Source organism: Borostomias antarcticus, assembly GCF_949987555.1.
Source record: "Borostomias antarcticus genome assembly, chromosome: 16".
Lineage (NCBI taxonomy): Eukaryota > Metazoa > Chordata > Actinopteri > Stomiiformes > Stomiidae > Borostomias > Borostomias antarcticus.
Window position 1 is genome coordinate 25,167,895 of NC_140249.1, and position 69,770 is coordinate 25,237,664.

General features: G+C 48.1%; 5 protein-coding genes across 7 annotated transcripts in view; 1 reads left to right on the forward strand and 4 right to left on the reverse strand.

Annotated features, from left to right (window-relative positions):
• The window catches only part of LOC311319214 (ammonium transporter Rh type C 1), a 15,778-nt gene extending 2,880 nt beyond the window's left edge, over positions 1–12,898 (reverse strand). Inside the window, exons 1-9 of one of the 2 annotated variants that reach the window (XM_084450700.1) lie at positions 12,610–12,898; positions 11,691–11,934; positions 3,424–3,616; positions 2,997–3,147; positions 2,701–2,845; positions 2,247–2,413; positions 1,794–1,931; positions 1,335–1,471; positions 950–1,074 (exon numbers count right to left, since the gene is read on the reverse strand). In XM_084450700.1, coding sequence (XP_084306826.1) covers positions 950–1,074; positions 1,335–1,471; positions 1,794–1,931; positions 2,247–2,413; positions 2,701–2,845; positions 2,997–3,147; positions 3,424–3,596 — 1,036 coding nt within the window. In that variant the 5' untranslated portion in view covers positions 3,597–3,616; positions 11,691–11,934; positions 12,610–12,898. Of the gene's footprint in view, positions 1–949; positions 1,075–1,334; positions 1,472–1,793; positions 1,932–2,246; positions 2,414–2,700; positions 2,846–2,996; positions 3,148–3,423; positions 3,617–11,690; positions 11,935–12,609 lie in introns of those variants that run through there. The other variant, XM_084450701.1, reaches the window with a different exon arrangement.
• Positions 12,899–18,056: 5,158 nt separating this feature from the next.
• gdpgp1 (GDP-D-glucose phosphorylase 1) lies at positions 18,057–20,828 on the reverse strand. The gene has a single exon (XM_084451238.1). It carries the CDS (start codon positions 20,321–20,323, stop codon positions 19,226–19,228), a length of 1,098 nt encoding a protein of 365 aa, XP_084307364.1. The 5' UTR covers positions 20,324–20,828; the 3' UTR covers positions 18,057–19,225.
• Positions 20,829–21,673: 845 nt separating this feature from the next.
• On the forward strand, positions 21,674–23,651 carry cib1 (calcium and integrin binding 1 (calmyrin)). The gene is made up of 7 exons (XM_084450713.1): positions 21,674–21,856; positions 22,257–22,291; positions 22,476–22,575; positions 22,681–22,834; positions 22,956–23,074; positions 23,222–23,310; positions 23,404–23,651. The coding sequence occupies exons 1-7, from the start codon at positions 21,806–21,808 to the stop codon at positions 23,423–23,425; spliced, it is 570 nt and encodes a 189-aa protein (XP_084306839.1). The 5' UTR covers positions 21,674–21,805; the 3' UTR covers positions 23,426–23,651.
• Positions 23,652–23,773: 122 nt separating this feature from the next.
• rccd1 (RCC1 domain containing 1) lies at positions 23,774–26,706 on the reverse strand (the record flags this gene model as incomplete). 2 transcript variants are annotated; one of them, XM_084450712.1, is made up of 8 exons in its annotated part: positions 23,774–23,945; positions 24,143–24,172; positions 24,250–24,405; positions 24,568–24,666; positions 25,087–25,208; positions 25,629–25,794; positions 25,896–26,114; positions 26,478–26,706. In XM_084450712.1, 8 exons carry the CDS (start codon positions 26,704–26,706, stop codon positions 23,788–23,790), a joined length of 1,179 nt encoding a protein of 392 aa, XP_084306838.1. In that variant the 3' UTR covers positions 23,774–23,787. The 2 variants fall into 2 exon arrangements, with proteins under 2 accessions (XP_084306838.1, XP_084306837.1); XM_084450711.1 differs by having other exon boundaries at positions 24,568–24,669.
• Positions 26,707–26,854: 148 nt separating this feature from the next.
• On the reverse strand, positions 26,855–38,653 carry LOC311319149 (protein unc-45 homolog A-like). Its single transcript, XM_084450614.1, has 19 exons — positions 38,509–38,653; positions 37,620–37,812; positions 37,267–37,442; positions 37,031–37,120; positions 36,304–36,471; positions 35,234–35,402; positions 34,834–35,004; positions 33,964–34,135; positions 33,523–33,823; positions 33,331–33,425; positions 33,101–33,242; positions 32,214–32,354; positions 31,982–32,109; positions 31,447–31,513; positions 30,936–31,049; positions 29,840–29,955; positions 29,131–29,248; positions 28,034–28,189; positions 26,855–27,753 (listed from the first exon to the last, which is right to left on the reverse strand). The coding sequence occupies exons 1-19, from the start codon at positions 38,530–38,532 to the stop codon at positions 27,472–27,474; spliced, it is 2,823 nt and encodes a 940-aa protein (XP_084306740.1). The 5' UTR covers positions 38,533–38,653; the 3' UTR covers positions 26,855–27,471.
• Positions 38,654–69,770: the final 31,117 nt, after the last annotated feature.

A 69,770-nucleotide genomic window follows, 5' to 3' on the forward strand; every position in this document is an offset into this window, starting at 1 on the left:
AGATCCTGCTGCAGGTAACTACAGAGTTATCACTAGGTATGATTAGAGTATGTGGTAAATAGGTGTTTATGTTTAGTTACTGTTGTTGACGTATTTTGTGTCTATGTTTAGTTATTATTATTGTTGTATTTTGTGCTTTTAACATGCTTTTATCTTCTAGTCCACCTCTCTTTCCCCTTGACTGGCTCTTGCCACTTCACAGCCCGCCACTGTAAATAATAATTTGTTCTTAAAAGAGTAGTAAAGGGAAAATGCATGTTTAGCCCTGTTTTGTTTAGCCACCGAGGGGGTAATTGGTGTCCGTTGGTGTTCTGACATCAAATTTGCCGCAAAGTATGAATCCTGTAGGGTTTTATTGATCATTTTATGAAATCCATTGACTTGTATTGACGCGACCGTTGTAGATGTGTAGATCAATCCGCAGAGGGGATTCAGGAAGCGGAACTACTTACGGTAGCTATTGTTATTGTTTATGTTGCTAGGCTACCTAGTTTGCGGAAGTTTACACAGGTATATGCTGCGACTAAATAGTTCTATGCTAAATATTTAAAAAAGCCTTTCCAGATGAACTAGAATCTTACTTTATGGCGAATTATATGTCAGAACACCAACTAACACCTCGATGAGTTTCTTGTCTTTGAAATTGTTTTTTTTAATGATTTTTCATGGTGCCCACCCACATCCATTGTATGAGCAAAACGGTGGTAGAGCAATTATCAGACTTTCTCAAAAGTGCTAGTTTTGTCAACGTTTTGATCTGAACCATTGTATTTGATCATAAGTAACCTTAAAACAGGGCAAAACATGCATTTTCCCTTTACTACTCCTTTAATGACTTGCCTGACGAAATAAAAGAAAAAAAAACAACAACAACAGAAGGGCAACTGAATGTAACAGGGTTAGCTAACCCTAACCCTAACCCTAGCAGCTGAAGGAAGGGTTCTCTCACCGACTAGGATTCCTCCTCCCAGTCCGAAGCACATGGCCACGCAGAGGCCGGCCGCCTGGTGTCCTCCCTGGCGCGTGGGCACCATGTCTCTGAACTCCCCCTCGAAGTCAAACGTGTTGACCAGCCTGCAGGGGAAGAGGCTCCACATGAAGAGCGTTAACCATGCTGCACAACCCCCCCTTGGGGACAATAAATCCCCTCTAATGGAATGCAATTAAGTGTGTTGACGGGAGACACGGACTGTGTTTGATTCCACTCTTTTCGTTTGGTTTTAATAGCAGCATCCGTGTCTCACTGTCTCCTGTTTCCTCGCCTCTGAGGGACTGAAATACGAACAAATTGTCGGCTGTTGGCCCAGGTCGCGCACTGTGAACTCTGAACTCACCCCTCCTTCCCGTAGACAGGCTCAGAGGCGGCGGCGGCGGTGATGGCGCCCACAATGCCCCCTATGACCCCTGGCATGGCGTGGAGGTTGTGGATGCCGCAGGTATCCTGGATCTTCAGGTACTTCTCCATGAAGGGCTGGAGGGAGGGACACAAACCTGGGTCAAAAATACTATTTGAGATCTTCTAGAACAGCTGTACGTTTGCCTGGGTGTCCTGGAGAGTCCGGTAGGTAACAGACACACTAAGGAGTCCAAATGATTCCAAAGTAGTGTTTCCGATGGCCCATGTCTGGAGAGACGTGTCAGTCACATGTGGGCTGACCAGTCGCTTCTCATAACTACAGCCTCTCAGTGACGAGCGGGACGTACAGCGCATGACAACAAACCGCAGTGTCCAAACCGTTGGGATGACAAAATGTGACCCCCCCCCGCCCCCTCGCCGCGGCGTGTCCGGTTACCGTCAGGTAGATGTATCCCAGAGTGGAGATGATGCCACAGCAGAACCCGACGATCAGAGACCCGTACGGCATCAGCATGAACTCTGCCGCCGTGCCCAACGCCACCCCGCCAGCCAGGGTGGAGTTCTGGATGTGGACCTACGGCAACGGCAGAGCGATGTGACGAGGTTATGATGACGTTATCATCAAAGGAAACCAACGCAGAAGATGACAGCATTGGGACATGTTGAATTGGAGCAGATAGATCAGACAGCTACAGTTGGAACATCAGTGCAGTCTACTATTGTAACCAGTAAATACTGTGCAGTATTTAAACCGGACAACCCCCTTACGATCCGAACCACCAACCTTCCACCTTGAAACAAAAACCGGTCGTCACACTGGCGTGTTCTTAATGTACGCGACCTCTGCTACACCTGAGAATGTTTCCCAGCTTGGACCAGAGTCTGTTACCATGTCCAGCTTGCCGTGCTTGTTGAAGAGGCTGGAGATGGCCACGGTGGTGAGCACGGAGGAGGCCAGTGCCAAATAGGTGTTGATGGCGGCCCGGTGCTGTCCGTCTCCGTGGTCGGTGATGGCCGAGTTGAAGCTGGGCCAGAACATCCACAGGAACAGGGTTCCTGCAGGAGAGGGGGGGGCGGGGGGGGGGTGGCCAGGAGGACATTGTTGTTAGGGTTATATGTCGGAGGTGCTGTACTCCAAACTGAACCATTAAACAAATCTGCTGGGCAAACATCATGGCCACTGTGAGATGTGTTGCATGACTTTACTTTAAAAAAGTGAGGAAACCTTAGGAAAATTAAGTAAAGGAACTTATTTTTAAAGATTTTTTTGCAGGAACACCAAAAATGAAGTGTGTTTCTAAGTTAACAGGGCGATTTGTGCAGTCATTGTATCTATGACCAACCAATCATGGCGAAGACATCAGAGTGGTAGACCGAGCCCTGCAGCTTGCTCTGGTCAAGATCCGGCCGATAGAGCATCCACGAGATGGCCAGACCATAATAACCACCGAATGTGTGGATCACCATGGAGCCTCCAGCGTCTCTGGCCTATAAGGGAGACCATTTAGCTAGGCACTGTGTGAGTATTGTTCTAATCCTTCTGATTCACCATATTAAAAAAACAACAACAACAACATCAACAAACTTTGGATTAATCTTTCAAGGCCGCGGACTAATAAGTGTCGTGCCGTAGACTCACGTGTATGAGGTCAAGAATAATGAACTCCTCAACGGCAAACAGGGTGACTCCAAACAGGGTCAGAACCAACAGCTGGACCGGGCTCACCTTCCCCAGAACTGCCCCGTAAGCAATCAGGCAGCCCGCCACACAGAAGTCTGCATTGATCAGACTAAGGGCACAACAAGAAGAGAATTACAGAGGGTGTGAAGATATATATTGTACACACATGGATGGGTGGATGGATGGATGGATGGATGGATGGATGGATGGATGGATGGATGGATGGATGGATGGATGGATGGATAGATAGATAGATAGATAGATACTGTAGACAGACAGACAGACACATACATACATACGTACATACTGTACATAAATGACTGCATGTGTCTCTATAAAAATAACAATCAATTAACAAATACATAATAAGGTGGTCTACGCCTACTTCTCGACGCCGATCTTGATCTTTCCGTCGGTGTAGTCCAGCGAGTGGAACCAGCCCTGCATCAGCAGCGCCCACTGGATGCCGAAGGCGGCGATGAGAAAGTTGAAGCCCACGGCGCCGAAGCTGTAGCGCTTCAGAAAGGTCATGAGGAAGCCAAAACCCACGAAGATCATCACATGGACATCCTGGAAACCTGGGGGGAAGAACCACAACAGGAGAGAAGGGGGAGATGCAGGGATGGTGAGGGGAGAGAGAGGAGGTGAGGAGAGGGATGAGGGGAGAGAGAGGAGGTGAGGAGAGGGAGGAGGGGAGCGAGAGAGTGGGTGAGGAGAGAGAAGAGGTGAGGAGAGGAGGGGAGGAGAGGGAGGAGGGGAGAGAGAGGGTAGGTGAGGAGAGGGAGGAGGGGAGAGAGATAGTGGGTGAGCGAGGGAGGAGGGGAGAGAGAGTAGAGGAGAGGGAGGAGGGGAGAGAGAGAGAGGAGGAGAGGGAGGAGAGAGAGAAGGAGAAGGAGGAGGGGAGAGAGGGTAGGTGAGGAGAGGGAGGAGGGGAGAGAGAGAGAGGAGGAGAGGGAGGAGGGGAGAGAGAGAGAGAAGGAGAGGGAGGAGGGGAGAGAGAGTGAGAAGGAGAGGGAGGAGGGGAGAGAGAGAGAGGAGGAGAGGGAGGAGAGGAGAGAGAGAGAAGAAGGAGGAGGGGAGAGAGGGTAGGTGAGGAGAGGGAGGAGGGGAGAGAGAGAGAGGAGGAGAGGGAGGAGGGGAGAGAGAGAGAGAAGGAGAGGGAGGAGGGGAGAGAGAGGGTAGGTGAGGAGTGGGAGGAGGAGAGGGAGAGGTGTAGATCAACATGGTCAAGGAAAATAAGGTTGGGACAACCCTAATCCTAACCCTGGGAGAGGTGGGTTCTTTAGAGGTGGGTTCTTTAGAGGTGGGTTCTTTAGAGGTGGGTTCTTGTTCATGTCATTCCAAGTTCAACTGAGGTCATGCTTCAGAAAGCATACTAGGAAAGGGACGCTATGAACTACGTATAACTTCGGGCCAGCATATCCAACAGATATCCCCATTGAATGTGCATCTCTGCCTAGATTCCCGTGCTCAGTTTGGGGTAGTGGTGCTGCTCTGTGCTCCCACTGAGGGATGAGATTCCAGTAAGTCTGCTTGAATGCAGATGTCTGGGCCACCAAAGCGTTATTTTCCAACCACAGGATCAAACACATTATCTGTTGATCACGTGTCTCTGTTCAGGTAAGTTTTCAGTGCTGGCTGTTTGAGACAACACAAGCACTTTGAAACGCTTGTAGTCACTCAAGGGGTCAAAAACTGAAAGACTTTGAATGACTATGTCTATGTCCAGCCTGTGTCTCTTTTTTTGGGGGGTGGGGGGGTGGGGGGGGGGGGGGTGATTACTGACCTTACTCAGTTTTCTCAACTGAGAAAATCACTTTAAAGCACTTCCTACAACAAACATCACCAACCACCCTCACCTTCTCAGCAGTGCACCTGGGCCCTAAATGGGCCATGTCCAGGACATGAGTACAAATGAGCTCCCCTAGCCACCTGCCGGTATCACTTACAGGGCTGCCAAAACAGTCTGGTACATTCCACAGGACAATGGGGGGCCTCCTCCTCACTGTGAGATATTTATTTCACGCGTAAAACAGACTAATGTAACCTATAGATGTTTCCGTACTATTACAGCAGGTTGAAAAAAAATGCTGCGTCCATTTGAACCAAGCTGGAGCTGATTGGGAACTGTTAACAAAAAACACTCCTCCCATCGTAGATTGTCCTCTGTAGCCTACTGGCACAGATGTAGGAGTCAAATAATGTTCAGTAAGGACACACTGTCCATCTCATCGAAATAAAGGCGCGTGACCTACGTTTGAAGATTGAGGGGTCTATAGGGAACAGACTGTGTCAGAAAAAAGCATTCATCACCTAACACTCAACACCATATCAGAGATGGCCTGGCGATAGTCTGTCATTGACACTGCAGGTGTCTGCTATGATGAGCCGACCACACCTTTAGACATTATTTAACAGGTGAAATTCATCCCAGCTTTAAAGCTCTAAGGAAAACAACTCACTGTACACACACATGCACCAATGTGCACACATACTGTAGCCTATGCACACACGCGCGCACACACCTACGCACATACCTGTACACAGAGAAATAATTACATCAAGCAGCTTTGAAATCAGATCCAGAATCAGCAGCTGCAGTACTGTATAACTATTAAAATCAGTATGCCTGTTGGAGGAGGGTTTGTCCAGAGTCTGGGAGGATGGAAAGCCCCTGGGTCCATCTAGCCTGGCGTCGCCAGCCTGATCACTCTGCAGATCAGTCTGGACATCCGACCGTTCTAACGAAATCCGCTAGAACAGAAATTGTTCGTGCCAATCACAACCGTTTATTTAATATGGGGCGGGTTTAATAAGATCACGGAATAGAGGAGCGAGTAGAAGCATGTTCGCTGATTGGTTGAAGGTCTATCCAATTGTGTCCAGAGGCTTTCTGATCCACGCTCGTTGGTAACGCCCCTTGGGAATCGGAAAACAACTGTGAGTTTCCAGACACTTCTCATTTTTGCGAATTGGGTCTGGCGAAGTCAGGCTGTGTCCACTGCCGGCAAGCTTACAGCTGCTTAGAGCGCATTACAGCTGGAGTTTACAGCTGGCTAGGCTACCAATGTTTTACACCTAGGCTACGTTAGCAACGAGTGTAGTGTTTTTGCTGAGTGTAGAATAACTAGCCAAGTTAAGTTAGCTAGCTAATGTTAGCTAGTGCTAACGTTCGCTGTTTCTGCAGTTTCGCCAAACAACGACCTCAAGAATGGCGTTTTCTCCAGGCGTCCGAGCCTTCTCACTCTCTCTGCCCAACTTCATCAGCACTTCAACCATTCTTAATTATCATTCTGCAAACAGCGAGCATTAGCCGGTGATACCCTGACCCCACTGATAACATACAGTACACTTATACTGTGGGATTTCCATTATTAAACCAAATAATAACCAAAATACACATAAGCCCTAGGCTTGCTTCTATTCATCCTGAGACCGCTCAGGAATAGAATAGAATGTCTTTATTGTCATTGTGCCAAGGTACAACGAAATTAAATTAGCCTCAACTTGAGTGCGCTGGACAGCATAGCCTACAACATCAACCATAACCAGTGTTGGGCAAGTTACTTAAAGGAATACTAAAGGGAAAATGCATGTTTAGCCCTGTTTTAGGGTTAGCCTACTTGTGATCATATACAATGATTCAGATCAAAACGTTGACAAAACTAGCATTTTCGAGAAAGTTGATAATTGCTCTAGCACCGTTTTGGTCATACAATGGATGTGGATGGGCATCTTGAAAAATCATTCAAAAACATGTTAAACTCTCGATTTCAAAGACAAGAAACTCACCTAGGTGTTAGTTGGCGTTCTGGCATATAATTCGCCATAAAGTAAGATTCTAGTTCATCTGGAAAGGCTTTAAAAAAAAAAAAAAATTTAGCATAGAACTATTTAGTCGCAGCACATACGTGTGTAAACTTCCGCTTTAAGTGATTCCGATATTGCGCAATGCCTTGATCTCACGGTAGGCGACGTCCGTGGATTCCGGCTAGCCGCAACAATAAGACAGGCTCGTGCGAAGCATTTGTTTGGGATCTCTACAATGACACGCTATTGTGCCATTGCCAATTGTGGCAAAATCCGTTCATCTGTAACTTGTCATAGACTTCCCTACAACGATCCCGCAAGATTGAAGTTGTGGCTAGAATCTCTTTACTTGGACGTAGACACACCCGTGGATATTCTTCGGGTCTTAGATCACCGTGTGTGCGCTTTGCATTTTGAGGACAAATGTTATAAGCCTAGGCTATTCTCGAAGAAATCTCCCAAAAGGGTCTTCCTCAAACGTGATGTTCCGACTTTACATAGAGGAACGACAGAAGACGAACGAGTGGAAGAACTTGAGGTAAGTTCTTATTGCCAGCTGTGTGTTTGTGTGTGTTGAAGCATAATACTACTACTACTAATAATAATAATAATCCCTTTGCTAAGACTAACTTTAGAAAAATAGAATTGTAATAAGTGGTTTTACAGCATGAAATTATCAAAACTGTAGATTTATTCGCTCGGACATAAATACTAGTGGTAAAAGCAGGACTCACTTTCAACAGGCAAGGAGTCAGACTCCTCGACCGTCTCTGGCTCTGCGGTTCGGCGAGCCTCCATCTCTTCCATTTGCTGTAGTTCCTCCTCACTATATTCAGGCTCGAAACGATAAGAGCTGCCATCAAAGTCTAATTCCTCACGATCATATTCATACTCTTCTAGGTCAACCATTTTGATAAGCGTTTTCTGAACTGTAGCCTAGGGCTTCCTTGTCTGTGAGCGAAAGAGTAGCGTGAGCAGTGAGCAAACTAGCTAGCCTAGCTAACATAAACAATAGCTACCATAAGTAGAATCACCTCGGCGGATTGATCTACACATCTACAACAGTCGCGTCAATACAAGTTAATGGATTTCATAAAATGATCAATAAAACCCTACAGGATTCATACTTTGCTGTGAATTTGATGTCAGAACACCAATGGACACCAATTACACCATCGGTGAGCTTCTTGTCTTTGAAATCGAGGGTTTAACATGTTTTTGAATGATTTTTCAAGATGCCCATCCACATCCATTGTATGACCTAAACGGTGGTAGAGCAATTATCAACTTTCTCGAAAATGCTAGTTTTGTCAACGTTTTGATCTGAACCATTGTATATGATCATAAGTAACCTTAAAACAGGGATAAACATGCATTTTCCCTTTACTACTCCTTTAATAAAAGTAATCAAGTTAAGTTACTGATTACTTTCTCTAAATTGGAATTAGATTACTTTACTGATTTCTCTCTGAAAAGTAATCAGATTGCTAATTACTTTACTTTTGAGTTACTTTTTAAAACCAGATCATTCCTTACCCGAATTATAGAAGTGCTGCTGTTTTGAATTTTAGATCATAATGGTTACAAGAACATATCATCCTTTACCAGCACATCTCAACCCTGATGACATAAACAGTCAGTTTAGCCATGACTGTGCTTATCAATCAAATGAAAGCTGTAATGTAGCCTAACTGTAATCTGATTACTGAAAATTCTAATGTAATTCCTTACATTCCAAGTTACTGGAAAAAGTAATATGTTACTTTGTAATCACTTACTCCCAACATTGCTCCTAACTGACCTGGGGTGGTCTCATATGGGAAAATAGTCTACGCGTTACACATTCATGAAGAAAATATCACGTTTCCACATACCACAAAGGAACATGTATCATGGGTGTGGGACACATGTTTAGCGTGTTTACTCCTTCAACATGATACTGTATAACGTTCAGGACAGACAAGACCAGTTCAACTTGTTCCTCCATGTAGAGTATTGTTTTGACATTGCTGAATGTTTAATTTGTGATACTAGAAGCAAGACCGGAATCACAATCAATAAAAAAGGGCCAGACTTTGTGCGGAATAGAGGAGAGTGCTGGCAGCCCAGGTCATAACCCTAACCCTAACCCTAACCCCAGCCCAGGTCATAACCCTAACCCTAACCCTAACCCTACAGTATGTACAGTACACCGACAGGTACGCCAATGATGAACACCCTAATTTATGATCATCACACATTTCAATGGTCAATGAATATAGCACTCTATAACCTGCCCCCTATTACAAATTACAAAGCTAATATTCATACAGAAATTTCAGGAAACGACAGGAAATACATTATACATTTAGAAATGTCCTGTGGGGTGTGGGTGGGCTAGATCCACACCTACTTTTTCAGTATTTCCTTGTAAATGTCAGTTACCTGACACCACTGGTTGAAAATGATAACAATTATCAAGTAATTTGAAATTATAATCTAGACAACCTAGTTCTACAAGAAAACTGACAGATAAGGAAAAACACATTTAGCCATATGACAGTACTGATTAAATCTAGGCTAATTAATTAAATATACCACTAATTGAATGTAGGCAAATGGAGTTGCCCAACTGATATTTCCTACTGCCCACACCGTCAGTGCAGTCTAGAACTGTCCGTCCTCATCATACTCAGATAGCAAGCTGATCCGGGCCATATATTGTAATTGTCAGATGCAGCACTGAGTCCCGGCCCATATCTGGCCCGGATCGTCTTCTGGGTCCCTGCAGGTCATTTGAGGTCACTTACTTGGGTATCTGAAATAGAAGTCGTTCTCTACGTCGCTCGATATGTTATGAGATTTCCTGTGCTCTATCCAATGTGTGTCCGATTCCTCATTGTAGCGGATAAACACCCCAAACAAGATGATCATTGCAGTTTGCCACACGAAGCACACTGCTGGAAGACTCAACCGAACATTGGTGTTTTTAGGCCGGTCACACAATTGCCTGAAGCTTTGTATACAGCCCATTGTGGATGATATGGAAAGACAACAGTAGAGCTGCCACCTCTGGCACTTTAAGGCTAACGTGCTGCTCTGTGATCCTGGAGGACCAGAGCTTTAAAGCTCGCTTGGCATCACAGGTGTGGATGGGGGTGTGTCCCCTTCCTATTGGGCACACCTCCTGTTCTTTCCATGCAGGCTAGAATGAACAAGAACCTCTCTCACGTGCATGGAGGGAACTTAGTGAATGATGTCCTCCACTAGTACATGTGTGTATGGGGGGTAAATAACCTCCAAATCATGTACAGCATTGGTATGATCTAGCACTGTGACTGCTGATGTCACTTGTTCTTATGCTTTACGGATGTGGGTTAGGTTCACTTACTCTGGACAAATGTATTCACTGTAAGTGCTTTGGATAGCAAAGGTGTCTGATAAATTACTAAAATGTTAATGTAAAATGTAATGTTATTTCCTTACTGTACTTTAATAATTATTCAACTCTGTACCACTGTACTATGTCACTACTTTTGTATTTTTCATACTCTGCTACTGTATTACTGTAGTTGTTGAGTGTAAGTTTGTACATTAAAACTTTGTCATTGTAGTCTGCACGCTCTCACTGTTCTTTGCATTTTTCTGTACTCTGCTTCTGCATTACTGTATATGTTGTTTGTAAGCAGGACACATCTGTAAAAGAGACCTGGCCTCAGTATGGGTTAGGGTTAGGGTTAGGGTAGGGTTAGGGTTAGGTCTAATTAAAGGCTTATGTCTGTCTACTGTGTCTACTAACTGTGTCTACTAACCCTAACCCTAACCCTCTTACAGAACATGCGCATGTAACAGCTCTTATTTCTTTCTATGTTTATAAATGAATGTGCTCTAACAGACTGTAAGGCACACAGTGTGTTTCTCCTCTAAACTGAAGAAACATTATCTGCTCACTCCTCCCATGGACTTCACATGTAGACTTAACCCTCAGAGTGGGGTTACATGCTAGTCAAAAGAAAGGTTCCCTGTGTTTGATCATGACAATGACTGAGCAGGCTTTTCACAGACATCCAGGAACCCTGTTGCCCAAGTTGTTTGACATGCAGGGAAAACATAAATGGTGAAATACCAGTGCCGAAAGAAACTCAAAGTCCAAACCTTCATCACATACCACACATTCCTGGGTATACAAGTATCATACATGTTACATGCATGTTAGAGGCCAGCGGGCCAGCGGACCTCAGCCGTGGCGTGTTCTCGGCGTGTTCTCTGAGACAAGCGCCGGAGTCACAGCGCTCTGTCCGCCCTGCGCTCTCTCTGTTGATCCCGTCAAGCATCAGCTGGAAACGCCGCGTTGCCCTGCTCCGCACGGCCCCCTGGGACATCAGAACACACGCTGGACTGGTTTGACTCAGTAAACCATGACAGAGGCAGGAGTGTGTGGAGAATACCGGTAGTGATACCGGTAGTGATACTTATGACCCCATCTGTCCTCCCCTTGACACAAGGCAGCAAAGGACATGCTGATGACAAGCTCACTCGTTCACGGGCCGATTCTCTCTGGCCAACAAACCTTTAGGAAATGAATGAACTTTGAAAAACAGAATAGACATTTCCGCGAAGGTTCCTGTGATTTATGTAGAAAAGGACAGTATCAAGTATAAATACATCTCCTAGAGTGGTGTCACACTGTTCTCTAGGTGACAGGATCAATTCCTCTCAGTCAGTCTACCCTGGGGGGGGGGGGGGGGGGGGGGGTAAAGAGCAATTGCGGATATAAATCACATACATACAAACATCTCTTTAGTCTGGTACAGTGTGGGTGGGGCTGATCCATGTAAAGGAAAGGGCAGCCAATCAGGTTACCTTCTATGGCATCCCTCCCACCCCACCAGGCTAGGGGTGAGGAAGGGGAGGGGCTGTTCGGTGCCGGGGGCGGAGCGAGCAGTCGGGGGGCCCACCCTGCCCTGAAGGCCCGCTGCACAGGACAGGCAGTGGGCCGTGAAGCAGCAGCAGGGGCCGTGTTGGTCCTCGGCGGAGTCCCCGGGCCCTGGGGCCCTCGCCCCTCCCGCCAAAACACTCCGGTTACGCCACTTCCCAGCAAAGCCAGCTGCAAGAGACAAATATTTGCAATGGAAATGTCATGAAAGGGAACCTGTGGGGGGCAGCGGGGGGGGGGGGGGGGGGGGGCGGCGTGGTCAGTGGGGGGGGGGGAGGTCAGGGGGGGGGCGGGGTGCACGGCCGAGGGGGTAACAGGGCAGACCACAACAGAACCAAGAACCCTCATTTCAGAATCAGTTCAATTTACATGTTGTTTCTTTTTCTTGAGGTACACATCCAGTAATCTCCCATATATTACAGTAACTGGAGGCAGAGTGCAATACTTCATCCATATGCAAATCTACTCAAAATTGCAGTGTATACATATAACATGGCTCATCTATCACACTACACTCTGCACACACACTGAACACACACTCACCACTCTGGATATAGAACACACACTGCACACACACTCACCACTCTCCATTCTTTTTTTTACAGTCTATCATAATTTGTATATTGCACTGTATTTTGTACTGCATTTGCACTGTCCTGTCCTGCACCCTGTCCTGTGTTGTCTGCAACAGCGTGTGCCTTAACCCTGGTCACATTCCTAGTACGTGTGAACAGTATACATGGCTAATAAAACAGATCTTGAGTGTCGTGAATCTAGAATGTGAGAGTGAGCAGCCTAACCCTAACCCTTACAGAGAAGCCCTCGGAGCCCACAGCCCAGCTCCACCTGCTCTGGTAGGCCTAGTTTGATGACCCTCACAGACAGCAGCCTGGACTTGGGGTCTTTGGTCAAGCGAGGGGGCCTGTGGTCGGGCTTGGCAAAGCCCTGGAGCGTGTGGCCCTGCCTGGCCTCGTGCGGCAGGGAGAGGCCCCTGAACAGGCTCTGGAGGCGGCCTGCTTCAGCTCCGGTGGGAGGGGAGTCCGGGACGGCCTTCCTGGACAGGGCCTCCCAGAGAGCAAAGAGCACAACACACAGTAGGACCACTCTTCCACAGCTTACCAACCAAATCAAAGCATCGCAGTCAGCCTAAATGAAGGAAACCTAGGCTTGTGTAGGGGATGACTGAGTGATACTTAATACAAAATCATCACTATATCATTCTGGCTTCTGGATACATATGACAGTACTATTGTTTAAAGTGTCCTCGTTTAAAATTCCTGGGGACAGCCCTGAATGACTTGCCTGTCCCCCTCCGTGGCCGGGCGGTGGGTCCATCTTGGGTCTGCGGTGGGCGTCCAGGGGCTGCAGGAGCCCGCGGATCAGGTCCACCACGCCCAGCTCCCAGGCCCCGCCCTGCTGCTCGCACAACCAGCACACACCTCAGCACACACCACACACCTCAGCACACACCACACACCTCAGCACACACCACACACCTCAGCACACACCACACACCTCAGCACACACCACACACATCAGCACACACCACACACCTCAGCACACACCTCAGCACACACCACACACCTCAGCACACACCACACACCTCAGCACACACCACACACCTCAGCACACACCTCAGCACACACCACACACCTCAGCACACACCACACACCTCAGCACACACCACACACATCAGCACACACCACACACCTCAGCACACACCACACACCTCAGCACACACCACACACCTCAGCACACACCACACACCTCAGCACACACCACACACCTCAGCACACACCACACACCTCAGCACACACCACACACATCAGCACACACCACACACCTCAGCAGATACCACACACCTCAGCACACACCACACACCTCAGCAGATACCACACACCTCAGCACACACCACACACATCACTCAAAACATGGTCTGGCTTAATAGGGTTCATTTTGCCAAAATGACATGAGGTAATAATCAGGGTTGGGGTAAATGGCGTTTTTGTTCCATCCATTGAGAATTTAATCTGAAAGTCAAAGTCAAGTTTATTTATATAGCTAGCACACACTTGTAAGCAAATGTAGCAGACAGTGGATTATGGAATCCGTCCCATAATTCAAGTTTCTAATGCTTTTCCATAAGTGTATTGAGAAGAAGCGATTATTGCAAGTTAACTTAAAACTCACCACCTGATTTGAAATAGAACCTAGATGGTAACACTGTCGGACCAGGGATGACCCACCCTGGGGCTTATTCCCTTTGCAGTTGTGGTTTCGGGTCTAAGAGGATCTGGATGCCCCTGTCCAAAAAATGGGCCTACCCATAAACCTACGATGCGATGCAGCAAGTTCCTTCCAGAACATCTTCTGGAATATGTTACTTCGTTCGGTATGTCCATGTTTTATTCTAACTCGTAGCGACTGGTGAGACTAGGCTGCTCGATTCGCCATTTGCATGACAGGATACCAGCTGGGCTTTAGACCGGAAACCAACTGAACAGTGAAGCGAGGTTACTGATGACCCCACCGTGACCCTAACCCTAACCCCCCTCAGACTTGGCCACAGCCGCGTGGCCGCCGCCCCTCTCGCCCGGCGACTCCCCCTGTTGCCCCGCCCCCCGGGCCTCGCCGCGGCTACACTGTCTCCTCGGCAACGGTGTCCTCCCTCCGGGCTCCTCCTTCATGTGCATCTCCTTCAGCATCCTCCTGATTGGACAGATGCGGGGGAGAACATGTGACATCTCCAGTTCTCTGTCTACCCCTACCCCTAACCCTAACCCAGTTCTCTGTCTACCCCTAACCCTAACCCAGTTCTCTGTCTAACCCTACCCCTAACCCTAACCCAGTTCTCTGTCTACCCCTACCCCTAACCCAGTTCTCTGTCTAACCCTACCCCTAACCCAGTTCTCTGTCTAACCCTACCCCTAACCCTGTCCTGTCTCTCCAGGAGCACCAACCAGCCCCCTGCCAGTGTCTCCCCCTACCTGGAGCGCTCCCCCCTGGCTGCCAGGGTGTCTCTGTGTTCCCCTACCTGGAGCGCTCCCCCCTGGCTGCCAGGGTGTCTCTGTGGCTGTGTTCCCCTACCTGGAGCGCTCCCCCCTGGCTGCCAGGGTGTCTCTGTGTTCCCCTACCTGGAGCGCTCCCCCCTGGCTGCCAGGGTGTCTCTGTGGCTGTGTTCCCCTACCTGGAGCGCTCCCCCCTGGCTGCCAGGGTGTCTCTGTGGCTGTGTTCCCCTACCTGGAGCGCTCCCCCCTGGCTTTAGAGGCCAGGGTCTGCTGGGAGAAAGGCCCAGACTGCTGGAGGAAGGTGTTGTACTTGTGCGAGTCGTCTCGGGGGTAGATCCTGACAAAGCCCCCGCAGTGCTCCTCCTCGTACCTCTCTAGCTCAGCCAACCAGGACGCCTGGCTACTCATCAGCTGCTCCCTCCTGTGGTCAGGACAGGGAAGTGCACCAACCGTGCCTCGTTATCAAACAAGTTTCCAGGTTAAGTTTAGCTGAACACATGGCAAAAGTGTGCCCTCTTTGGGTGAAGAGATACACAGAAAGTACAAAAAATAGAAAGACTCAAAAATTTCTCAATGTGACTTTCCTGCTAAAAAAAAACTCCAGCTACATAAAATAATGAAAAATAATTCTGCAATTCTGCAACAACTGTGCACTGTTCTAGCTGAGCGCGTTCTGGGGCAGGGCTGGTGTCTCTGCAGGAGGCGCTCCATGTGCTTGTCCTGCTCCAGGACCCGCCTGCGGTCAACGGCCCCCACGTTCAGCAGGGTCAGCGCATCGGTCAGCAGGGCATCTTTCACCTCCCAGTCCAGGGGGGAGTCCATGGCGAAGCTGGGCGAGTGGTTGACCTTCAAGCAGGGTGCCACAGAACGGGTGTGTGTGTGTGTGTGTGTGTGTGGAGGCGTTGTTTCATTCTCTCTCACTGTAGCTCACTTGGCTGGTTCATAATTATTCTACTCTGTACCACTGTAATTTGTCACTACTTTAGTACTATTGTTACTTTATTCGTTGATTGTAACTCTGTGCTTGTCCACAGTTAATTAGAATGTGACAACAATATAGGGATGCGTTGTGAACGTTCTCATAGATGTCCACAAATGGGAGTACGTATACAGCCTTCACAGCTGATGGGGGGGGGGGGTGGTCGGTGACCCTCGGGCGGTGCTGAAGTCTGGCGTCTCCTCCGAGGGTCCACTCACCTCCAGCAGCCAGGGCTTGAGCTTGAAGTCCAGCAGGATGTCGAAGCCCAGGATCTGAAAGCAGGAGCTGGGGCCCACGTGGCCGGGGAAGCCCGTGCGGTAGCTCTGCCTCAGGGTGGGCTGGGCCGAGATCAGGGTCTTGATGACCACGTCCTCCATGTCGCTCCACACCGTCCGAGGGTCGTACCCATGCTGGCGCAGCCACGACCTAAAGGCCGACAGCTTCCTGAGACGGGGAGGGGGGGGGGCATGATCAGACCGTAGGGCCCCACTCTGATTCTCTAAAATGTATCCTCCCTTTCTCTTTCCCTTGGAAAAATCATTGATCTGACAAGAGTAGATCGGTAAGTTTACTGTTTACAGCTCAGGGGAGCACATGTTTACATCCATCCATGTTAGATCAGAGAGTGCCTCTAGGGGGAGAGGGGAATCAGCCAGACCAGTGGTCCGGACAGTGAGCCTCCTCTTCCTGTCACATGATGCCGGTCTATAAGACTGCCTTTTACTGCCAGTTGCTTCATCACGGTCAAAGTTGTGGTTGTGCTTGTTGATGGCATAGTTGGTGAGATGCATGCAGATGTCATCCTGAAAACCAAATGCATAACAGGAAACCACGTTGACGATTTTACATTAGGAAGATGAAGGTTTAATATGTATATTAATATGTTTAACATGTATATGTTTAAGGTGTGATGACACGGTGCTTCCTTATTACTAGGTTGCTGGTGTGAGGGAGCCTGTAGGTGGCAAAGCGCATGAGTCCCTCATCGTAGAGGAAGACCCTCAGGGGGTCACATGAGGTCACGAGCACATACAGTCTGAGGTCAAACTTATAGCCGTCTATGATGAAGGGCTGTGGGGGGATAGACGAAAAACAACCATCAAAATCCGATTGCTAACAGCAAAGACGACATTCATCGACTCCTTCACATGTACCCAATACGATCACCCCCCCAGGGATCCACCTAAACTGCTTCCACGTCCTTTCGTTCGCTCCGCTGGGTGCCAGGTCGGCAGAAGGTCACGGGTGAGCAGGCAGACATGACTCAGCCTTGCCACTGCTTGCCCTTGTGTGGTTACCTTGGAGACGTAGCTCTGGCAGATGATGTGCTCCTCAGGGTTGATGTCACAGGCCTGACGGGTGATGTAGATCGGGTTGGGGTTTGCAGATGAAGGTTTTGTGCCTCCAGCCGACAGTAACCTTGGAACTCAAGGTAAGGGGACGTGATAGCAGAATGAGACATCGCTCAACTAGCTGTTTGTTTTATACAACATCATTTTTATTTTCCTCTCTGTTGACATGAATAGGGGCTGGATTAGAGGAGTGTGTGTCTCAGTGTGCTCGTACTCTGCAGGTAGACACCACTAGACACCCTAGCAGGTAGACACCCTAACCCTAACCGTCTTGGGGAAGATGCTGTACTCTCTGGGAAAAAGCATCCTGTTCATGTTCCTGGCCAGCAAATCCTTCCTGCTTATCTCATTCATCGCAGGGAAGTGGTTGATTTTCTACACTCCATGAAAGTACACATACTCAAGTTGTGATTGTAAAACCATCCTTCCTCATTTATTGCAGATTGTGCCACCTTTCATACATGTATTTTTTATTTTGTTTGACGAATATACTTGGGTTGAGTCTTCCTAATGGCAGATTCTGGTGGTAATAATGAGACTGTGGCAATAGTGCACATTTTACAAGTGTGCTGAGAGAAGGAAGCGCATTCCAGACCCCCACCTGGTAGCGCTTCATGCCCATAATACGGTCCATGGAGACAGAGAAGTCTGTCCAGTAGATGACCCAGTCCCCCGTCTCCCCGACCTCCCGGAGACCAACCCCTAGGGCTGCTTTCCCCACTGGTCACACATCACAACATGAGCCACACAGGCCTGCTTGCTACCTTATACCCAGGTAGCAAGGCCATCTGTCAGTTATCTTATTTCTATAGCACCATTCATTCAAATCAATGACTAGATTGGGCCATATATATGGACCATATTTGGGCTGGAACTGAGTCATAAGTGCTGCATCTGGACCATATATGGCCCAGAACAGCTTGCTATCTGGGAAAGGATATGCTGATATTAAGTTTCATTCCAAAACACAATATCCATCATTTGAAAATGTACTGATCAAATATTGAAAAATTGCTGGCAAAAAGCAACTTTGTTTATTGAATTATTTAAATTATACAAGTAATCATATGCCTTTTGCGAAAATAATTATATTTCTGAAGAAGAAATCTGTCTTTTTTCCTTACGAAGATATTGAGGGAACAAAAATGTATTGTTTGCGATGATGAGTGTGAAATATGTGATAAAATTGGTCAACATGGTGTCTTGGGGTGAAATTCTTACCACACCCATACTTGCAATTTATGAGGTTTATTCCCGGTGGCCTGATGAGAACACAGTCAGAATTAGGTCATGAGCAAACTACATACATTTAAACTACATAGGCTACAACCAGGGGTGTAGTGATACAGAGGTGGGTAAACTCTGTCGAATGTAGAGTTGTAATGTACATGTTTCTCCTCATTGATTAATACAATTGACCAGAAAATAGGTGAGTAAACTCTCAGCATCATTTTAAAGAGGTGGTACTTGGGTTTACCCTCTACTACAACATAATATTATACATTCGGATTCTTGTGCGCAAAATACCTTGCCCTCCTTTTCTTCTTGGACTCCGATAGGGGACGCCCTTCGCCTTCTGCGTCGTCACTGTCGCTTTGTTTACAGTCACTCGCATTCACCTCTGTCGCGATCTCCAATGTAGTCATTTGGCATTTCCTTGGACTAGGATCACTCAAACTATATTCTGGGAGCGATATATATTCTACCGTAAGTCAGTAACATGACCACTCCTGTCTAATTTTCTGCCCTAGTATGCACAAAAACGGAGCATAGTGAACTATTAGAGCGGAGTCGCCTATAGAAATTGTGCACAAATTCCATTTCTTATATCCACCGATCTATAGGTGACAACTCTGGGATTTAACCCCACACGCGAAAACAGAATAGGGTTAGGGTTAGGGTTACCCTGGCGACATGCACCTGCACATTAGGCTACTGTGACATATTAAGTCTCATTTACCGGCACATTATGCTTTTATGAATCATCAGTCAGTCATCAACAATTTGAGAGGTTTATACATCTATACATAGTCTAACAATACCCAGTGAAATGAATATAGCAAATTCAAAACGAACAAATTCGACACTTTGGCAAAGGTTTAGGTCTACAACATCCATGTGAGCTAGACGTCCTTCTGCAAATGGACCACGAGTTGCTGTTCCAACAGTAGGAACTCTTCCGCGGGGAGAAGGTACCTCCGAATGACGGACTTCACGTCATCCTCTGTGCTATTGTCATAGTCCTGTTTGTTCTTGAATGGCAAGTGTCCCGCCAGCTCGCAAAGTGCCACGTTGAAGGCAGATTCTTCCTTGGCACCAAAGCATGCTATCCTGGGCCAGATCACGATGCGCACGCCGCGCCTGGAGCGCGCCTGGTCCCCGGGCGGGCATCCTCGGGTAAAGAACAGGTTGTGCGCCTTGTTCCCCTCCACCAGGAGATCAGTGACTTGACAAATGGCCCAGGAGACTTTCTCTAGGTGATCTCTCTCTGTGTAAAACAGAAAGGCGACGGGGAAGTCTGTCAAGCGGTAGAATCCCTTTTCGGGAATTAAAGGCTGGACCGGGGCACATTCTATCTGGAGCTGGTGGTCCAGGTAATATCCGTGGAGGTGCAGATGGTTGACTGATGCAAACGCTCCCAGGCTGTTGAATCCCACCCGGAAGCCCGGGTCGGAGCTCAGAAGCACGGACTCGATCCCAGTTGAGACGGCGAAGTGGTTCAGGACCTGCGGGAGGCAGCGGGCGGGTTCAGGAACAAATAAACAATGTCCGAACTCCAAGGGGCTCACGTTCACCACAACCATCATCCTCAACAGTTCTGCATCATCCTGGTCCTGATGTCCTCGTTCATTCTGCTTTGTCATCTCAAACATGATTTCTTCCGGATTGATTTTGTTGAAGTTGAACTGCTTCGCGTCAAAGTTTTGCTTGATGCTTAATATTTCCTGAGGCTTTCTTCTTTCCAGGCCTCTCTGGATGTTAAGCTGTGCGACATACCGGTGATGTCCAGGCAGGATCCGAGTCTGTAGGTCCCCCAGCTGGTAACGGAACAGACCCCTCTGCATCCTCTCGGCCCACCCGGCTCTCAATGTCCTATCAAATGAAGTCGGCGTGATCTTCTTGTCATCGTCAGCATGGGATAGACTAGGCCGACACACACGGTCAACCAAGTCCTGTTTGTTGTAGCTGAAACATGTTAGCGAAACCCCGCGGACTTCCATTGAGAAAAGGTCTCCGCTCCCACTGCGGGAGAGAAGGGTCTGCTGGCGGAGCACTAGCACTAGCCCACTGCGGGACGGGTCTGGCCGGCTAACGGTAGCTAAGCTAGGCTAAGCTAGGCTAAGCTAGGCTAGGCTAAACTAGGCTAAGCTAGGCTAAGCTAGGCTAAACTAGGCTAAGCTTGCTTCAGTGGCGCCCGGCGAAATACTCCATGTTTAATCACACGAACCGATTACATGCTTTACTACTGTACGTAATGTTAGCTATGTAGACTACATCAGGTTTACAATGTTTATCTTATAGCTTGTTGAACTCATGAAAAACACAACCCAGCAGCTAGCTAGCCCAGCACTAGAACACTATACAGCTAGCTAGCCCAGCACTAGAACACTATACAGCTAGCTAGCCCAGCACTAGAACACTATACAGCTAGCTAGCCCAGCACTAGAACACTATACAGCTAGCTAGCCCAGCACTAGAACACTATACAGCTAGCTAGCCCAGCACTAGAACACTATACAGCTAGCTAGTCCAGCACTAGAACACTATACAGCTAGCTAGCCCAGCACTAGCCCAGCACTAGCCCAGCACTAGCGAACACTATACAGCTAGCTAGCCCAGCACTAGAACACTATACACTATACACCCCTATACCTCCATACCTCCATGCTATACACCCCTATACCTCCATGCTATACACCCCTATACCTCCATGCTATACACCCCTATACCTCCATGCTATACACCCCTATACCTCCATGCTATACACCCCTATACCTCCATGCTATACACCCCTATACCTCCATGCTATACACCCCTATACCTCCATGCTATACACCCCTATACCTCCATGCTATACAGCCCTATACCTCCATGCTATACAGCCCTATACCTCCATGCTATACACCCCTATACCTCCATGCTATACAGCCCTATACCTCCATGCTATACACCGGCGTCTTATCTGTAGGCGGAGGGACGTGGGAGGTCTAATAATAATAATGCATTTTATTTGTATTGTTTGTAAGTATGTTTGAACTTTACATTCAAAGCAAATCTCAAAGTGCTACAGAGAAAAAAACAATTATACATATATATTTATTTTTTAAATCAATAAAGCATAAAAACATAGTGCTAATGCCGCGTTCCAGGCAACCCGTAACTCGTGTTTTTCCGACCTCCTACACGTGAAAATGCTCTGGAATGGCAGGGTTAGACTAACCCAAACCCGTAACTTCCCACCCGCAACTCGTACAGATCGATGTCCCAGTAGGGTGGGAAGTGACGGGTTGCCTGGAACGCGGTATAAGTCACGTCTATGCAAATGTGTTACTATGGGAACCTCGGGACAGGAAAGGGAAGTAGTAGAAAGTTATCGAAGCAGAAAGTTTTGTTTTCCAAGTTGAGAACAACAGGTAGCTGTTGTGAAATACGGTGTAAACTTGTGTGTAAACCTTCAAAAGTAGTGCTATCTACCTATCAAGATGGGAACCACAGCAAGTCAACTACGGAAGGATCTGCTCTCGGAATACCAGGTGAGCTGGTAGGAGTTGGGTTAGTAAAGCACGCTAGCTAACTAGCTACTAGCCAGGGCAGCCAGCCCGGATAACTACACTCAGTCGTAGCTAACCAGCTAGAGCTTCTTAATCTGTCCAACAGAACCTAAAGATCAGGCAAACACAAGTCTAATTCCTAAAGATCAGGAAACACAAGTCTAACTCCTAAAGATCAGGAAACACAAGTCTAATTCCTAAAGATCAGGAAACACAAGTCTAACTCCTAAAGATCAGGAAACACAAGTCTAACTCCTAAAGATCAGGAAACACAAGTCTGATTCAAGCCCCGTCCTCACTGTTTGGGAAATGTTGCAATCCACGACGAGCCACAAAAGGTTAGCTTGTTAAGCTAATTTATGTTTTATGTTCTTTCTTGCAGGAGTTGACATTTTTAACAAAGCAAGAAATGTTACTGTAAGTATCTAGTTGTCCATTTCATTCTACCATGGAAGTCAGTTTGTTCAGTTAAAACATTGTTTTCAATGTCTTTATCAGTACCGAGAATATACTGAAGTCAAACTTCATTGTAAATTGGACTTTAACTTCTTGGTCACTCCTGTTACACAAGAAGTATTTATGGTTTATTTACTTTCCCTAGTGCTCACAAGAGATTCAGTGAACTGCTCTCGAAAGAGGAGCGGAACCTCCCCACTCCCAGAGTACCTATGGACAAAATACTAACTCTGCCAGAGCTGAAGGTGAGATGGATAGGATTGAGAAGAATACTGCCACTACAATTCTAGTAGTTTACTAATAGTAGGAAAACGGTAAGTCTAACCTAATAAATATGAACCTCCTCCTAGTCCAACCCGTTCAGGAAGAGGATCTGCTATGTGTTCTCAACATCGGAAGTGAAGGATGGGAGTCTGACCTTCGAGGACTTCCTGGATCTCCTTAGTGCCTTCAGCGATTCAGCCACCCTGGAGATCAAGTCCCACTATGCATTCCGGATTTTCGGTAATACAATTATTACTTTATTGCAGAGGTTGTTTTTACGCATACTGGTAGTATGTAATAATTGACAATGTCAGACGCTGATGGAGAGATACAAAAATATAATTGTTTTGTCTCTGTGCAGACTTTGATGATGATGGCACTTTGGACAGTGGGGACCTGGAGAAGCTGGTGAACTGCCTGACAGGTGAAACAGACGAAACAAGGCTTACTACCGAGGAGATGAGACAGCTCATCAACAATGTGAGTGCACTGTTAGGCTCAACCCGGTTGAACGGGGAGAGCAACATATTGGCTAGAATTGAGTGGTTGAAGCTGTCTGCGTGGTTACCAGCATCGGCATAGTGTAAACCGTCAGTGACATGCTCATGCTTGTTTTCCATATTACAGATTCTTGAAGAGTCTGACATTGACAAAGATGGAACAGTGAATCTCTCAGAGTTCCAACATGTCATCTCAAGATCCCCTGATTTCGTCAGGTGAGTAGAGCGTATACTAGACAATTTTTCCAATGTGTGATGGGTCGCAATGACCACCTCTCTCTAATATTGTTTTTTTTTTGTTTTCTCCAGTTCTTTTAAGATTGTGCTGTGAGCTCAACACGAGGATATGAACACTCCTCTGAGCTGGCAGATTCTGTTTCTCAGATCTCGGCTATTGTTCTACCATAAGAATCATGAGAGCCTTAATTTATACGTGTCCCTGTGGATACATAATTTCTATGTCTGTTGGAAAATGTTTTTACAGATTTTCTGTGCAATAAGACCTTTAACTATGTTTTTAACATGTCCTGTATAATCTGGTAATACATGTAATCTACTGTATTCTTAAACTGTATTTTCAGTGTCAATAATACATTTGAAAAAATAATCTTGTTAAATATTTTACAAAATGCCTGTAGATCAAACTTGATATTTACATTGCTCATAGTCCTCAGTTTCAAAGTCAGTCATATTTTAGTTTACGTTACTTTCCTCTTTGGCAACACACACAAAAGTGTTCCATGGTCCACACACTACATTGACCACACACAGTCCCTGGTCCTTGAAAAAATCCACTCTTCCTGGCTCGTCAGAACTCTTTATGGTCCCATGTCCAAGCTGGCCATATTCTCCTGAAAGTGTTACAAGTAGATCTATAGTCATTACAACACTAACATAGTATTAATACTAACATAACATACATATGTCTGTTCATTAGGCATATCACAATGTATTCATTCATAGCTTTGATTTTGATTAATCAATTATCATCAATCACACCGTCACAAGGGATACCTGAGTTATGTGAGAAGCAACTGGACACACTTACCCCAGCCCCAAGTGTAGAGATCACCCGTGTCTGAAACATGAAACATCACAGTCACCTTGTGTTTGGACTCATTCGAGGACCAAGACGTGATCAGTTGAGTTTCTTACTTGTCACTGCTGCAGTGTGGCGTGACCCACAGCTGAGCTTGGTGACCTCACACGGCTCAGTGACGTCCAGCAGGGCAGGGAACGCCTGGATGGATATAAACACCTCCTCACTCCTCTCTCCCTCCTGGCTCTGCACACGTGTGCTTGTGCTGGCATCTAAACCACATACAGCAATTAACAGTGTTGTGAATGTATGTAATGTGTGATTTAAAAAAAATCTTATGATCTAATATGTAATCTATATATCTTACTTTCAACCAACTGTTCATATGTAAAGTCAAGGCACGGTAAGTAATGGTGATTTTCATTTTCTCTGACCTGTGTGTTGAGTCTTGTGCTGCCTTCCTCTCAGAGCCTGTGATGGCAACCCCAGCTGGCCACTCTCATTCCAGCCCCACACATACATGTCTCCCCCTGCTGCTGTGAACAAGACCAGAGATCACTGCCCCTCCCACACATCTCCCCCTGCTGCTGTGAACAAGATGAGATCATTGCCCACTCCCCCCTCCCCACACACACACATCTCCCCCTGCTGCTGTGAACAGGACCAAAGATCACTGCATGCCATTCGTTTTCTGCTGGTAGGGGTGCGCGCTCCTTACTTAGTACATCCCTACAACTAGGCATAGCTCAGTAGTCTTTTCAGGCACTCCAAAAAGTAATAGAGGAAGGATATATTAAAAAGCCTTTAATATAGTGTCTGAATCATTAAAAAGCCAACATTTTGAACGGCTAATGGTCTTCTTTAAGGCTTAACATAGGCCCTGATTCCCGGTGGACAATAGAGCAACCAGCCTTTTCCTAAGGAGTCTTTCCCAGGTGTTCCTCAACCCTTACCGCTGACGCAGGCGGAGTGCCAACTCCCGGCAGCCACGCTGCCCATGGGCAGCCCCCACAACGCCTCCACCGCCCTGGGCTCCTCCTGGGCACCCAGATCCCCGTGACCCAACTGGCCGTGGCTGCCAACACAACACACCACCATGTCAACACCACTTGAACTGTGAACTCGACACTCAACGTGATAGCTTATCTGAGGCGCTAGTGGAAGAGCGGTCTTACCTCCCAGAGCCCCAGGTGTAGTCTTACCTCCCAGAGCCCAGGTGTAGTCTTACCTCCCAGAGCCCAGGTGTAGTCTTACCTCCCAGATCCCCAGGTGTAGTCTTACCTCCCAGATCCCCAGGTGTAGTCTTACCTCCCAGATCCCCAGGTGTAGTCTTACCTCCCAGAGCCCAGGTGTAGTCTTACCTCCCAGAGCCCAGGTGTAGTCTTAACTCCCAGAGCCCCAGGTGTAGTCTTACCTCCCAGATCCCCAGGTGTAGTCTTACCTCCCAGATCCCCAGGTGTAGTCTTACCTCCCAGATCCCCAGGTGTAGTCTTACCTCCCAGATCCCCAGGTGTAGACGAGCCCAGAGGCGCTCTGGAGGACAGCGTGCTCGGCCCCCAGCACCAGGCTCAGCGCACGCAGGTGTGGGGACAAGGAGCGGAAGAAGGGAGGTGTAGAGGCGATGTACCCTCCTGGAACTAAGGGGAACGCAAGAGGGTGACCTATTACACGGTAAGGAAGAGAAAGAGAGGTGACAGTTATTCGAATGAGAGCAGCACGCCTTTATACATTTTGCCACTATTACAATAAAAGTAGATAATACCTGTTTGATCTGGTGTCTTGATCTCCATGCTCCACACAGGTTTCTGTTCGTTTTGCTGCAAGTCCCAGCACTCCACTCTGTCTGTGAAGGCCAAGGTCAGGTAGGCTTCGCTGATGTGTGCGTCGGTGTATCCGCGGCTCTCCTGGAAGCTCCTGCCACAGCAGCCCTGGTGGGGGGCTCCTGCCCCAAAACCTGACACGCATACCTGGCCACCCTCACCTGCAGGTCACAATCAGTTCTATGGCCGGGTAGTTTTTACACATAGCCTACTAGGGATTTGTTTTGGTCAATTGGTGTATAACACCGGTAGACAACGTTAGGCAGGATCAAGACAGTGCAACGACAGGACAGTGCAAATGGTACAAGGTTGTAAGATTAGATTCAAGAAAAGAAAATCCAAAAACTGCGAGTCACTTTGAATGATCATCTCAACTGATGCACTGTGACAAATACGTATACAAACTGGATTCATACGGTTTCCTGAGTAGCCCAGACATGGATGTATTAATATAACGAGCCCAGACATGGATGTATTAATATAACGAGCCCAGACATGGATGTATTAATATAACGAGCCCAGACCTCCAGCATGCAGGGTGGCTCTTCGACTCCAGCTCGCCCGGACTAGTGTGTTGATGCGTCTCCTCTCCGCCATGTTCTCCGTGACAGCTTCATGTTGAAATGTACAGCATGGAACATTTATTGGAACGGTCACTTTGACGTCTTCGCGGGTACTTTCTCCACTAGCACACTTCTCATTGTTGGCAATTAGTTGCCCGAAGCCATTGAAACCGAACGCAAACCACTCCATGAAACTACTTCATTGCTACGCACAGTGCGCAGCCGCAGATGTCTGGGAGACTGTTTACGACACTGCGCATGCGTCAAACGTGTCCTTTATTAATATAACGTAAAGACTCTTACACACACATATTATACATTGGAAATGAAGTGGACTAACAAATTAGTGATTCAAAGAAAGGCATGGTCCATATAATAATGTGCTTAAGATCAGTCGAAATTAATATGAATATGAGAGGAAAAAAATCTACAACATTTAGGTATACAAAAGTATATAAAAAAACAGAACGCCAGTGAAGATAAAAGTGTAAATGTAGGATTATGAAGTATTTGGTCTGTCTGAGTGCTACACTCTCACTGGCTGCGTGTTGTGCCTCTAATGTAGAGAAAGTACATCTATGAGAGCATGGTGGGCAACAGCACTTTAAACCCGTTCTCACAGACTTGGCCCTGAAGAGCTGCAGGGCTCTGCTGCTGCTAACCCTGACCCTGGTCGCTGGTCCCAAAGCTTTTTAATGACCTCAGTTGAGTATTCAGCTGCTCTGGTTCATGGTCTCTCAGACTGAGCATCATACCTCAAATCAAAACCAGCGAACAGTGCATTTACAAAACACAACATCGTTTCAGACACACAGAACAACAGTGAAGCATCATCCCATACATTATTTTGCCAGGTAAGGCTGGTGCAGCAAACACACGCACACACACACACACACATACACACACGCACGCACGCACAAACGCGCACGCACACAACACACTTTGCCTATTGTCTTCAGGGCTCCGTCTCTCCTCCTCCCTCCTTGCTCTTGATGATCCCGTACTCCACGGCCTTGTCCAGGCACTGCTTGGCCGCGTTGGAGGCGGGGTCCAGCTGGCCGGCTCCCGCCCCCTTGGCCAGGACAGAGAGGATCTCCAGGGCCTCGCTCTCCATCAGGGTCTCGGCCAGGCTCCGCTCCGCCTGCATCAGGTTCATCACGATGGCCGCGCCCCGGTGGCGCAGGTCCTTACTGTCGCTGAGCAACAAGGCCTGAAATATCTCCAGCCAATGGGTAGTCTACGAACAGGGAAGGAAAAGGGCAAAAAAAAATTCTGAAGGAAAAAAAACCCAGAATAGACCTTTAAATATTACAACTGGCATTTGATAACTATATTAATACTGATAGCATTTCTATGATTTCTATGTTCATGCCCTTCATAAATATTCCTTCGGGGAGAATAAAGTTGATTGGTTGATTGATTGATTGATTGGTTGGTTGGTTGGTTGATTGATTGGTTGGTTGGTTAGCTGATTGATTGATTGATTGGTTGATGACGCAGGTCAGAGCATGGCTCACCGTCCCAGGTATGCGGGCGCACAGCTCGGGCTGCTCTGCGGTCAGCATGGCCAGGGTTCCGGCCGCCGCCCTCCGCAGCCTCTCGTCCTCCTCGCCGCTGTAGAGCACCAGCAGCTTGAGCCGGTCGCTCCCCGTGGCCAGATACAGCTCCTGCACCTGGGAGAGCCGCCCGCTTCAAAATCACCTCTAAACACACTGGTCATTTCCCTCTCGGACCTTAACGTGAACCCTGACCCTGATAAGTGAAAACATGACCCTCCTCTATGCAGGTGTTACTAATCATGTCATATTAGATCAGCCACTTTCCAGGACGGTGGGTCCAGACATTCCAATCTGCCCAATAAAGGTTTGCTGATTCTTGGTCTGGTGTTGCTATGTGAAACAGCTGGTTCTTCGATTAAAATATAATCAACAAATGAGGGCTACAGGTTGTAACGGTTAGCCAATGAGCGCCAAGGGCGGGACTAATGCCGTTGTCAAGTCGTTGTCCAATGTTGTGGAGCTGTGCATTCGGACAATGCGACTTCAGAGGCGGCGTAGCGAGAGCTTCAGGTAACTCAGATTATGGGATAGGAGGATGACTGGTAGTAGTTGGTAGTAGAAACAAAGTAACAAAGTAGTCTACGCCCCCATTCGCACAGTAGCCTACTACGAGAGTTACATGACTGTTTCACTTCCCTCCGTGTTGTCATATGGTCTATGGTTGTCATGGCTACGCATCAGCATTGGCCGGGTTTCCCGATAAAGAACCTTCTTAAGGAACCCTTCTTAAGGAACCCTTTGTATGGGAGTTAAGAAGTACTTTGGAGTTAAGTGCTTCTTAATTCGTTCGGGAAACCAGGCCAATGACATTATAATCGAATCTTCCTCCCCCATGGAAATCGGTTGGAGTCAAAGCACCGTCAGACTGAAGATCTCAACGGAGTGTAACGAGTTCACAATTCTGACAGGATATCAGGCAAAAGGTTACCTACAATTTTAGAGGATTCAAATGGGGTCCATTACCTCTGCAAAGTGTCTCTTTAAACCCCCCCACACTGTTGCTGTAATTGTTTATGTTCATACTATGTTTACTTGAAGGTATGTTTGTGCCTCACCTCCGTGCTGAGAACCAGGTTGCACATGCACTCTGTGGCGGCAGCGCGGACCAGGTCGTGCTCCTCGAACATGTATCCCTCCACCTTGGGCACGGCCTTCTCCTGGATGATCTTCTGCCTGTGAGGAGACGGGCAGGATGCCAGCAGTGATACACGATCTTACATAACGTTATGCCAATATAAAAGTATGCAGTAGGTCGGAGGTAGGGCGCACTTGTCAAAAACAATTGTAGAGTACGGTGCTGGACTCAAAAACGCTGTCTTTCCGTAGAAAAGAAGAGACAGAGCAGCACACGTGAAATAAAAAAGCAGAGACAAAATTATCTTTCACCATTTATTCTCAGCCAGTTGAGACAAAGAACGCCGATGTATTTAGTCAGAAAGCCTTCCTCAAACGCGTCAGCCATCTTTGTCTCTTGGCTGAGAAAGGAAAGATGCAAATTTGTCAATTGTATTTCCCGTGCCCTGCCCTGTCTGTTCTTCTCTATATGGACAGACGGCTGGAATGTAGGCAGTGTGAGGATATGAAGGAGACGGTTCTTGTCTCTGCTGGAATGTAGGCAGTGTGAGGACATGAAGGAGACGGTTCTCGTCTCTGCTGGAATGTAGGCAGTGTGAGGACATGAAGGAGACGGTTCTCGTCTCTGCTGGAATGTAGGCAGTGTGAGGACATGAAGGAGACGGTTCTCGTCTCTGTGGTGTGGCTGACCTGAGCCTCTCGCTGAGGCCCGCCAGGTTGGTGAGGGCCATCAGAGCTTCAAAGTTCTGCAGCAGGGTGCAGTCCAGGCACAGCAGGCTGACCAGGGGCCGCACCACCTCGTAGATCTGCCAACACAGGGTGAGGACAGAGGGGTGAGGCAGAGGCTTATAGGGCTGTCAAATAAATACTCAAATTCGACTGGTCGTAGACTTTGGGGGAAAAAATGCATAATCGATCTGGAAAATGTAGACTGGAAGGCCGCCGCAAAGCAGCGCGCGTCACAGAGCCCCGCTAACCCTAACCCTAATCATGCTACACATTACGTCACACAGCCCCGCCCATCTCCTAATCATGCTACACATTACGTCACACAGCCCCGCCCAGCTCCTAATCATGCTACACATTACGTCACACAGCCCCGCCCATCTCCTAATCATGCTACACATTACGTTAGCATTCAATCTTTCCAACATGACCAAAAAACAGCCAAACAACTGTATCTAAACAGTATCTATCTATCTATCTATCTATCTATCTATCTATCTATCTATCTATCTATCTCTATCTAGGTGGCGAGGAAATAGCCTACCTTAACCTCGGCCTAACTACTTCCGTAAGACCCGAGCATGTCTCCTCGGCAACACCGGCAGGCAAGGACTGAATACAAAGTGGACCAGCAATACAGGCTATTCCTCGTTTTGTTTTCAGTTGACTAGGGTTAGGGTTAGGGCCTGATAAAAGGACCCTGTTTGTTTCAGTTCACTATAGGCCTGATAAAAGGACCCTGTTTGCACTAAATGTCACCCATGTTGACTGGATATTAACGTTACTTGAATACTTGAATCCTGCGAACACAGAGACACGAAAGCTCCATTGATGCTTGTTCTTAACAATAGGCAGAAAGTGCCATCTTGTGGTTAGAACTGGTACTGGCAGTTCCATTGTAAGAGTCATCTATATAATACCAATAATCAAATATATATTTTCAGAAAATATTTAAGAGAGAAAGTCAAATATCCATTCTGAGCTCAGTTGACAGCCCTAGAGGCTTACACTGAGGCATGTCTCATCAGAGGATTGGTGATACCGGGTCATCATGTCTCACCCTCTCTCCAGGGAAGGCGATCTCCGGGTTGGATGTGATGGCGATCTTGGCCAGGGCCTGGGCGGCCTTGATCTTCCCCACGTCTGTGCTCTCCGACACCAGAGGGATCAGAGCCTGGGGAGGTGGAGGTGAGCAGCGAGCACAGGCCAAAGGTCAGATACTGGAGGTGCTCGGCACAACGACTAATCTGCATCAAATAGTATTTGAAATCATTCCCAATACTTTGATAATTTTCTTCAGTCTGTCCGGAGTGTCAGGGGTAGGTCTGGATGGGGTAGGTCTGGATGATTTTTGGGACTAGCTTCTTGGTTCCATTGTGCCAGGCAAGATCAATCAGGATCAAGCACAGATGAACATTTCAAATGATTTCAAATAGTATCTGGACCTGGGGTCAGGGTCAGGGGTTAGGGTTAGGAGAGATCTGGACCTGGGGTCAGGGTCAGGATCAGGGGTTAGGGTTAGGAGAGATCTGGACCTGGGGTCAGGGTCAGGGTTAGGACAGAGAGCTCACCTTTCCTCCGCCCTGCGCCACCACGGTGCCCCGGTCCTCCTGCCGCTCCACCAGGGCCAGGAACACCCTGCAGGGTTAGGGTTAGGGGTCAGAGTTAGGGTCACCCTGCAGCACACAGGGTTAGGGTTAGGGTAACCCTTATTCTCACATGAACACCCTGCAGCACACAGGCTTATCTCACATGCACTCCACCAGGGCCAGGAACACCCTGCAGCACACAGGCTTATTCTCACATGCGCTACAGTGTACAATGTTACAAAAAAAACAACTAATAATTATAAATTATAAATAGCAACAGCTAGAAATAATCCCAGGGGGGAATATGCGGTCATCTGTCGGAGGGACGGAGCGAGAGACAGACGAGAAGGAGGAGTGAGTGAGTGAGTGAGTGAGTGAGTGAGTGAGTGAGTGAGTGAGGGGTGAGGCTCTTCACATGCACATTAATCCAGCCGACTGACAATCAGTGACACAGTTCCAAAAGTGAGAGGAGTAAAAAGAGGAGATGGGGGCAGATGAGCGCCGGCGGAGCTCCTACCTGGCGATGCACTCTCGGCAGCTCTCTGTGAGGGCGGGGCTCTCGTGCTTCACCATGCACACCAGGGCGGACACCACTCCCGCCGCCAGCAGCTTGGACAGGCGCTCGTCCACAAACGAGGGCCCGTCCTGCGAGACGGAGAGACGGAAGAGCCAAAGTCAGGTGGGGAAATTCTACAAACAGTACTAGTTGAGACTGATTGGCTGCGAGGAAGCGAGCGACTGCGCCGTGCCTTGGGGTGCTCCTCAGGTACGTGCTGCTTGGCGTACTTGGCCAGCTCCACCATCTGAGGGTCGGGCTTCTCCACCTCATAGCTGTTGGTGCAGTTGACCAGCGTGGAGCCCACCGCAAACAGCACCGTCTTATCCTCAGACTGCAGGGACAAGGAAGTACTCAGTCAATGTGAGAGTATCAGGGGAGTTCCGAGTGCATAATGGTGTGAAAAAGCAAGAGCTTCATAAAATAAATAAATAAAACACAACTGTACTCTTTGTATGACTGAATCATGTGTGACACTGTAAAAAAGTAAGTAGCCTTGAGTTCAGAACCAATGGTTCTGAAGCCTGGTGGCCCATAGGTCAGGAGCCTATCTCCTGATTCCTCAGCGTGAGGCAGCTTGATGTACAAGTACACCCCCTGGACATGACGCTAGTATGTTGTGGGGACTTTCCCCCAATCCAACTCTAGATGCTGAGTGCCAAGCAAAGAGGCATTTAAAGTCTTTGGCAGGGGTGTAGTAATAAATACAGAGGTGGGTCAGATCTTGAGTGCAGAGTTTACCCACCTTCTTTCCCCTCATTGATTAATGAAGTTGATCAGAAAATAGGTGAATAAATTATCAGCCTAATTTTAAAGAGGTGGGTAAACAGTTTATTTGGGTTTACCCTCCACTACACCCCTGGTCTTTGGTATGACTCGACCGGGGATCGAACCCCCAACCTCCCAATCTCAGGATGGACACTCTAACCACTGAATTGGTATGTGTGACAGTACAGTATATGACTTGTAAAGAAAGGAAAAGGGGAGCGGGGTGACGTGAGAGCGGGTTAGGGTTAAGGTTAGGGTCGGGTTAGGGTTAGGGTCGGGTTAGGGTCGGGTTAGGGTGAAATGGTGCTGCACCTTAGCCAGCTGGAACATGGCCTGAAGGGCGTTCTTGTCTTCTACTAGGTCCTCCTTCACATCTGCGTCGAAGGTGAGGTAGGCGAGGCCCTCGATCGCCCAGCGCCGAGAGGTGGGGGGTAGCGACTCGTTACACAGCCACCTGCGCCGGGGAAGAGGACACATTACAGCAGATACGCCACAACCGGAATGCAGTGCCAGGGTGAGAGTGCACGCAGACATTTACGTACTTCCTGCACTGCTTGGCCAGTTTGAGCGTGGAGCCTTCCGCAAACTGCTTCATGCTGAAGTCTGTCCCTCCTGCAGACCCTAGCTTACACAAGCCCTGAACCACCAACGCAAACACAGCAGTAGGTTATCCGTGTGATCCGCTGCTTACGCTGAAAGCCGGGACATGGCAGGGACTTTGCTGCACCACTCACCACCAGAGCTCTCACGCGTATCCTGTCGTTCTCACTCTTCTTGTAGAGGTCTTTGAGCAGCGCCACCCCGTTGGCTGTGATGAAGGAGGCCCGCTTGGCCTTGCCAGCAGCGTGGATCAAAGCCTCTACCGCCACCTGCTGGTGACTCACATCCTCAGAGGCGCACAGGGAGATGACGGCGTCCATCATGCCCGACATCTCCAGGGTCCTGTTCCCCACGTCACTGGGTCCTTGCAAAAGCACCGACACTGTCTGAATGGCTCGCAGCTTGCTCTCCATACCCGGCCGGCTGAAGTGATGCCTGCACAGAAAGACAACAACAGGAAGAGAAGCAGATAGTTACCATGAATGCACTATGCACTACTGCCGCTTACTCATCATGGATAACCACGTTATTCATGCAGTGTCTGTAAGCCACTAATCCCAGGGCAAAAGACTCACTGGACATATTCCTCGCACAGTTGGTTGAAGTTCTCCCTCTCTGCGTCACTCTTGAGGTCGTCATAGAGCTTGGTAAGCAACATGGAGCAGCTCATGTGGGAGTTCTCCGTGAGGGGGGGGCCGTCGGAGATCTCAGGAACTGTCCCCGCCACCTCCAGGACCTTCTTCAAGCCTGCCGAAGGAACAAATCAGGCCCCCAGGACACCAGACATGCCTCAGCACAAACCAGGCCCCCAGGACATCAGACATGCCTCAGCACAAACCAGGCCCCCAGGACACCAGACATGCCTCAGCACAAACCAGGCCCCCAGGCCCCCAGACATGCCTCAGCACAAACCAGGCCCCCAGGACACCAGACATGCCTCAGCACAAACCAGGCCCCCAGGACATCAGACATGCCTCAGCACAAACCAGGCCCCCAGGCCCCCAGACATGCCTCAGCACAAACCAGGCCCCCAGGACACCAGACATGCCATGACGAGATCATTTAACGGATGTGCACAGTGAGCGGTGTGTGGCGAGGACCAAGTGGGCACCAGGACATGAGAAAAAACTGTAAATGCCTGAGCTTAGTGGAGATTTTATTTTTTCTGAAAGCACCTCACAGTTTGTGGTGTAAACATTAAGCCATTATAACCAGGAAACAGCCATTTCAAATCATATATATGGCTAGCTGAATGTCTGGCACACATAGAATATCTTCATCCATATTCTACAGTATATTCTATGTATGAAGACAAGAGGGTTGAATATTTCCAAAGAAGTGGCAGTGAGTTGCATCCACCAAAGACAAGGAACCATGACAACATGCAGAAAGAGTGAGGGAAGAATTACCCTGGTCTATGACCCACAGTGTGAGGGAAGTCTTACCCTGGTCTATGACCCACAGTGTGAGGGAGTTATCGGGGTTCCTTTGAGACTTGCGGGGCACTTGTTTGACCAGCAGGTTGATGGCGCTGTCTCGGCCCGGCCCCGACACGTTGGACGCTGGCATCATGTCCACCAGGTGGCGCAGCATAGACCGCAGCTCTCGAGACGGCTCTGCGTCACACAGATACGCATGAAATTAGGTAATAGGTAATAAAAAAAATGAATCAATCAAACCATTTAGCTTAGCACACTTCAGCACACTTCACCTGATGTCAGATGAATGATTATTCTTTTTTCAGTGGAATTGTTCTCCCTCACTTCACTGACTCCTACACTTCTCATTGAGCTACAGTACAACAAATCCAACATAGACAACTAAACGGATTATACATAATCTCACCTGGAAGTAAAGCCTCGTCCTTCCCTCTGACCTCCCTCTTCATGCCCTCGGTCAGAGCCTGGAACATGACCTGCAGCAGGTGGCAGGCGGCCAGGGACACGGCGGCGACCCCTGACCCCATGACATCACACAGTAGCTCCATCCCCAGCTCATTCACGATGGCCATGGTCTGGGGAGAAGACAGGGGACAGAAGACAGGGGACAGAAGACAAGGGACAGAAGCACTACTTGGTTAGAAGATGAAGGTTGAACACAGGCAGGGGGACATCAGGGGTCATCAGGGGTCGGTCACACAGGACACCAGGCCACCTGACAGTTTTAGGGGATTACTGGTCCCATGTTGGGAGACAGGGCACACTGGATATATGTAACACATTAGGTGTCGATCAGTGTGTATTGCACTGGTCAACAGCAATCCTGTTCACATCAGGTCTGGGCTACATACAGGAATAGGCTACAATCAACAATATTTGATGTGGTTATTCTATGCAATTTAACTCAATTTTCTGTGAGTTCATATACTACTATGTTAGCCTGGCTCCAGACCCTGAATCTGAATTTTCAAAATGCGATTCAAAGTCTGGAAAGGCTCTCGGTCGGAATTCCAACCAGGCCAATCAGCGTCCTTTGAATTAAACTGTGCAACGTGATTTGTTAGGGGGTGAACTAATCGCTGAGGAAACCTTCAGCAACGTCTATCTTGGACCCTTACTCTCCTGGCATGGCGAGAGGTTAGGTCTCTGCTTGTGTAGTCTCACAAGTCGGTCTCTAAACGCTGCACTCAACTAGAAACCGAAAACATTCGTCCAGATTTCGTCACTAAAAGTGGGTGGAAACAATTTGAGAAATTGAAAAAAAACTGCATTGCAGAACCAATCCAGTGTCTTTAGGACGGCCCTTCCTAATGTTTTGTTTTGATTCTGCACTCGTTTGTTTGGAGGACATAATTGCTGGTAATGTGAAAACATGTGCTTCCCCTACACAGCAGCTACCTCCACCTAGCTATCTACTCTGTGCTTCTCCAGAGGTGGGAGAACGGTAGGAATGGGGGCCAGAGACCGGGTGCTTACCCTGGACTGATGGCCAGTACACAGGCCGACCAAGGTCCTCAGGGCAGACAGGACCAGCTCTTCCTGCTTTGAGGCCAGCAGCCTCTGGATGAGCTTCACCCCGTCGTTACGGAAGATCTGCTCTGCCCCCGCCTCCTCCCGGGACAACACCACCAGGTTCTGAGCGGCCTGGAACGGGTCAACACATCACACATTACACTGACTGAAACACTGGAACACTGAAACACTGAAACACTGAAACACCGGCTGAAAGAGAACCAAACATGTAACCACTGATCAATGACCCTATGTACACACACACACACACACACACACACACGCACACGCACGCACACGCACATTTCCATACATACATGTTTACACATACACACAAAATTGTATGCTGTTTATGTTATGTGGTCATGGATCTGTGAAATGGTCATGTGATATAATTGTATGATGTAGTTTTTAGCTGCTGCATGTTTTGTGTAATGTATGTAATTGCTTTAAATTGTAATTTTTTTGAAAAGCCTAACTAGGGACTGGGGTTGTTAATTAGCCAATTGGCTAGAAACCTTTCATGCAACACATTTATAACAACAACATGTATGTAACAATGTGCGCTGTATTGTCCCTAACAAATAAACCAATAAATACAAATTATATATCCAAATGGGTTTGGTCCCATAGGAATTTGTGACAGAATAATGGACCCCTCTGGGTGGTTACGGGTTAGGGTTAGCATTACCTTCTGCCTGTCTGGGGTTTGGGCCGAGGGGTCGAGGAGGAGAGAGAACATCTGTTGCACGCGGACGTCTGTGGAGTTCATCTGGACCGACTGCAGGGAATGAAAGCAAATAAGAATCAGAATATAAAATCATGATTACTTACACAGTCTTAATTCTAGACTGTGCGGTGACAATATAGGGCTAAATTCACGCTTCACACAGGTATTTCTCCTGCCCAGACACGAGTAGCATGGACCTTGTGCTGGATCTGTGCTCCCAGCTGCCTCAGCATCTCCTCGAACGCCTTGTTCTTGGGCTCCAGCTGAGCACATCGCTGGGCGTCCAGGAATGCCTGGTCAAGACGCCCTATTTTCTGGAGGGCTTGAGCCCGACGGTAGCGAGCTTTCACGTCACTAGGGTCAGTATCAAGAGCTGACAGCAGGTACAGGGGGGCGGAAGGGTGAGAAGAAAAAACAAAGTTGAGTAAGAGAGATGAAGGCGGTAATCCTCAGTGGATAGGGTTAGGGTTACAGTCTGACTGTATTGTGGCCGGTTAGGCTCACCTCTGGAGGCGTCGGCCTCTGCCTTGGCCCTAAACCTAACCCTCACCTCTGGAGGCGTCTGCCTCTGCCTTGGCATAGTCCCCTAACTTGAGGTGGCAGGCAGAGCAGTTGCGGTACAGGTCGGCGCTGTGTGTTTGGCCATCGCTCAGCTTGAGGGCCTTGGTGTAGCAGCACAGAGCCCCCTGCGCATCTCCTGCCTTGAACAGGCTGTTCCCCTCCTCCTTCAGGGCAGCACTGTCCTGAATATGGAATAGGGTCGACAACATAGGGCTATGAAATCATCCGGCACACAAAACTATCGTAACTACTATTGTTTTCATATAATGTGATATTAGCTTTACTCATCTTATGTTCGTAGCTATCTGCAGTGCTAATGGTGCGTTCGTTTGTGGTCGGAGGTGGCAAGTCGCAAGTGGCAAAATACCTACCTCCGACCTGTGTGCATTCGAGCTATATACCATTATGGTGCGTTCGTTTATAACTGGGAGGTGGCAAATTGCGACTTGCTACTAGGAATGATTAAATAAAACGCTGCATGAACTCGCACTTCCTCGTCGCAAATTCGGATATGTTTCTCAGCCCCCAGTTGCCGGCTGATGTCAATATCATATCAAATCATCATCATATCATTCGCTATAGCTCGAATGCACACAGGTCGGAGGTAGGTATTTTGCCACTTGCGACTTGCCACCTCCGACCACAAACGAATGCACCATTATATCAGTTACCTAGTTATATCTAGTGCATTCGAGCAACTGGGGGCTGAGAAACATATCCGAATTTGCGACGAGGAAGTGCGAGTTCATGCGGTGTTTTATTTAATAATTCCTAGTAGCAAGTCGCAATTTGCCACCTCCCAGTAATAAACGAATGCACCATAAGTGACTCATTCCACGCATAGCCCGGTGGAGGGGTCGCGCAATTGTCTTGCTTACCTTTTCGTTTTCGTTTACACTCATGCTCGCTCTAACGGATACAATATGACAGTCCCCGCTTTATATACTATTTTAGTTAATCTTACTTGTAAATCAATAATCTATTTAGTTACTTTATTATACTCCAAAGTTTAGCGACATTTCATGAAAGATACTTCCATCGATACTCTTCCTGGTGATGGGAACACAATGATGACGTTTTGGGAATAGCCCCGCCCCGAGCCACGCTGCGTTACCATAAAAGGCAACACACGAGCTGCATAGTTTACCTTATCTCCTCAATACTTTATTTGGTTAAATGTACTTTGCAATAGCGATATGACACTTAAACGGTGTAGAAATATTCACCAAGAGAAAATTAGATTATACTTTATTTCACGATATAGTGGTAAGTCGAGTAAGGGAAAGTATCCTATTACAGTGCATGTGTAGCCTATAGCATTATAGTGTTGTAGGCCCATACATTGTGTACTGAATTGAATCTATAAGTGGATTATAAATAAAAGTATAACTATACACTCACCAGTGTAAGTACACTGTTCTCTTGTGGGTTGCTTTTATAAATTATAATAGTCATTGGGCTTGGAAAGCCAACTTCTCAGCCATGCTGCCCGGTTCTCCTCAGTTTGCCAGACAAGGGAAGTCACTTGGGATCTTGTGCTGCATCTAAGCCTGCAGACTGCTGCATCTAAGCCTGCAGACTGCTGCATCTAAGCCTGCAGACTGCTCATTTTTGCGCTAGCATTGGCGTGTTGTTGGTGTGGGGGAAGAGGGGGCAGGTGAGGTAAGTCTTGAGAGCCGATGTTAGGCTACTGTGAGGCCCCTCACACGACAGAACCACAGGAAGTCCACAAGCATCAGAAGCAGCCATGTTGTTGAGCCATGATGATAACCTTCTTCTAATCAAGGAACAGGTGTTCATAGCTCTGTCTGCATCACTACACTGAGGTGACATGTTGGTTGTACTGTCTAATCACAACACTAAGAGTTCTATTTTTTAACATATCTGTCTCATTCATTGTCTGCACCTATTTTATCATTGTATCTGAGGCTTCACATGTTTGGTGATAGAACCTCAGTGGGTGAGAACAGACGTGCTGAATAGACATAAAGATTTAGGAATGGGCAGCATCTTAACATCCATTTAAAAATAAATATATTATTTTATGCCAGCCTACATTCAGCCTAGCCCTAACCCTTACCTCTTAGAGTGCATGAAGTGTCGGCCAGCTGTGTCATGTGTGTGTGTGTCTCCATTCTCAGCGTCAGTACGTCCAGTTTGATAGTTCACCTGGGCCAGCAGACTAAGCAGAGCCTTGACCCAAACAAGCTGTCCTGAATGCTCTCCCAGGTCACCCACCATCACAGCTACAACAGTGACACCAACAACCCTGTCACTGCTACAACTCTGGTCAGCTGGCAACTTCAACCACCACATCAGACCAGTCTGCCTGACAGCAGCGGGCTAGGGCCAGGCTAGCACAGGTAAACCTAGCACCTACCTACCAGGCTAGCACAGGCAAACCTAGCACCTACCTACCAGGCTAGCACAGGTAAACCTAGCACCTACCTACCAGGCTAGCACAGGTAAACCTAGTACCTACCTACCAGGCTAGCACAGGTAAACCTACCACCTACCTACCAGGCTAGCACAGGTAAACCTACCACCTATCTACCAGACTAGCACAGGTAAACCTAGCACCTACCTACCAGGCTAGCACAGGTAAACCTACCACCTACCTACCAGGCTGACACAGGTAAACCTAGCACCTACCTACCAGGCTAGCACAGGTAAACCTACCACCTACCTACCAGGCTGACACAGGTAAACCTAGCACCTACCTACCAGTGGTTTGCAGGGAATCACAAATCCAGGAAAAAGCACAAGTCACAATAAACAAAAAAGCCCTCTACCTCCCCCTTGTGGCTATAGCTGTAAATAACCTTCTGTTTCATAATTATATTTCCAACAAGTCACTATGTTATCTTCCTACTGTGACATCTCTTCATCTCTGTTGAATATATATTACCATACCAAAGCTCTACTGGCTCATGAGTCTGCCCATCACACCAGTTATCCCAACTACCTACTTAGTCTGGCTCTGCTTCTGGGATGTGACTATTTTACCAAGCTGGAAGTACATTCTCATTCAAATATAACTTACAAACATCTGTAGTTTAACAAATTACAAATAATTTCTTCCTTCTCTGATTCCAAGGTTGATGAAAGGAACAACTGCTGATCACATGGAATAGTGGATGACATGTTAGAGATCATTGCTGGTCAGTGGTCGAGGAGCCTCTCCTGGCAGAGGTACTTCCTGGAACCCATAGACATCACCAGATGCCTGGTTTTGTCCCTGGTGATGTTCTGGCAGGCCTGGACTGCTGTCTTCAGGTACTGCTTGTTATTTGGGCAGTTTCCCTTCAGTTTTGTGTTGAGCAAGTGCAACGCATGCTCAATAGTATTCAGGTCAGGTGATTGACTTGGCCATTGCAGAACATTCCATGTCTTTGCCTTGAAAAACTATTTGGTTGCTTTCACAGTATGCTTCAGGTCATTGTCCATCTGCACTGTGAAGCGCCGTCCAATGAGCTCAAGCTTTTGGATGAATATGAGCAGATAATCTTGCCCACAACACTTCATGCTGTAACCAGGTAACTGGAAATTGTATTGACTTGACCTTTTGAAGTGTGTCTGTGTATTAGGGAGACTCACAGAGGACATCCCTGCTAACATCCATGTTCTCTCCACAGTGGAGGAGTGATGATGTAATTTGACAGGATAGAGGAGGTCAACAAGCTGGTCCCTACAGCAGGTAAGACCCTCTGAACTACACTACTCATGACCTCTCTCTCTCAGAAGTAATGGACAATATGTTCTATGCAGCAGGTGATGATATTCCAACCTTAACTTCTGTCTCTCTTCTCAGTTGTGGACATAGTGAAGAACTACTGTTCGGTTAGAATACACACTGTGTGATGCTGAGCCATTGCTAGGCAAGGCAAGGCTATACAAATTTATTTGTATAGCACATTTCAGCAACAAGGCAAAGTGCTTTACATGAGACATTAAAAGCATCAAGACAAAGTTCAACACATAAAAGGTCATATAAAACACAATGCAAAAAAGGACACTTTTCTTTATCACATACTGAAACCTCTCTGTGCTGTGCTATTCTTCATCATCATCGGGTCGTCCACAGATGGGCCTCCTATCTTTGTCTCCAGTTATCCCGGTCCTGTTAGGTGCCAACAATGTATCCTTTCCCACTTTTATGTAGCCAGTCCATGTGTCTCTCCCGTCTCTCTACCTCAGCTGATCAGCTTCCTCAGGTCCTCAGGGTGCCACTCAACAAAGATGTAAGGGTGACACTCTTTCTTTCTTTCTTTCTTTCTTTCTTTCTTTCTTTCTTTCTTTCTTTCTTTCTTTTTCTTTCTTTTTCTTTCTTTCTTTCTCATTCTAACTTTGTGTGTGTGTCTGCCTGCCTGCACAGGCGGTCTGACTGTTTGGATGATGAAGCAGAGACAGTGATGCAGTTACAGTACGCAGCGAGCTCAGTGAGAAGGAGATGAAGCTGACAGACATCCTGATAGGCGCTCAGCTCTGCCCACCAGCTGGACCAGCATCACACACACCCCCACCCCCAGCCCCGGACTGTCCCAGCCCACCCCTGGCTCCTGACTGTTCCATCCCAGCCCCGCCCCTGGCCCGTCCCAGCCCACCCCTGGCTCCGGACTGTCCCAGCCCACCCCTGGCTCCGAACTGTCCCAACCCACCCCTGGCCCCGGACTGTCCCAGCCCACCCCTGGCTCCGGACTGTCCCAGCCCACCCCTGGCTCCGGACTGTTCCAGCCCCGCCCCTGGCTCCGAACTGTTCCAGCCCAGCCCCGCCCCCGGCCCGTCCCAGAACACCCCTGGCCCCGGACTGTACCAGCACAGCACCGCCCCCGGCCCCGGACTGTCCCAGCACAGCCTCAATGCCAGAGGTCTATTTCTGACACACTGCATGGACAGGTTAGAGCACACATACACATACTTTGACATCCTGTCTGCAATAATGATCTTCTGCCCCCCTACTCTCTCTCCCCCCTGCTCCCAGGCTATAGCTCCCGCTGTGGTGATTATCTGCAACTGCTGTGCTGTACAGACTGAGAACAAGGAGAGATGGACACAGGGCCTGCCCCTCCAGCAGCTTACCAAGAACGCAGGAATGGTCAGCAACAGACACAACCAATCTGAAACACTTCACTTTAGCCTCAAACAGCGTATGCATAGGCTGTGTTCGGAGATTTCACAGTCCATTCTCTGTGTGTACTTTGCACCGTAGGCTGCGACCCTAACCCCTGCTATGGATGGGAACAGCACCCACTGCCAGGATATAGATCAGGTACCAGTTATGGTCCCTCTTCCCCGGATAATAGTTATTGATTAGGGTGATAACATGTCTATCTATCCATCATTCCTTCTTCCTCATTTTGCTTTGCTGTATGCTGTGATTTCTATCACATTTTTCTCTTTATTTTTGTACGTGATCTCACCTCATTTCAAGTGAACGTTGACTGTAGATTCTTATAAAGGGGAAAATTATACAAAAAGGTTGAATTAACTCTCCCTTTGTTTCTTTCCCTCTTTCAATCTCTCTGCCTCTGTCAGTGTGCTCTGGCCTGGATGTGTTTCCAGCTTGCAGGGTCTGTGAACACAGCCAAGGGGTTCAGCTGTGAGTCATATCCAACTGAATACTGTGTCATTTATTTGAATGTCAATGTCATTTTCTTTATATAGCACCATTCATACATATTAAAGTAGCACATAGTGTTTTCCATAAAAAATACTCACAATACTCACAACTTTCCCTCAGTGGTGTGGGAGTGGACCAGACTCCAGAACCTGACTTCTAACTGGCTCCAATGCTCTGTTTCAGGACAACTATAGCACATGAGACCAGTGGGCTGTGGGGAACACTGTTATGAACACACGCCAAATTCTCCCATACATAGGAGTTGTATTTCACTGGCAATGTGGCTGTATGTAAATTAAATGCAGTGTCTCCTTTTTGATGTCACAACCTAGTTTATTTTGAAGACATTGTGATTCTTTATCACATATGTGGTGTCTTCAAGCAATTTGTTGGACATGTCTTCAAACAGGTACTTTTGAAAGTTTCACCTTCAGTAATCGCACACACACATTATACCTTGGAAGTGCTGTTTATCTCAAGGAGGAGCTGCCTGAACCTGCCATCACAAAGACACCTCCAGCTCTACCTTATGTGATGAGATATGGCCTTGTCTGAGCAAAGTGGATAGGAGTTGTGGGGGATTTGTTTTTGAGTGGAGAAAGGGGGTGGGGGTTATGAATTAAGGTAAAGGGTAATTAATGATTGTGTGTATATGATATTTGGTGCCTTGTTTTATATCAATGGCTGTAGTACATTTTTGACTATGATGGTCAAATATTAGTAATTGGATTAGATTAACTTTCTATTGTTTATTTGTCAGTATTGCAAAGTGAATGAAATGTGTTCTGGTCTGGAGCACAAGAAAAGCTAAAATAATGGGGGACTCAGGCAGAAAAAAACATTTCCACGATGTAAAAAAAAAAGCACATTTGATGTAGCCATACATTAAATTATATATGGATGTCTCCACAACTATTAACTAAGGAATATAAGTCAAATCCATGCTTGACAAACATGACAATTCTTTATGACAACTATTTTCCACCGCTAATGCTGTCTGTCGCTGATGAAGACGGACATGAGCACTTTATCGGTCCCCATGGTGCGTCCCCTGCATGCTGCCTACTGTCTGCTCTTGGCTGCCCTTAGAGGAAGGATGGCAGAATGGGTGAAGAGCAGAGAACTTCATCAGTGGACACGCCTGTCTCTCTGTGTGTGTTTCAACATTGACGTGCCATCACTGGGTGCTGTGTGCAACAACTGACAATAAAAGTTGTTTGTTTTTTTGTTGTGTTTTTTTATTCCCTTTTATCAGTGTGAAGAATATAAAGGCATGACAACTTTTTGAATAACATTGTGCAGTCCACAGTGCATCTGGGCAAGGCACCTTGACATTACACATGGCTGTTTGGCTAAAACAATATCAAAAGCAAGTCAGTATGTTTCCCATGTTATGCTTTATGAGTAAAGTGATCAGAAATGCAGTGACATATTGTTTTACCAATGCTTTATCAAAATTAAAATGCTACATCTCTTGCAGGGAAGGACATGTGCTTATAGTATTTGCAATATCTTTGCAGACATATGAACATTAAAATAACTTTAATCAGTCTAAAAAAGATCTAGTTCAGTATCTTCTGATAATAATGGTCAATAAACTGACTGAAATCATGATATTTTGACCAAAAAATGAAAAACACATGGCTACTTAACATACAATTTTACCTCAGAGCTTTTCCTCAATCATGTTCATGATAAATTGCACTCCAGTATGTCTCACCCTGATCACTGGAGATGGCCCCCAGAGTCAGTCCTCCTCCTCAGGCATTCCCAGAGGTGTGAAACCACCACAAACAGCTCACTTCTGCTCAGGTCCAATGTTTTCTTGGAACCCATCTTGCTAAATAAGTAACTGCCAGGAGAACAAGACCTTCTCAGACCAGCTACTCCACATCTCTTTGGCCTGGGTGCAATGATAACACTAACTCTAGCAAGAGGATGAAGTGAAGCGTTCTTGTACCTGTAGCAGGGATAGTCATCTTCTTCCCTCTCATCTCCAGTCACGGTTGCACTCCCAGAATTCCCTTTTTGGCATAAACCCCGCCCACTAACCCTAACCCACTTAGGGAGGAGTTTGAATATGATAATATAATACCGCACTGCTTTCTGGGTATTCACCATAATCAAACTTTGTACCTTTATAAAACAATGAGGAAATGAGATGGAAGGCTGAAACTAATGCCAAATGAACATTTAGTTTGGGATACATATTTTTGGAAGATAATATTAAATTTTTTCATTTTTTCACCATGGCTGTGTTTGCTGTTCAGTTTAATTGGGTCCCCTAGTGGTTTACAGCAGAGTCAAGGCCCGACGATGCTCGAATCCGTATTGAGTATCCTAGGGCCTTCACGTCTGTCGGTGAGTTTCTTTGAACAGTGTAGGAGCCGAATTCAGGGGTTTATGTGGCATGCCCGCAAAACTTCTCAGGGAATACCGCACTGTCTTAGACTCTCATACGGGACTTAACCTTCAGCCGGTAGAAGCTTGTGGGGTGGATGGTGAGACTCACCACCACCACCCCTCCGCCGGATGTGGAGGTTTAGGGTTAAGAGACTTATAGATAGAGGAACCTCTCTTGAGTCTTCGGCCGGTAGAAGCTTGAGGGGTGGATGGTGAGACTCACCACTACCCCTCCGCCGGCAAGGAGGCACAGAGAGGAACCTTTCTCAGGCTCTGGTCGGACGGCTGTGGCAACCTTACGGTGACAACAAGCAGTTTGTTTGGCCAGGGGGTAAGTATGCGGCCCTCCAGGGTTCCACTTGGAACAGCACGCTGGATGTGGTGGTCCAGGGCATCAGGACCTTGATCGTTGCCCAGTCTTCTTTGGGGGTTAGCCCTACCCATGCACAGTACATTTGCACCACACTCTTCAACGAGGGAGCCCCCCGGCCTGGGGGCGGTAAGTCCTGAAGTCTGGACCCAGTTAGCCATCAACTTAATGGCAGTTTTGAAGATGAGGGAATTTATGTAGGATTGGTAGTTGTCCAATCACCCAACCCTAATCAGCCCAGGAATAGAGTACAGGGTTAGGGTGTTTCATGAGCCTAAGTCCATACTCCCTTTCAGAAAGGTTGTCAGTTCATTCTCTGCTACATTGGTTTTGGAAGTGGGATGGTGGCAGTGGGGCCATCAGAGAGGCGCATGAGGACGTGAGGGACTTGGTGTAGTGTAATGGCCCTCTATGGCCTGTTAACAGCTGTGCTTAGATAAATGGCTCTCGGTGTTGTGGTTAGTGAGCCGGGTTTGGAAGTGAGAGCTCAATGGTTCAATTCCTGCTTGGGGCGACTTCTTTCAAACAAACATAATTACATGAGGCAGCATGCCGTCTTCCTTTTTCCTCCCCAAAGCTCTTCTGAGTTTGAGCCCACTCCACTTTGCCCTTGCTGATTGCTCATTCAGCTCAGGTGTGCAGGATCAGCTAGGTGCAAGCACTCAGCTCCTCAAACTACAGACTGAAGGGTCCTAGTAGTAGCCTTTATTTAAACTAAAGGGGCCACATTAAGGTTTTCACCTCATTTTCAAGTGTGTTGAGTTGACAAACATATACTAAACAATAAACAGCTCCTGGGAGCTGTAATTGTAGGGCGGCTGCAATTTTGCCATCTGTAGGCTTCCCCTGGTGGCCATATCAGGGATTGACAGCCCCAGCTTACCACTGGTCTAATGCTCCTTTTTCATTTGACCCTAACCCTCTATGGCCTGCTAACAGCTGTGCTAAGATAAATGGCTCTCTTGGTGTTGTGGTTAGTGAGCCGGGTTTGGAAGTGAGAGGTCAATGGTTTGATTCCTGCTTGGGGCGACTTCTTTCAAACAAACGATTACATGAGGCAGCATGCCGTCTTCCTTTTTCCTCCCCAAAGCTCTTCTGAGTTTGAGCCCACTCCACTTTGCCCTTGCTGATTGCTCATTCAGCTCAGGTGTGCAGGATCAGCTAGGTGCAAGCAATCAGCTCCTCAAACTACAGCCTGAAGTGTCCTAGTAGTAGCCTTTATTTAAACTAAATGGGCCACATTAAACGTCACAAGGCCCTTTTGAATGCTAATGCTAGCTAGCTACCGTGAATGCTAATGCTAACACTAGCTAGCTAATGCTAATGCTAACACTAATGCCAATGCTAGCTAGCTAAAGCTAGCATTAGTGTTAGAATTAGTGCTAGCTAGCATTAGCATTACCGCTAGCTAGCGAAGGCATTAGCTAGCTAGTGTTAGCATTAGCATTCACGGTAGCTAGCTAGCATTAGCATTCAAAAGGGCCCTTTTGAATGCTAATGCTAGCTAGCTACCGTGAATGCTAATGCTAACACTAGCTAGCTAATGCCTTCGCTAGCTAACTAGCTAATGCTAATGCTAACACTAATGCCAATGCTAGCTAGCTAAAGCTAGCATTAGTGTTAGAATTAGCATTAGCTAGCTAGCATTAGCATTACCGCTAGCTAGCATTAGCATTACCGCTAGCTAGCAAAGGCATTAGCTGGCTAGTGTTAGCATTAGCATTCACGGTAGCTAGCTAGCATTAGCATTCAAAAGGGCCTTGTGATGTTTAATAAAAACAATTACTCACTTCCTTTGCCTCTACCCATCTCTGGTTGCATGTATCCATGTGCATCCCTCGCTCAAGACCAACTGAATGTTAACTGCAACTTGCATTTGCATTCGGTGACATTTGAATACCAAAATCTAATTAAGTCCAACTGGACATCTTGGCCAAATATGTACAAATTCTGTCAAGCCATTCATGTTCAGCAGGCCAAAAACACCTTTTGTGAGGTCAAGTTACCCTTGACCTTTGAGCCCCACAATGTGATCAGTTAATTCAATCCAATTGGCCATTTTACCCAAATATAAACACATTCCATTAAGCCTTTCTTGAGATTGTGTTCATCAGGCCAAAAACACATTTTGTGAGGCCAGTGACCTTGAACTTTGACCTTTGACCACCAATTTTAATCAGTTCATCATTCAGTCCAACTGGCAATTTCGGCCATTTCATTCTAGATCATCTTTTAACATATATCCTGACCATAGCTCTACTCTTCCTTGTCCTCACTGATGGCGCCCATGATGGGAGTTATGAGACCATCTGGAGGTGGCACGTTCCAGAGTTGTGGCTGAAAGTGTAGGGTGAACAGGAAGCGTGACAGTACAGCCACATCTGACAGGCAGCCCTGTAGTCTGGCTTACTGTGGCCTGCCTGCCTTGGAGCTTCTCTGTAAGCCAGAGAGGCAAGATGGTGTTCAATGGACTTGAAGTCAAAATGTGACTCGCTGTGCTTCCCGGCCTCCGGGTGCAAGTAAACTCTATGAAACAGGGAAATCATTCCACGTTGATTCAGGCCTGGTATGTGAGCTGCAGGGGGTCCAGGGAGATGCTCACTAGGGGCCTAATGTGCTGCAGTACCAATCTATCAGACCTTAATGATGTGATATCTGTGCCACTGGTCTGTAGTTGACACTGGGACATTCTCCTTTTGGGCACCAGAACGATGCACAACTGTGGCACTTAAGGGCTAGAGACTGCCGCATGATTAGGCCGAGTAGCACGAAACACTAGCTTTACTGTCTTTACACTCTTGAGGACAAACACTTTGTATAAGAACTCCTTATCTGCCATCAGATGCCTGGAACAATGTCTGTTCATTTAGCTATACCATAGGTCCAAGTGAAGAGTTATTAAACTCTCACCTCTTGGCCTTTTCCTGAGTTTACTTTGCAGCAAAAGAGGCCACACCCTTTGGCACTGTAAAGAAGCTGCTACCTGGTCAAAAGCATTACATTGACTCCACCTGCCTCCCTAAATAGAGGTACTTGGCTAATATGCTTGCTTGCTTCAAATGCCTTTGGAACACATTGGGCGGCTGTGGCTCAGTGGTAGAGTGGGCTGTCCAATCATAGGGTCGGTAGCTCGAATCCCTACTTCTGTCCACATGTCGAAGTGTCCTTAGGCAAGATACTGAGCCACACATTGCTCCCAATGAACAGGCTGGCACCATGCATGGCAGCTGCGCACATTGGCCTTATGCATCCATTCACACACCATTGTAAAGCGCTTTGGATAAAAGCGCTATAAGTGCAGTCCATTTACCATTTACGCTATTGTTCACACTATTGAATTATTTTCTCCAAGCTTCTGACTCTGTGGCCTTATTTTTATTCTAACAGCCTTGTCAGCCTGTATATCCATCTGATGAATCTGTCAGCTGAACTTTCCTTACCATTTCTTCAGTCTTCAACTGGCTAAGGCCTCCAACATGCTCTGGACTACTACTAGGTTGTCCTCAGATGAGCCCTCCATCAGAGCTTCTTGTCATCCCAATCCTCCATACATCTGGCTAGCTAGCCAGTACTTTCCACTCCTGCATTTTGAGTATATGCATTTTGAGTATATCCATGTATGTTGGCGTGGGATGGTCTCTCACACGTCTCCGAGCCTCACAACTAAATACATGGACATCAGTGGCAAACTAAACCCAGTAGCTGCCTTTTTATATCCAAACACCACATTCCTTTTCTGTATTAAGTGTTAAAGTAAAATCCTGATACATGCACCACTTACAGAGTATTAGCTTTGTGCTTTTATAGACAAAACACTTCTGAGGCCGTCTCTCAAAGAAAAGGCAACATGAGAAACCTTCCGACCCCTCCCCTCACACACGCACACTGGTTTATCTAACGTGTCACTGATCTCTGGCCAGGAAAAAGTATCTACAGACTCTCGCTGTAGCTTGCTTGGATTGATGAGCATTTCCTTGCCAACTTACTGAGCTTGGAAAAGTTGGTTTGATACCTTCCACTATAAGTGGGTCTGGTCTGTCAGGGGACAACAAGTACGTTGGCAGTTCTGATTTTGTCTTCCTCAGAGGTCTGGGACTCAGAGGGACAAGCCACTGACTTCTTGAACCTCTGACACAGGTTCAGCATCTTGGGGCATCCCACAATGAACTTCCAAGATCCTCGATGTGCAGTTAGACACAGTTCTGCCTGACTCAGGAGGGCACTTGTCAGACAGACAGACACTGTAATAGCTCTCTTTTAGTGTCCACATTGTCATGTTCTACCAGTCATCTAGAACCGATGGTCTACACTCTACAGTGACTCCATGTCTAGGAGTTGACGGTCCTGGAAAAGGTTACATCTTGTGCATTGATGCCGAGGCAAGCATCTTCACTTAAAACATCTGAATGAAACTCGAAATGAATAAACATGGTGTGCACCATTGAAAATGCATCATAATGGGGTACAAATGTCAAAATGAATATCTAAACAAAAAGATCCAATAACAAAGATGACATTTAAGGGGGGAAACAACCAAAGAAAAACGGTATGAAGTTAAACCTAATAAAGGGGCTGATTAAGTCTCAAATCATATAAGGTTGGATGCTGACATAGAGTTCAGTTCATAGATCCATGCCAGCTCACGACAGTAAGAGCTCATGTTGCCTCCTCTCCGCGGTGAGCCGACTTGCTCAATGCCAAACCTGAGTGATGACATTGTGGTTGAATAGTCAAATGCATGGCCACAGGGCTTTTTTCATCGCCGTGTCTTATGGAGCTCCGATGCTCTAAAATCCTGTATTTTAGAGCTCTGTCTTGCCAACATACACTAAGAACATGGACACCGTAATAAATAACGTTAACCCAAGTTGATCTTCAAAAGACCCCCCAACTTGCGACATGTCATGTTAGTACACAGACCTCCCTCCCATCCCCAGAACCACCTTTTTAGATATTAGACCATGTAACGGACCCTGTGGCAAATGCACCCAGTGCAAAAGATGCACAGAGTTTAGACATCCACGAGCATGTCTTTCATATCAGATAAAACAACTTGCTCTTCCAAGAACGTTATTTATTTATTACGTATTATGTTGGTGTATGTTGGCAAAACAGAGCTCTAAAGTCCAGTATTTCGGAGCTCCATAAGACATGGCGATGGAAAAGCGCTGTGGACATGCATTTCAGACTATTCAACCACAACATGTCATCTCAGGTTTATGGGCATTGAGCAAGTCGGCTCACCGTGGAGAGGAGGCAACATGAGGGCTCTGTCGTGAGCTGGTATGGATCTATGAACTGAACTCTCTAGCACCTAACTGTCTCAATGAGGATTTCAGCATCCAACCTTATCTATGATTTGAGACTTAATCAGCCCCTTTATTGGGTTTAATTTCATACTGTTTTTCTTTGGTTGTTTCCCCCCTTTAATTTCATCTTTGTTATTGGATCTTTTTGTTTAGATATTCATTTTGACATTTGTACCCCATTATGATGCATTTTCAATGGTGCACACCATGTTTATTCATTTCGAGTTTCATTCAGATGTTTTAAGTGAAGATGTTTGCCTCTGTACCAATGTACAACATGTAACCTTTTCCAGGACCGACATGGTTACTGCAGTAGTTTTTCACCATCACCAGATGGTGGCAGGGGACTGGTTACACAGCTGTCATCGATCAGAACTGATTGCCTGATTGCACTGACCCTGTGTATAAGTGTACACTGTTAGAGTAGGCTACTTACTTATTGACCAAGGGGATTGCTTATGTGAAGTCCCTACCGTGGCTTATAGAACCTCACCACCAGGTTTTATTGTTATCCAGGGCTCATGAATCTAATGGTATTGCTTAAACTACCATCACATCACATGAGTCTTATCAGTCACAGCCTCTCTTAAAATGCTTCTCCCAAGTGTGTGTGCGCGCTCCAATGCGCTCTGTCAGAGCGGTGCCACTTGATTTAGACCTCTGTTCGTGCTCACAGCTCAAAGTTCAACTCTTCAGTGTCAACTCACACACGCATTCCTCTTCAACCTCCCTCTCCGGAGAAAAGGCCCAGGTTAGACCCTCTAGTCGACCTGGGTGGACGGGCCTAATCACCCACTCCTCTGTTGATGGGGTTATTGATGGGGCCTCTCTCCTTGTCCTCAATATTGATGGGGCCTTTCTCTCCTTGCAAGCTGTTTTTTGAACCCCCTTCCAGGAGGGCAGGGTATTGATGTCATGTCTCTTTGGGTGAACACAGTCCTTCTCTCCTCCCTGGCAGATTAACAATCCCTGCATTCAACATCTCACTCAAAGCAGGACATCACAGAATAAATGTCTAATCTTATTAAATATCCTACTTTAAGCATTACCTATGTACTCACAGTTGATACATGGATACATTCTCCAATCATTTGTCATTACTGTCTCACACGTGTACAAGGTTACATAGTCAAGATCAACTAAGAACAGATACATGACTTATAAATGTCTACTTCTACTTTAAGTGATTACTTTTCCAATAAATGATTCACTCAACAGTGTTACTTGATTACTCCTTCTCCTTTTAACATCCATTTGCAACCTCATACAAGAAAGTTGTTTGTCTTCAGGCAGTTCATACAACACTCCCTTTGTTCCTTCAAGTGCCAGACCCTCGCTAGAGAGGCGGGGGGGTTCCTTAACCTCAGAGCTAGCCGGGCCCTTGTCAGTTCCGTGTGTGGACCATTCATTATTCATCCATCCATCCGTTTTTTTTTTAGAGGGATCCACTTATAATATTTTATTACCTTACCGGCCTGTCCCAGGTGCTTGGGCCGGATCTGCCACCGTAGGCCTCGTCTCATGTCTGACTCTTGGGCCTAATGTGCCAGCCCTTGGTACACTTGGCAGTCCACCTCTTGTGTGTTTGACTTGACCAAGACCTGAGGGTCGAAACGTTGGAATAAACACTACTCTTTTGCACTCACGATTGCCTTGGTCTGTGTGCGGGTTCTATTCTACTTTTTCATGAATACCTGTCAACCCAGCACACAACAAACGATGTGCATACGACTACCATATTTTCAACCCTTATTCTTCTGAAATAAAAATATAGAGCCTATTTCAACACTGTTCAGAAGCCTCTTTCAACACTGTTCTGAAGACCCAGTGAGTTCAATTAACTGAATGACAATTGAGTTTATTTTTTATTAAACACAATGAGAACTGGCTCTTGAACATTGGATCAACCAGTAAAGAGAAGAAAGTGGTCTGAGTAAAATAATTCCACAAAGTTAGCAAGTCTAATTTTCCCCTCAATCATGAGTCTCAGATGTACACGACTTATGTGGATCAGGTTTCTTACTTGTCCAATTAAGTGATATGGCATTCAATGACTTAAGGGTGGACTCCTCTAGTAGGACTTTACTCCGGATCTTCTTGCTTTCCCAATTAACGTCTACTAAAGGGCAGTTTGCATCATGGTCCTCCTTGGTGAAGTTCTCTTTGAACCTTGTGTTCTCTGCAGATTGCAGATGTCTTTGTGATCTTGCAAACTCGTCCTGATATCGACGCATAGAGAATTGCATGATCATCTGTCACTGTCTACTCCTCTTTCCTCCCGATCCGAAGTCCACTACATCCTCCAACTTTGGTGACAGTGGGGGAGCGATCTTGCTAAGGAGACAGAACGTCCTAACTCGGATTTGTCTTCCTTTCATTCCATTAACCCACAAGTTCAATCTTCTCTCAAGCTCTGACTTTGGTCTTCACCTCCTCATTGTCTCTCAGGAGTGATGACACTTGTTTTTTGAGGTGAACAACTTTCTCTGCTAACTAATCAGCATTAAACTCTACTTGCTCACCCTATTTATCGGGATGGGTTCTCTTATTGCAACATGAATGTCTATGAGTTCTGTCAGAGTTCCATCCTGTTTGTCAAACCTTTCTCTGCAAACTAATCTCAGCATTAAACTCTACTTGCTCACCCTATTTATCGGGATGGGTTCTCTTATTGCAACATGAATGTCTACGAGTTCTGTCAGAGTTCCATCCTGTTTGTCAAACCTTTCTCTGCAAACTAATCTCAGCATTAAACTCTACTTGCTCACCCTATTTATCGGGATGGGTTCTCTTATTGCAACATGAATGTCTACGAGTTCTGTCAGAGTTCCATCCTGTTTGTCAAACCTTTCTCTGCAAACTAATCTCAGCATTAAACTCTACTTGCTCACCCTATTTATCGGGATGGGTTCTCTTATTGCAACATGAATGTCTACGAGTTCTGTCAGAGTTCCATCCTGTTTGTCAAACCTTTCTCTGCAAACTAATCTCAGCATTAAACTCTACTTGCTCACCCTATTTATCGGGATGGGTTCTCTTATTGCAACATGAATGTCTACGAGTTCTGTCAGAGTTCCATCCTGTTTGTCAAACCTTTCTCTGCAAACTAATCTCAGCATTAAACTCTACTTGCTCACCCTATTTATCGGGATGGGTTCTCTTATTGCAACATGAATGTCTACGAGTTCTGTCAGAGTTCCATCCTGTTTGTCAAACCTTTCTCTGCAAACTAATCTCAGCATTAAACTCTACTTGCTCACCCTATTTATCGGGATGGGTTCTCTTATTGCAACATGAATGTCTACGAGTTCTGTCAGAGTTCCATCCTGTTTGTCAAACCTTTCTCTGCAAACTAATCTCAGCATTAAACTCTACTTGCTCACCCTATTTATCGGGATGGGTTCTCTTATTGCAACATGAATGTCTACGAGTTCTGTCAGAGTTCCATCCTTTTTGTCAAACCTTTCTGAGCTTGATCCCTTCAAGTGAAGTTGGGTTGGAGACCTAGACATTATGGTATGTCATTTTCTCCATCTTTCATTCTCTTGGCATTACGGTCTTTGATGGGAGTAGGCTGTGATGAATCTCTCACAGATCTAAAAGTAGACGGATCATAGTCCTGGTCAAGTGCATGGCACTTTAGCACATTGGCTTTCAGTGACGCAGCTAGCGAGCTATGAGTGAACATTTTCCAGTTGACGTTGCATTCAGCAGTACTGAACTAACCCTAACAAGCTCAGTGACCATGTGCTTAGTTTTGTCATCTTCCCAGAATTCCAACTACCAAATTTGTAACTAGTTAATTTCATTTGTTATGTTTAACTGAACTCTAACTTAAAGGAACAAGCCAAAATGTTGGTACATTCACTTATTTGCCATCTTCTCCAGAGTCAGACAAAGACACACCCTTCTCTTCTCTGTGCACACAATGGGAAGTATCGAGGCCTGTGCTATTAGCCCATCTAAGGCTAAAGGCAAAGGTGTCGATGTTTCCTATTGTATGCATAGAGAAGAGAAGGGTGTGTCTTTGTCTGTCTCTGGGGAATATGGCAAATAAGCGAATGTACCAATTTTTGGCTTGTTCCTTTACCCTAGGGCCAGGTGGAGTCCCCCAGGGCCAGGTTTTATGGACAAGACCACCCCCAGTTGTTCCCTAGGGTTAGGGCTAGGGTTAAGACCACCCCCAGTTGTTCCCTAGGGTTAGGGCTAGGGTTAAGACCACCCCCAGTTGTTCCCTAGGGTTAGGGCTAGGGTTAAGACCACCCCCAGTTGTTCCCTAGGGTTAGGGCTAGGGTTAAGACCACCCCCAGTTGTTCCCTAGGGTTAGGGCTAGGGTTAAGACCACCCCCAGTTGTTCCCTAGGGTTAGGGCTAGGGTTAAGACCACCCCCAGTTGTTCCCTAGGGTTAGGGCTAGGGTTAAGACCACCCCCAGTTGTTCCCTAGGGTTAGGGCTAGGGTTAAGACCACCCCCAGTTGTTCCCTAGGGTTAGGGCTAGGGTTAAGACCACCCCCAGTTGTTCCCTAGGGTTAGGGCTAGGGTTAAGACCACCCCCAGTTGTTCCCTAGGGTTAGGGCTAGGGTTAAGACCACCCCCAGTTGTTCCCTAGGGTTAGGGCTAGGGTTAAGACCACCCCCAGTTGTTCCCTAGGGTTAGGGCTAGGGTTAAGACCACCCCCAGTTGTTCCCTAGGGTTAGGGCTAGGGTTAAGACCACCCCCAGTTGTTCCCTAGGGTTAGGGCTAGGGTTAAGACCACCCCCAGTTGTTCCCTAGGGTTAGGGCTAGGGTTAAGACCACCCCCAGTTGTTCCCTAGGGTTAGGGCTAGGGTTAAGACCACCCCCAGTTGTTCCCTAGGGTTAGGGCTAGGGTTAAGACCACCCCCAGTTGTTCCCTAGGGTTAGGGCTAGGGTTAAGACCACCCCCAGTTGTTCCCTAGGGTTAGGGCTAGGGTTAAGACCACCCCCAGTTGTTCCCTAGGGTTAGGGCTAGGGTTAAGACCACCCCCAGTTGTTCCCTAGGGTTAGGGCTAGGGTTAAGACCACCCCCAGTTGTTCCCTAGGGTTAGGGCTAGGGTTAAGACCACCCCCAGTTGTTCCCTAGGGTTAGGGCTAGGGTTAAGACCACCCCCAGTTGTTCCCTAGGGTTAGGGCTAGGGTTAAGACCACCCCCAGTTGTTCCCTAGGGTTAGGGCTAGGGTTAAGACCACCCCCAGTTGTTCCCTAGGGTTAGGGCTAGGGTTAAGACCACCCCCAGTTGTTCCCTAGGGTTAGGGCTAGGGTTAAGACCACCCCCAGTTGTTCCCTAGGGTTAGGGCTAGGGTTAAGACCACCCCCAGTTGTTCCCTAGGGTTAGGGCTAGGGTTAAGACCACCCCCAGTTGTTCCCTAGGGTTAGGGCTAGGGTTAAGACCACCCCCAGTTGTTCCCTAGGGTTAGGGCTAGGGTTAAGACCACCCCCAGTTGTTCCCTAGGGTTAGGGCTAGGGTTAAGACCACCCCCAGTTGTTCCCTAGGGTTAGGGCTAGGGTTAAGACCACCCCCAGTTGTTCCCTAGGGTTAGGGCTAGGGTTAAGACCACCCCCAGTTGTTCCCTAGGGTTAGGGCTAGGGTTAAGACCACCCCCAGTTGTTCCCTAGGGTTAGGGCTAGGGTTAAGACCACCCCCAGTTGTTCCCTAGGGTTAGGGCTAGGGTTAAGACCACCCCCAGTTGTTCCCTAGGGTTAGGGCTAGGGTTAAGACCACCCCCAGTTGTTCCCTAGGGTTAGGGCTAGGGTTAAGACCACCCCCAGTTGTTCCCTAGGGTTAGGGCTAGGGTTAAGACCACCCCCAGTTGTTCCCTAGGGTTAGGGCTAGGGTTAAGACCACCCCCAGTTGTTCCCTAGGGTTAGGGCTAGGGTTAAGACCACCCCCAGTTGTTCCCTAGGGTTAGGGCTAGGGTTAAGACCACCCCCAGTTGTTCCCTAGGGTTAGGGCTAGGGTTAAGACCACCCCCAGTTGTTCCCTAGGGTTAGGGCTAGGGTTAAGACCACCCCCAGTTGTTCCCTAGGGTTAGGGCTAGGGTTAAGACCACCCCCAGTTGTTCCCTAGGGTTAGGGCTAGGGTTAAGACCACCCCCAGTTGTTCCCTAGGGTTAGGGCTAGGGTTAAGACCACCCCCAGTTGTTCCCTAGGGTTAGGGCTAGGGTTAAGACCACCCCCAGTTGTTCCCTAGGGTTAGGGCTAGGGTTAAGACCACCCCCAGTTGTTCCCTAGGGTTAGGGCTAGGGTTAAGACCACCCCCAGTTGTTCCCTAGGGTTAGGGCTAGGGTTAAGACCACCCCCAGTTGTTCCCTAGGGTTAGGGCTAGGGTTAAGACCACCCCCAGTTGTTCCCTAGGGTTAGGGCTAGGGTTAAGACCACCCCCAGTTGTTCCCTAGGGTTAGGGCTAGGGTTAAGACCACCCCCAGTTGTTCCCTAGGGTTAGGGCTAGGGTTAAGACCACCCCCAGTTGTTCCCTAGGGTTAGGGCTAGGGTTAAGACCACCCCCAGTTGTTCCCTAGGGTTAGGGCTAGGGTTAAGACCACCCCCAGTTGTTCCCTAGGGTTAGGGCTAGGGTTAAGACCACCCCCAGTTGTTCCCTAGGGTTAGGGCTAGGGTTAAGACCACCCCCAGTTGTTCCCTAGGGTTAGGGCTAGGGTTAAGACCACCCCCAGTTGTTCCCTAGGGTTAGGGCTAGGGTTAAGACCACCCCCAGTTGTTCCCTAGGGTTAGGGCTAGGGTTAAGACCACCCCCAGTTGTTCCCTAGGGTTAGGGCTAGGGTTAAGACCACCCCCAGTTGTTCCCTAGGGTTAGGGCTAGGGTTAAGACCACCCCCAGTTGTTCCCTAGGGTTAGGGCTAGGGTTAAGACCACCCCCAGTTGTTCCCTAGGGTTAGGGCTAGGGTTAAGACCACCCCCAGTTGTTCCCTAGGGTTAGGGCTAGGGTTAAGACCACCCCCAGTTGTTCCCTAGGGTTAGGGCTAGGGTTAAGACCACCCCCAGTTGTTCCCTAGGGTTAGGGCTAGGGTTAAGACCACCCCCAGTTGTTCCCTAGGGTTAGGGCTAGGGTTAAGACCACCCCCAGTTGTTCCCTAGGGTTAGGGCTAGGGTTAAGACCACCCCCAGTTGTTCCCTAGGGTTAGGGCTAGGGTTAAGACCACCCCCAGTTGTTCCCTAGGGTTAGGGCTAGGGTTAAGACCACCCCCAGTTGTTCCCTAGGGTTAGGGCTAGGGTTAAGACCACCCCCAGTTGTTCCCTAGGGTTAGGGCTAGGGTTAAGACCACCCCCAGTTGTTCCCTAGGGTTAGGGCTAGGGTTAAGACCACCCCCAGTTGTTCCCTAGGGTTAGGGCTAGGGTTAAGACCACCCCCAGTTGTTCCCTAGGGTTAGGGCTAGGGTTAAGACCACCCCCAGTTGTTCCCTAGGGTTAGGGCTAGGGTTAAGACCACCCCCAGTTGTTCCCTAGGGTTAGGGCTAGGGTTAAGACCACCCCCAGTTGTTCCCTAGGGTTAGGGCTAGGGTTAAGACCACCCCCAGTTGTTCCCTAGGGTTAGGGCTAGGGTTAAGACCACCCCCAGTTGTTCCCTAGGGTTAGGGCTAGGGTTAAGACCACCCCCAGTTGTTCCCTAGGGTTAGGGCTAGGGTTAAGACCACCCCCAGTTGTTCCCTAGGGTTAGGGCTAGGGTTAAGACCACCCCCAGTTGTTCCCTAGGGTTAGGGCTAGGGTTAAGACCACCCCCAGTTGTTCCCTAGGGTTAGGGCTAGGGTTAAGACCACCCCCAGTTGTTCCCTAGGGTTAGGGCTAGGGTTAAGACCACCCCCAGTTGTTCCCTAGGGTTAGGGCTAGGGTTAAGACCACCCCCAGTTGTTCCCTAGGGTTAGGGCTAGGGTTAAGACCACCCCCAGTTGTTCCCTAGGGTTAGGGCTAGGGTTAAGACCACCCCCAGTTGTTCCCTAGGGTTAGGGCTAGGGTTAAGACCACCCCCAGTTGTTCCCTAGGGTTAGGGCTAGGGTTAAGACCACCCCCAGTTGTTCCCTAGGGTTAGGGCTAGGGTTAAGACCACCCCCAGTTGTTCCCTAGGGTTAGGGCTAGGGTTAAGACCACCCCCAGTTGTTCCCTAGGGTTAGGGCTAGGGTTAAGACCACCCCCAGTTGTTCCCTAGGGTTAGGGCTAGGGTTAAGACCACCCCCAGTTGTTCCCTAGGGTTAGGGCTAGGGTTAAGACCACCCCCAGTTGTTCCCTAGGGTTAGGGCTAGGGTTAAGACCACCCCCAGTTGTTCCCTAGGGTTAGGGCTAGGGTTAAGACCACCCCCAGTTGTTCCCTAGGGTTAGGGCTAGGGTTAAGACCACCCCCAGTTGTTCCCTAGGGTTAGGGCTAGGGTTAAGACCACCCCCAGTTGTTCCCTAGGGTTAGGGCTAGGGTTAAGACCACCCCCAGTTGTTCCCTAGGGTTAGGGCTAGGGTTAAGACCACCCCCAGTTGTTCCCTAGGGTTAGGGCTAGGGTTAAGACCACCCCCAGTTGTTCCCTAGGGTTAGGGCTAGGGTTAAGACCACCCCCAGTTGTTCCCTAGGGTTAGGGCTAGGGTTAAGACCACCCCCAGTTGTTCCCTAGGGTTAGGGCTAGGGTTAAGACCACCCCCAGTTGTTCCCTAGGGTTAGGGCTAGGGTTAAGACCACCCCCAGTTGTTCCCTAGGGTTAGGGCTAGGGTTAAGACCACCCCCAGTTGTTCCCTAGGGTTAGGGCTAGGGTTAAGACCACCCCCAGTTGTTCCCTAGGGTTAGGGCTAGGGTTAAGACCACCCCCAGTTGTTCCCTAGGGTTAGGGCTAGGGTTAAGACCACCCCCAGTTGTTCCCTAGGGTTAGGGCTAGGGTTAAGACCACCCCCAGTTGTTCCCTAGGGTTAGGGCTAGGGTTAAGACCACCCCCAGTTGTTCCCTAGGGTTAGGGCTAGGGTTAAGACCACCCCCAGTTGTTCCCTAGGGTTAGGGCTAGGGTTAAGACCACCCCCAGTTGTTCCCTAGGGTTAGGGCTAGGGTTAAGACCACCCCCAGTTGTTCCCTAGGGTTAGGGCTAGGGTTAAGACCACCCCCAGTTGTTCCCTAGGGTTAGGGCTAGGGTTAAGACCACCCCCAGTTGTTCCCTAGGGTTAGGGCTAGGGTTAAGACCACCCCCAGTTGTTCCCTAGGGTTAGGGCTAGGGTTAAGACCACCCCCAGTTGTTCCCTAGGGTTAGGGCTAGGGTTAAGACCACCCCCAGTTGTTCCCTAGGGTTAGGGCTAGGGTTAAGACCACCCCCAGTTGTTCCCTAGGGTTAGGGCTAGGGTTAAGACCACCCCCAGTTGTTCCCTAGGGTTAGGGCTAGGGTTAAGACCACCCCCAGTTGTTCCCTAGGGTTAGGGCTAGGGTTAAGACCACCCCCAGTTGTTCCCTAGGGTTAGGGCTAGGGTTAAGACCACCCCCAGTTGTTCCCTAGGGTTAGGGCTAGGGTTAAGACCACCCCCAGTTGTTCCCTAGGGTTAGGGCTAGGGTTAAGACCACCCCCAGTTGTTCCCTAGGGTTAGGGCTAGGGTTAAGACCACCCCCAGTTGTTCCCTAGGGTTAGGGCTAGGGTTAAGACCACCCCCAGTTGTTCCCTAGGGTTAGGGCTAGGGTTAAGACCACCCCCAGTTGTTCCCTAGGGTTAGGGCTAGGGTTAAGACCACCCCCAGTTGTTCCCTAGGGTTAGGGCTAGGGTTAAGACCACCCCCAGTTGTTCCCTAGGGTTAGGGCTAGGGTTAAGACCACCCCCAGTTGTTCCCTAGGGTTAGGGCTAGGGTTAAGACCACCCCCAGTTGTTCCCTAGGGTTAGGGCTAGGGTTAAGACCACCCCCAGTTGTTCCCTAGGGTTAGGGCTAGGGTTAAGACCACCCCCAGTTGTTCCCTAGGGTTAGGGCTAGGGTTAAGACCACCCCCAGTTGTTCCCTAGGGTTAGGGCTAGGGTTAAGACCACCCCCAGTTGTTCCCTAGGGTTAGGGCTAGGGTTAAGACCACCCCCAGTTGTTCCCTAGGGTTAGGGCTAGGGTTAAGACCACCCCCAGTTGTTCCCTAGGGTTAGGGCTAGGGTTAAGACCACCCCCAGTTGTTCCCTAGGGTTAGGGCTAGGGTTAAGACCACCCCCAGTTGTTCCCTAGGGTTAGGGCTAGGGTTAAGACCACCCCCAGTTGTTCCCTAGGGTTAGGGCTAGGGTTAAGACCACCCCCAGTTGTTCCCTAGGGTTAGGGCTAGGGTTAAGACCACCCCCAGTTGTTCCCTAGGGTTAGGGCTAGGGTTAAGACCACCCCCAGTTGTTCCCTAGGGTTAGGGCTAGGGTTAAGACCACCCCCAGTTGTTCCCTAGGGTTAGGGCTAGGGTTAAGACCACCCCCAGTTGTTCCCTAGGGTTAGGGCTAGGGTTAAGACCACCCCCAGTTGTTCCCTAGGGTTAGGGCTAGGGTTAAGACCACCCCCAGTTGTTCCCTAGGGTTAGGGCTAGGGTTAAGACCACCCCCAGTTGTTCCCTAGGGTTAGGGCTAGGGTTAAGACCACCCCCAGTTGTTCCCTAGGGTTAGGGCTAGGGTTAAGACCACCCCCAGTTGTTCCCTAGGGTTAGGGCTAGGGTTAAGACCACCCCCAGTTGTTCCCTAGGGTTAGGGCTAGGGTTAAGACCACCCCCAGTTGTTCCCTAGGGTTAGGGCTAGGGTTAAGACCACCCCCAGTTGTTCCCTAGGGTTAGGGCTAGGGTTAAGACCACCCCCAGTTGTTCCCTAGGGTTAGGGCTAGGGTTAAGACCACCCCCAGTTGTTCCCTAGGGTTAGGGCTAGGGTTAAGACCACCCCCAGTTGTTCCCTAGGGTTAGGGCTAGGGTTAAGACCACCCCCAGTTGTTCCCTAGGGTTAGGGCTAGGGTTAAGACCACCCCCAGTTGTTCCCTAGGGTTAGGGCTAGGGTTAAGACCACCCCCAGTTGTTCCCTAGGGTTAGGGCTAGGGTTAAGACCACCCCCAGTTGTTCCCTAGGGTTAGGGCTAGGGTTAAGACCACCCCCAGTTGTTCCCTAGGGTTAGGGCTAGGGTTAAGACCACCCCCAGTTGTTCCCTAGGGTTAGGGCTAGGGTTAAGACCACCCCCAGTTGTTCCCTAGGGTTAGGGCTAGGGTTAAGACCACCCCCAGTTGTTCCCTAGGGTTAGGGCTAGGGTTAAGACCACCCCCAGTTGTTCCCTAGGGTTAGGGCTAGGGTTAAGACCACCCCCAGTTGTTCCCTAGGGTTAGGGCTAGGGTTAAGACCACCCCCAGTTGTTCCCTAGGGTTAGGGCTAGGGTTAAGACCACCCCCAGTTGTTCCCTAGGGTTAGGGCTAGGGTTAAGACCACCCCCAGTTGTTCCCTAGGGTTAGGGCTAGGGTTAAGACCACCCCCAGTTGTTCCCTAGGGTTAGGGCTAGGGTTAAGACCACCCCCAGTTGTTCCCTAGGGTTAGGGCTAGGGTTAAGACCACCCCCAGTTGTTCCCTAGGGTTAGGGCTAGGGTTAAGACCACCCCCAGTTGTTCCCTAGGGTTAGGGCTAGGGTTAAGACCACCCCCAGTTGTTCCCTAGGGTTAGGGCTAGGGTTAAGACCACCCCCAGTTGTTCCCTAGGGTTAGGGCTAGGGTTAAGACCACCCCCAGTTGTTCCCTAGGGTTAGGGCTAGGGTTAAGACCACCCCCAGTTGTTCCCTAGGGTTAGGGCTAGGGTTAAGACCACCCCCAGTTGTTCCCTAGGGTTAGGGCTAGGGTTAAGACCACCCCCAGTTGTTCCCTAGGGTTAGGGCTAGGGTTAAGACCACCCCCAGTTGTTCCCTAGGGTTAGGGCTAGGGTTAAGACCACCCCCAGTTGTTCCCTAGGGTTAGGGCTAGGGTTAAGACCACCCCCAGTTGTTCCCTAGGGTTAGGGCTAGGGTTAAGACCACCCCCAGTTGTTCCCTAGGGTTAGGGCTAGGGTTAAGACCACCCCCAGTTGTTCCCTAGGGTTAGGGCTAGGGTTAAGACCACCCCCAGTTGTTCCCTAGGGTTAGGGCTAGGGTTAAGACCACCCCCAGTTGTTCCCTAGGGTTAGGGCTAGGGTTAAGACCACCCCCAGTTGTTCCCTAGGGTTAGGGCTAGGGTTAAGACCACCCCCAGTTGTTCCCTAGGGTTAGGGCTAGGGTTAAGACCACCCCCAGTTGTTCCCTAGGGTTAGGGCTAGGGTTAAGACCACCCCCAGTTGTTCCCTAGGGTTAGGGCTAGGGTTAAGACCACCCCCAGTTGTTCCCTAGGGTTAGGGCTAGGGTTAAGACCACCCCCAGTTGTTCCCTAGGGTTAGGGCTAGGGTTAAGACCACCCCCAGTTGTTCCCTAGGGTTAGGGCTAGGGTTAAGACCACCCCCAGTTGTTCCCTAGGGTTAGGGCTAGGGTTAAGACCACCCCCAGTTGTTCCCTAGGGTTAGGGCTAGGGTTAAGACCACCCCCAGTTGTTCCCTAGGGTTAGGGCTAGGGTTAAGACCACCCCCAGTTGTTCCCTAGGGTTAGGGCTAGGGTTAAGACCACCCCCAGTTGTTCCCTAGGGTTAGGGCTAGGGTTAAGACCACCCCCAGTTGTTCCCTAGGGTTAGGGCTAGGGTTAAGACCACCCCCAGTTGTTCCCTAGGGTTAGGGCTAGGGTTAAGACCACCCCCAGTTGTTCCCTAGGGTTAGGGCTAGGGTTAAGACCACCCCCAGTTGTTCCCTAGGGTTAGGGCTAGGGTTAAGACCACCCCCAGTTGTTCCCTAGGGTTAGGGCTAGGGTTAAGACCACCCCCAGTTGTTCCCTAGGGTTAGGGCTAGGGTTAAGACCACCCCCAGTTGTTCCCTAGGGTTAGGGCTAGGGTTAAGACCACCCCCAGTTGTTCCCTAGGGTTAGGGCTAGGGTTAAGACCACCCCCAGTTGTTCCCTAGGGTTAGGGCTAGGGTTAAGACCACCCCCAGTTGTTCCCTAGGGTTAGGGCTAGGGTTAAGACCACCCCCAGTTGTTCCCTAGGGTTAGGGCTAGGGTTAAGACCACCCCCAGTTGTTCCCTAGGGTTAGGGCTAGGGTTAAGACCACCCCCAGTTGTTCCCTAGGGTTAGGGCTAGGGTTAAGACCACCCCCAGTTGTTCCCTAGGGTTAGGGCTAGGGTTAGGGTTAGGGTTAAGACCACCCCCAGTTGTTCCCTAGGGTTAGGGCTAGGGTTAAGACCACCCCCAGTTGTTCCCTAGGGTTAGGGCTAGGGTTAAGGGTTAGGGTTAGGGTTAGGGTTAGGGTTAGGGTTAAGACCACCCCCAGTTGTTCCCTAGGGTTAGGGCTAGGGTTAAGGGTTAGGGTTAGGGTTAGGGTTAGGGTTAGGGTTAAGACCACCCCCAGTTGTTCCCTAGGGTTAGGGCTAGGGTTAAGGGTTAGGGTTAGGGTTAGGGTTAGGGTTAGGGTTAAGACCACCCCCAGTTGTTCCCTAGGGTTAGGGCTAGGGTTAAGGGTTAGGGTTAGGGTTAGGGTTAGGGTTAGGGTTAAGACCACCCCCAGTTGTTCCCTAGGGTTAGGGCTAGGGTTAAGGGTTAGGGTTAGGGTTAGGGTTAGGGTTAGGGTTAAGACCACCCCCAGTTGTTCCCTAGGGTTAGGGCTAGGGTTAGGGTTAGGGTTAGGGTTAGGGTTAGGGTTAGGGTTAGGGTTAGGGTTAGGGGGTTAGGGTTAGGGGGTTAGGGTTAGGGTTAGGGTTAGGGTTAGGGTTAGGGTTAGGGTTAGGGTTAGGTATTTGTGTTGGGTTGGGTTTGAAACGACTGGTGTGTCTGTGGTGCACTGGCCTGCCGCATTATTCCCTCCCCAAGTATGTGTTGTGTATTTACTATGGTAGACTATGTGTATGCTCTTTTACAGGATGTGTATGGTGTGCTGTGGTGTCCAAGGATCATATTGTGGGTGAGTAATCAGTTCTGGCTATGTGTGTGTATTTACTGTGTTTACTATGTGTACGTGTGTTCTTTTGCAGGTCATATATGTTGTTTTGTGGTTCCTGGAGGTCATGATGCAGGTGCGTAATCAGTTTTGGCTATGTGTCTGTAATTATTATGTTGGTCTGTGTATATGTGTGTTCTTTTATAGTGTGTGTATAGTGTATTATGGTTCCCGGGAGGTCATGAATGGGTGAATGATGCATTGTGACTATGTGTACGTCTTTATAGCTTTGGGTTATGTGTATGCTTTTATGCGAATTTGTATGATGTGTTGGGTACAGGCCCCCGAGGAGGGGGCTGTGACACAGGTCAGTGGTGTAATGTTATGTAGGGCTACTGTAGGAAGCTATGGGAAAGGGGGGGCACAGGGGTATAAGTGCTGTCAGGGGTTAGTAGTGGGGGTAAAACCATGCAGGGGGAGATGCCAGATCTCCCAAGTGCTGAGTAAAATAAGTGCTAAAAGTCAATAAGTGCCATAAGAAGATAAAAACATAAGTGCTATAAAATCATAAATACATGCATCCACACAATGATAAAAGGCATACGAAAACATCACACATAAGAATATAAAAGCATAAAAAACATAAATGTTAGTGGCCCCAGACAAGGTAAGAGTGTAGGTAAACAGAGGGTTGTTGTTGTATTATGATGAGACCAGTTTGTATTCTTATTTCCCTGTTGTCACTTCCCCTCCCAGGGGGGCCTGTTGTATGTATGATTAAAGTTTTTCATTCAGACCTCCGGGTGTTATTGTTTGTAATGTTTCTATCCATCTGCGTTCCTGTGCCCTCCGTTGCCCCACCGTCCAGGAGGATTGTGCCTGAAGACCACAGATGGTGAGATGTGTGACGGTGTGTTCCTGAAAATGTGTGATGAGGTGGGTGTCCAGTGTGCCTTTTTTGATATTATACAGGTGTTGTTTGAGACGTGTGCTTATTGAGTGTGATGTTTCCCCTATATAGTGTTTGTGACAGAGTGTGCAGGTGATGATATAAACTACATTGGTTGTGTCCAGAGTGAGGAGGTTCCCTATTGGTGCAGAGGTGTGACTGTGTGGATTAGTGATGAATTTCCTAGGTCTAAAGTGTTCCTTAAGGGGTGCGGGTGGTTTTATAGTGTTCCTGGTGAATTGTGCCTTGATGAGTATATCCTGTAGATTCTTGTTTTTCCGGTATGCTGTGATGAGCCTGTATGATTGGAGTGGTGTGTGTTCCTGCTGTGCTACCGTGAAGTTGTGTCTAAGTGCTGCGTGTAAAGCTGTCCTGCTGTGTGAAAAAGTGGCCACCAGGGGGATAAGTGTGGGCTGCTGGATAGAGGAGGACAATTGGGAAGTGTCTGGGTCCACTGAGGGGTCAGTCAGGTCCGTTGATGTCCCGTGTACTGTCAGGTTCAGGTATGAGTCTGGGTCGTGGTTGCTGAGAGGGGGTGGGGTGGGGCGGGTGGGGGTGTGGCATAGGTAAGGGTCGTGGGGGAGGGGGGGCGGGGCAGGGTAAGGGGAGGAGGAGGGGGAGGGGAAGGGGGCGTGGCTTAGGGCCAGACCGTGGGTGTGCAGTCTGGTCTGGTTGGGGTGGTGAGGGGGGGAGGGGAGGGCATTCTGTGGATGAGGGATGTTGGTGTGTGTATGTTGTGTCTGTGTGTGTATATGGGGGGTTGGCTGAGAGGGAGAGAGTGACGCCAGCGTGGTGTTTTTTATTGTTCTAAGAAATCTTTTGGAGTAGTGTCTTTTTCTAAGTGCAGTGAAAAGTATGCCTATTGCTTCCTGTAGGTGCTGTTGTGTGGATGAGATTCTATGGTACCGTATGATTTGTGATTTAATGATTCCTCTAAATGTATGCTTTGGGTGGTAACTGTGTTTATGTAGTAGTGCGTGTGTGTCCGTGGGTTTGAAATATACCTTGGTCCTAAGTGTTTTGTGTGTGGGACTATGTGTATGGAAGTAAACTGTAGTGTCTAAAAAATCGATCTCGTGTGTGTGTATGGTGTGTTTGATCTTGATGGATGCATGGTGGGTGTTCAGGGTGTTGATGAAATCTGTAAATAAATCTAAGTGATGGGGCCAGATTCCTATAATGTCGTCTAAAAACCGGTAGTACATGGTGGGTAGGTGTGTGCATTTTGCTAGCGCCTCTCTCTCCCACTCAGCCATGTATATGTTTGCGTAAGCGGGTGCGTATCTTTGGCCCATGGCCGTTCCCTGTACCTGTAGATATTGTTTATTGTCAAAAGTAAAGTTATTGCAGGTGAGGCTAATTTCCAGTAGTGTTAGTAGTTCTTTATCCGGTCTGTGAATGTCTGGGTGACGTGAAAATGCTTTCTGTATTGCGGCTAGTCCGGCTTGTGTGTTAATATTAGTGTATAAACTATCGATATCTATAGTGAAGATGTATGCTTGGGAGGGAACGACCATGGACCTGATTTTATGTATGAAATCATATGTGTCCTTCAGGTAGCTGGGGTGTCTGCTGGAGAGGGGATTGAGGAAATGGTCTATGTACTGTGAGATGTTGTTAGATTCGCTGCTGCAATCTGAGACTATTGGCCGGCCAGGAGGAACCTGAAAGGGAATGGTCCATGTTGTTGGGTCTTTATGTATTTTTGGAAGTAGGTAAAAGAGTCTCTGTCGGGGTTGGTCTGGTCCCAGTAAGAAGTTATGTTGCTTGTATGTGATGTAACCGTGACTGTAGATGGTGTGTAGTATTTGTCTGAGTCTGGTCTGTGTCTGTTCTTGTATACTGTTGTCTATGTGTTTGTAGTAGGTTGTATTGGAGAGTTGCCTGTTGGCCTCTATTAAATACTGATATTTATCCATGATAATGATTTTGGAACCTTTATCTGCCGGTTTGATGACTATGTGTGGGTTGTTTTTAAGTTGGTTGATTGCTTCCCTCTCTATATGTGTGATGTTATCAGTCCGGTCTGGTGTGGGTAGATAGATCTGTAGTGTATGTATGTTGTTGTGTATAAGTCGCCTAATTGGTTTCCCCACCCGGGAGGATGCAGGCTCCCAGGTGGAGGGGTGTATGAATGGTGTGTGGTCGTCGTTCGTGTTGTATTTAAAATAGTCAGTTATTTTAAGTCGTCTGTGGTAGTGATGGATATCCCTCTGAAGTTCCTCCTGGTCAAAGCTGGTGGGTTGTGGGATGAAGCTCAATCCCCTCTCCAGTAGTTGAATTTGGGCAGGGGTGGGGTGGAAGGATTTAGAAAGGTTAAGGATGTTGGAGGGGGCTGTAAGGGAAAAGGGGTTGGGTCTATCGCCCTCCTCTGGTCCAGCAGTAGGTGAACCCAGAGTGGGGGAGGGGGGAGGGGGCGTGGTCCGGGTGGGCGGGGTTAGTGCACACCGTGGGTTAGAATGTATGTGTGGAGGGGTTAGTGGCTAGGGGGAGTGCAATTGTGTCCACCAGTGTCTGAGAATTTTAGATGCCGTTATGCCCGTCCAGTGTATATTGTCACCCTCTGTGAAAAACTGTTCCCGTGGAATGCATGTGAGGTGAGGGAATTTAGTCCGGATGTGCTCATTGAGTGTTTTGAGATTGTGTTTGTCCCGTGTGTCCAGGTGTTGTGAAAAATGTATGAGGGGGATGTATATGGTGGCGTTAGGAAAGATTTCCTGTGATTTTCTGTACATAGATGTGATTTGTTTACGGGTGGTCTTTTCGGCACTTGTATCCTTGTTGTTGAGGCCCACCGAGATGACAAGCAGCTCTACTGTGGGGTCAACGGGTGTTTTGGTGATGATGCCTTCCATGTGCCAGATTTTTGCCCCCGGGTAACTGTCTATTTGTAGTCTGTTGTGAAAGTATAGTGGTATTCTGTGAAGGTTGGAGTCGCCGATGATGAGATATGGTTTGTGAGCCTGAATGTTCCAATCCTGCACTTTTCTGGAGTCCCTTGCCTTGTGATAAACTGGTTTGCTTCCTGTGGGACACTGTAATGTGGGTGCTGTGATTGAGGTAGGAGTGTGTGTGTATGTAGCGTGTGCTGGCATGAGTGTGTGTGTGGGTGTATGTGTGTGTGTGGGCGTGTGTATGGGTGTGTGTGTGTGTGTGGGTGTAGATGCGCGTGTGTCCGTGTGTGTGTTTGTGGTTGTGTGTGCATTTGTATGTGTGTGTGTGGATGGTATGTGTGTGTTGTTATGTGTGGGTGTAGGTGTGTGTGTGTCTATGTGTGTGTTTGTGATTGCATGTGTGTTAGTATGTGGGCGTGTGAGGGGTGTGTGTGTGTTTGTATGTGTATGTGTGGAGGGTGTGTGTATGTTTCTATGTGTGGGTGTATTTACCAATGTGTGTGTGTCTGTGTCTGGGGCAGCGTCGGTTGGCAGGGAGAGTCCCCCAGGCAGGTTTTTGTTTGGCTCAGACTGGGCTGTACTGGGAGGTTTCCCTTTAATATGCCCCTTTGTCATCATGATGTTGGTTGCCATGGTGTTGCTCTGCCTGCTGGG

What these genes read in the sequence shown, in the direction of transcription:
- gdpgp1 (XM_084451238.1), bottom strand. Translation starts at nt 20,323, where the DNA reads ATGGAAGTCCGCGGGGTTTCGCTAACATGTTTCAGCTACAACAAACAG.
- cib1 (XM_084450713.1), top strand. Translation starts at nt 21,806, where the DNA reads ATGGGAACCACAGCAAGTCAACTACGGAAGGATCTGCTCTCGGAATAC. An exon ending in ATCTGCTCTCGGAATACCAG is followed by an intron (nt 21,857 to 22,256) that starts GTGAGCTGGTAG and finishes TCTTTCTTGCAG; the next exon opens with GAGTTGACATTTTTAACAAA. An exon ending in CTATGCATTCCGGATTTTCG is followed by an intron (nt 22,835 to 22,955) that starts GTAATACAATTA and finishes GTCTCTGTGCAG; the next exon opens with ACTTTGATGATGATGGCACT.
- LOC311319149 (XM_084450614.1), bottom strand. Translation starts at nt 38,532, where the DNA reads ATGAGTGTAAACGAAAACGAAAAG. An exon ending in GTGTAAACGAAAACGAAAAG is followed by an intron (nt 37,813 to 38,508) that starts GTAAGCAAGACA and finishes TTCCATATTCAG; the next exon opens with GACAGTGCTGCCCTGAAGGA. An exon ending in AAACCCCAGACAGGCAGAAG is followed by an intron (nt 36,472 to 37,030) that starts GTAATGCTAACC and finishes GACCCGTTCCAG; the next exon opens with GCCGCTCAGAACCTGGTGGT.